Source organism: Phoenix dactylifera, chromosome 5 (assembly GCF_051530095.1).
Source record: "Phoenix dactylifera cultivar Ajwa chromosome 5, Ajwa_hap1_PhDact_Kaust_v1.1, whole genome shotgun sequence".
Lineage (NCBI taxonomy): Eukaryota > Viridiplantae > Streptophyta > Magnoliopsida > Arecales > Arecaceae > Phoenix > Phoenix dactylifera.
The window spans coordinates 12,637,992-12,710,080 of NC_143194.1; the positions used below are offsets into that span (position 1 = coordinate 12,637,992).

General features: G+C 37.8%; 1 protein-coding gene across 1 annotated transcript; it reads left to right on the forward strand.

The window, feature by feature from the left end:
• The first annotated feature begins 20,768 nt into the window (after positions 1–20,768).
• LOC103718985 (proteasome subunit beta type-5-like) lies at positions 20,769–47,903 on the forward strand. The gene is made up of 7 exons (XM_088721659.2): positions 20,769–21,006; positions 21,112–21,241; positions 46,440–46,546; positions 46,707–46,841; positions 46,924–47,027; positions 47,108–47,208; positions 47,545–47,903. Exons 1-7 carry the CDS (start codon positions 20,893–20,895, stop codon positions 47,670–47,672), a joined length of 819 nt encoding a protein of 272 aa, XP_088577785.1. The 5' UTR covers positions 20,769–20,892; the 3' UTR covers positions 47,673–47,903.
• Positions 47,904–72,089: the final 24,186 nt, after the last annotated feature.

Sequence of the window (72,089 nt, forward strand, 5' to 3'; positions counted from 1 at the left end):
CCCGGCGCACGGCCTCGCGGGAACTGCCCTCGGCGGGGAACGAGCCGGAGGTTGTGACCTCGCGGGATCGTGCCGAGCCTTGGAGCGCCTCTCGGGACCGGCCTCGGGTTGGGACCTCTTCCGGACAACGGCTTTACGAGGCATAGTGACCTAGAATGGGAGGAAAAGCCCTAATGGACGGTGAAAAGGTCGACGGAAAAAGCTTGGGGACGACCGGGGACGACCTAGGAGTCGGCTCTAGGGCTTGTGAACAGTGGCGGCGGAGAATAGAAATGTTTTGAAAACGATGGAGCTAGGGTTAAAAAGTCGGATCCCGACTGCGAGTCGACTCCTCTGAGTCGCGAGTCGACTCGACCTCGAGTCGACTCCAAAGTATGTGCGAGTCGACTCTCCTTATGCGCCTATTGACCTTGAGTCGACTTCCGACTGTATGCGAGTCGACTCACCCTCTGCGGCCATTGATCTCGAGTCGACTCCCGTAAATGTCCGAGTCGACTCTCCCTTACGAGCCGACTCTAAAACTTACTCGAGTCGTCTCGAACTTTGGCACGCACCTAAAAATCATGCTATGTTCGTGCCGAATGAGGGAAAATCACTAAATTATGATCTGATTTGATGATCATTGAAAAGAAACTCTATTTTAACCACAATCTAATCATCAAAATCAATGAATCTAGTGGAAACTACCATTAGGATGGATCAATCACTCCTAATCCCCTCCTAAGCACACTAAATCTCTCTTCACTTAAGGGTTTTGTAAAAATGTCAGCTAATTGATCATCAGTACAAACAAATTGAAGTGTCACATCACCATTCAGTACATGATCTCTTATGAAGTGATGTCTTATCTCAATATGTTTAGTTCTTGAATGCTGAATTGGATTTTTAGTTAGATTAATGGCACTTGTATTATCACAATTAATGGGAATTTTGTCTTGTTTAATGCCATAATCTTCTAATTGTTGTTTGATCCACAAGATTTGAGCACAACAACTCCCGGCTGCAACATATTCAGCTTCAGCAGTAGATAAAGCAACCGAGTTTTGTTTCTTGCTAAACCATGAGATTAGGTTTTCTTCTAGAAATTGACAAGACCCGCTGGTACTTTTTCTATCAAGTTTACATCCAGCAAAGTCTGAATCTGTGTATCCTATTAATTTTAGGCTAGATTCTTTAGAATACCATAAACCTATATTCTTGGTTCCTATTAGGTATTTAAAGATTCTTTTGACTGCAATTAGATGAGATTCTTTAGGATTAGACTGATATCTTGCACACATGCAAACACTAAACATGATATCAGGTCTACTTGCAGTTAAATACAACAAAGATCCTATCATACCTCTATATAGCTTCTAATCTACAGATTTACCTGATTCATCTTGGTCTAATTTGCATGATGAGCTCATGGGGGTGCTGATTGATTTGTTTTCCTCCATATCAAACTTCTTGAGCATCTCCTTGATGTATTTGGCTTGACTGATGAAGATGCCTTCTTCAGATTGTTTGATTTGAAGTCCAAGGAAGTAATTCAGCTCTCCCATCATGCTCATTTCAAATTCACTCTGCATCAAATCAGCAAATTCTTCGCAGAGGCAATTGTTAGTAGCACCAAAAATAATATCATCAACATAAATCTGTACTAATAACATATCTTTGTTTTGCCTTTTCAGAAACATTGTTGTATCTACATTACCCCTAGAGAACTCATGTTCTAATAGGAATTTGCTAAGTCTCTCATACCATGCTCTAGGTGCTTGTTTCAAACTATAAAGTGCTTTGTTCAATTTATAAACATGATTAGGGTATTGATAATTTTCAAAACCAGGAGATTGTTCTACATATACCTCCTCATTAATATACCCATTTAAAAATGCACTTTTTACATCCATTTGAAATAATTTAAAGTCCTTAGAGCATGCAAAAGCTAGTAAAAGTCTAATTGCTTCAAGTCTAGCTACCGGAGCAAATGTTTCATCAAAATCTATACCTTCTTCTTGATTATAACCCTTTGCTACTAGTCTAGCCTTATTCCTTATTACAATACCATTTTCATCAAGTTTATTTTTATAAATCCATTTGGTACCTATAATTGAATATTCAGTAGGTCTTTCAACTAGATTCCATACTTTGTTTCTAGTAAATTGGTTTAATTCTTCTTGCATTGCATTTATCCAATTTACATCTTTTTCAGCTTCTTCTATGTGTTTGGGCTCAAAATGTGAAACGAAAGCTAGATGATTGTTTAAGTTCCTAAGGGATGCTCTAGTCCTAATAGGTTGAGATGGATCATCTAGAATTAATTCCTTAGGATGCCCGTGAGCATACCTCCAAGCTTTAGTTAGCCCATGATCCACAATAGCCTCTTGGCTTGATGATGCACCTTCAATTAATTTTTGATTATCATCTTGTAATGTCATCTCATCTATCTTTTCTTCAAGAATTTCAGCATCATCATCAAAATTAACTCTCTTGCTAGAAGAGATGTCACTAGAATCATCAAATACAACATGTATAGATTCTTCTATAACTAAGGTTCTTTTATTAAAGACTCTATAGGCTTTGCTAGTTGTAGAGTACCCCAAGAATATAGCCTCATCAGATTTTGAGTCAAATTTTCCTAGATTATCTTTTCCATTATTATGAACAAAACACCTACATCCAAAGACATGAAAATAGTTTACCTTTGGTTTTCTGTTTTTTCAAAGTTCATAAGGTGTTTTCTTTATAATAGGTCTCAATAAAACTCTATTTAGTATATGACAGAAAGTATTAATGGCTTCTCCCCATAAGTACTTAGGGAGGTTACTTTCACATAACATAGTTCTAGCCATTTCCTCTAGAGTTCTATTTTTCCTCTCCACAACTCCATTTTGTTGTGGTGTCCTAGGTGCAGAAAAGTTGTGTGTTATCCCCTTTTTACTACAAAATTCTTCAAATAAATAATTTTCAAATTCGGTACCATGGTCATTTCTAATAGCTATTACTGAAGTATCCCTAGCATTGGTTACTTCTTTATGAAATTTCTTGAAAACTGAAAAAGCTTGATCCTTATGAGTTAAGAACATGACCCAAGTGTATCTAGAATAATCATCTACAATAACTAGACCATATTTATTTCCACCTAGGCTTGTGGTTCTAGTTGGTCCGAATATGTCCATGTGTAGTAGTTCTAGAGGTCTAGAAGTTGAGACACAATTTATAGATTTAAAGGAGTTCCTTGATTGTTTGCCAAATTGACATGCTTCACAAATTTTATTCTTTTCAAACTTTAATTTTGGCAAACCTATCACAGAATCTCTTTTAACTAGTTTGGATATTGTGTCCATGCTTGCATGACCTAACTTACGGTGCCATAACCAACTAGCATCATTGTCTTTAGTTTCATTAACAACTAAGCATGGGTTGTGTTTGGCAAGATCCTCAAGGTCTACAACATACACATTCCCACGTCTTATTCCTTTAAAAACTAAACTATTGTCATTTGGGTTTGTTACGATGCATAGTGATGGTTTAAACATAACATCATAGCCTCTATCACATAATTGACTAATGCTTAATAAATTATGCTTAAGACCATCAACATATCGAACATTATCAATAAAAGTAGAAGGGGTAATTTGTACTTTACCTATACCAATGATGTGACCTTGGTTGTTGTCTCCAAAAGTCACAGCACCTCCCTTCTTAGCTTCAAGGGTGAAGAATTGATCCTTGTCACCCGTCATGTGTCTTGAGCAGCCACTGTCCAAATACCAGCAATTTTTGTTGACCTTGGCTGCAAGACACTCCTACACAAGCAGATCATATAATCTTAGGTACCCAAGTTTTCTTGGGTCCTTCATGGTTAGTCATATTGGTTCCTTTTGGAACCCATACCCTTTTAATTTTTCTTTTAGTTTTTCCTTTCCTATAGTCACATATGTTTGCTTTATGTCCTACAGTTCCACAACAAAAGCAGGTTACTTTCTTAGTTTTGCTTTCTCCAGCTCTAACAAAGAAGTTACTAAGAAGTTTTTGCTTATTTTTAGGTTTATATCCTAAACCCGCTCTATTAAATACGGCTCGTTGACTATTAAGTATCATATTCAGTTTTTCTGAACTATATGTAAATTTTTCAACCAAAGGTTTGTACTTTTCAAGTTCTTTAGTTAGAGTTTGTTTTTCGGTTTTTAGAATGTTTAAATCTTTTATGACATTCTCGTTTAAGATTTGTTTATTGTTTTTAAGTTCTGAAATTTTTTTAGTTAGTTTTTCAATATCTTTACTCAAGGTATTAGTCTTTTGAGTTAAGAGTTGATTGCTTGTCTTAAGTTCTAAATTTTTTTTGGTGATAGAGTCCTTATCCTTAACTAATTTATCGTATTTATGTAAGTAAGATTGATTAGCTAGCTTTAGCTCTTTGTTCTTAAGGTTTATAGCCTTATATTCTATCATTAATTCATTAAATGCATCATACAATTCATCAAATGTAAAATCTAGATGCGTTTCGGACGTTACCTCATTTTCATTGGCCATGAAGCAGAAATTGGCCTTTTCTTCTTGTTCTTCATCCGATGATGAAGATGATGCGTCGGAGTCCGATAAGGTGGTGACAAGGGCTTTCTTCTTCTTGTACTTGCTGCTCTTCTTTAGTAAGGGACACTCAGCTCTGATGTGTCCCAGCTTTTTGCACTCATAGCAACCAATCCCCTCATTTTTCCTTTCCTTACCTTTATCCTTGCGATAGGAATTTGAGGGGCCTCTCCTTTGATGATAGGACTTCTTGTGGTTGATGAATTTTCTGAATTTGCGCACAAGAAGAGCCTCATCATCATCTCCCTCATGATCCTCTTCTTCACTGCTGCTACTGCAAGATAAGTCCTTGTTAGATGATGTAGATTTAAGAGCTATTATCTTTTTCTTATGGGAGGACTCTTCTTCGCTGTGCTGCTTCATTGTTAGGTCGTGAGTCATTAGGGATCCAAGGAGCTCTTCAAGTGGAAGTTTGTTCAAGTCCTTAGCTTCTTGGATTGCCGTCACCTTGGCTTCCCATGACCTTGGTAGACAGCGAAGAATTTTTCTGACAAGATCACTGTTAGTATAGTTTTTGCCAAGGCTTTTTAGGCCATTGACAATGTCAGTAAACCTAGTGAACATGCTAGTGATTGTCTCATTAGAATCCATCTTAAATAGTTCATACTTATGAACTAATATATTTATTTTGGATTCTTTGACTTGATTCGTGCCCTCATGGGTCACTTCAAGTCTGTTCCAAATCTCTTTTGCAGAATTGCAAGTAGAGACTCTATTGATTCATTCCTATCTAATGCACAGTAAAGCACATTCATTGCTTTAGAATTGAGTTGTGCCTTTCTCATGTCATGTTCATCCCAATCCTTTTCTAGTTTGGGTACAGTGACCCCCTCTACATAGATGGATGGGATGTATGGTCCATTTGATACAATGGTCCACATCTCATAGTCTTGGGCTTGGATGAATATTCTCATCCTAGCCTTCCAATATGAGTAATCGGATCCATTAAAGAATGGGGGTCTTTGGGTGGACTGACCCTCAATGTGGAAAGATCCAAATGGGGTTGTCATTTCGATCTTTTACTCTTAGGGTAGAAGAGTTTAGGCTCTGATACCACTTATTGCCCAGATAGACAACCCAAGAGGGGGGGTGAATTGGGTTTTAAAATAATTTTACAATTAAAACTTTTGTAGATGACTAATTAATACTTTTGCAAGGTGATTAATTAGTTGCTATGTGCTGTGAGTGAAATGAGAATGAGAGAAAGAGAGACAAGCAATCACAAACACGATGTTTATAGTGGTTCGGAGCTAACCCTTGCTCCTACGTCCACTCCCCAAGTCTCACTTGGGAATTCACTATAACCCCTTGGATTACAGCCGGTTGTTTTCCAAGCTCACAACCAAACTTGTTGTTTTACGAGCTCACAACGAACTCGGTCGGTTTTTCCAGACTCACCGACTAGAACCAACCCCGATTGTTTTCCCGGGATCACAATCGAACCCTTACACGTTGGTTTTACACTCGGCTCACCAACCAACCTCTACACCCTTGATTCAATCCCCCGATTGAATCAAGCAAAGACAATATGGAAAGAATAAGAAACAAACAGAAAAACTGAGCTTCTTAAAAAGCAGATTTGCTACAATATAAACTAGAGAGAAGTTAAGAGCCCTCAAACACTTTTGCGTTGGAGTAGAATAAGGCTTCTTGAACTTTGAGTCTCCTCTGGAACGTCTGATCGACTTGAATGCAGGAGGAGACTTCTTTCAATGCTGGGAAGAGGTTGTTGGATGGAGTTAATGGCGCTCTTCCTTCTTTTTCGTTGAAAGCAAGTTTGCAGAGAATAAATGCTTGATCTCTTTGAATGGAATGGTAGTTCTCTGCCTTGCTACAGTCCTCTATGGCTATTTAAGCCATCCCCCACGGAAACTAGCCGTTAGACACCTTTTTCTGCCCGTTCTGCACACTCTGCACAACCTGACAATGTGTCCGTTGGGGTCGGAGTCGACTCGCGCGATCAGGAGTCGACTCGGCTGTAGCGGGAGTCGACTCATGCTTTTCTAGAGTCGACTCGGCAACTGTTCCGGATTTGAATTAAAGTAGCTTCTTCGACTGGGAGTCGACTCATCTTGACCCGGAGTCGACTCGCCAACTTCTGGAGCTGACTTGGCATTTTCGGAGTCGGCTCCTCCCATGAAATCCGTAGATCAACTTTTCAATTTGGTCCGCTCGAGTCGACTCGACAGTCCTGGGAGTCGACTCGGCGCTCAGAGCCCGAACTCCCGATCTTCTGTCTTTTGGCTCGTCCAGTCTTGGAATCGACTCGAACTTCCCCGGAGTCGACTCGGCTCTCAGTTTCCGAAACTTAGTCTTCTGCCTTTTTGGTGTACCGCTGCCTTGGAGTCGACTCGAGCTGTCTGGGAGTCGACTCGGCTCTCAGAGACAACAAATTGATCTTCTGTCTTTTTGGGTCGCGCTGTCTTGGAGTCGACTCGCGTATTGCGGAAGTCGACTCGAATCTCAGAGTCCGAAAACGGTTCTCTGACTTTTGCCTTGTGTTCCACTGAGAGTCGACTCTCACTTTCTTTGGAGTCGACCTGCCAACCATCGGAGTCGACTCGCGTTCCACAGGAGTCGACTCGAATCTCAGGGTCGAAAAAATGCTCTCTGACTTTTCTGTCTGTAGCTTCTTGGAGTCGACTCATATTACTCCGGAGTCGACTCGGTAAGCATCGGAGTCGACTCGCGCACTTCAGGAGTCGACTCGCTGACAGGTTTTGAGTTGATACTTTCTGTTCGTCTGTCTGTTCTCAGTCGGAGTCGACTCGTACTGGTCTGGAGTCGACTCGAGCCCGTGCCAGTGATTCTGATACGCTTGGAGTCGACTCGTAATATCCTGGAGTCGACTCAAGTCTCAGACTTTGGTTCAAACTGACTTCATACCTTATCCAAAATATCTTGAACCAAGTCTAGAAACACTTAGACACGATTTTCACTGAAACACTTAATTGAATTCATTAGTAAACATAAGATATACTCAAATGCTTTGAGCTCATCAAAATCAAATAGGGATTTTAATCAATCACTCCACAGTTATTTTGATGCTTACAAAGCCATTGAGGCCATATGGAAGTGCTAATGTTATTAACTCAATTAATCCAGTACAAAAGTGAGTAAGGAAGAAAGATTTGATACATCCTTGATACGTTTTGCTTGATACATTTAAAAGAACCTTCAAGAACACATCTAAAACAAATTATATTGGAAGAACTTGAGGAAAGAACTAATGTAGAGTTTAATATACCTTAGAGTCAAGTTCTTTTAATTGAAGCTTAACTCTATCATTTACATGCTTAATGAGCTTAAACTTTAATGTGCCAAGCATCCTAAGGAGAAAGAAATGATTTGCAATGTTGTTACTTCTTTTATATGTTTAATGTGCAAATCTAACATAAAGATGCAGAAAAACAGGGTTAGAGTCGACCCCATAAGAGATGGAGTCGACCTTGGCACAATTTGGCACACTTTGGTACATTCTGGCACAAATGGCACAAATGACACAGATCTTGGGTCGACCCCAGAAAAAGCTTGAGCCGACCCCAATGGAACTTGAGTCGACCCCAAAAAGTGTTGAGTCGACCCCAGTGAAAAACGGCTGAAATATAAGGTTCCGTGTTTTCTGAGAGGGTCGACCCCAATGTACCAGGAGTCAACCCCAGTGAGAGTTGGGTCGACCCCAGTGAAAGTTGAGTCGACCCCAAGTCTGATGAACAGTGGTTTGAGTCGACCCCAGAAAAGTTTGAGTCGACCCCAGTACGGGCAGAGGCATAACGGCTAGTTCTGCAGAAGTACTTTTTGAGCTCCCAACGGCTATAAACGGCTAGTTTCTCCATTCCAACGGCTAGGAAGTCATCTTTGGAGGTTGGAGAAGTATTTAAGAGTCACTATTCATCAAAGGAAATGATCTTGGTGGGAATCTAAGTGTGCATTCAAGAGAAAGAGGAAATCCAAGAAAGTTAAGGTTATTGCTTCAAGTTCAAACCCAAAAGAAGTGTGTTGAGCAGAATTCAAGTGCCTTCAAGAGATCAACCAATTCATTGAAGAGTGAAGCAACCTTGAGAAAGAAGAGAAGAGCAATCTACAAAGCGATAATTATTTTCTACTCTCTTTTTTTGTGCATATTTGTTATATTTGCTCAATTAGGAGCTTTATACCTTTGATTTCTTATTCATTGTAAGGTTTGTTGGTGAGCCCGTAAAACCAACGGTGAAGGTTTGTTGGTGAGCCCGTAAAACCAACTATGTAGGTTGTTGGTAAGCCCGTAAAACCAACATAGGTTATTGGTAAGCCCGTAAAACCAACGTAGGTTGTTGGTAAGCCCGTAAAACCATCGTAGGTTGTTGGTGAGCCCGTAAAACCATCGTAGGTTGTTGGTGAGCCCGTAAAACCAATAATTAGGTTTATTGTTGATCCCGGAAAATCAATTGTAAGAGTTTTGGATTGTGAGCCCGAAAGACAATCCTACTGTAATCCGAGGAATTATAGTAAAATTCCCAAGGGGACGCTTGGGGAGTGGACGTAGGTGCCTTGGGGTGCACCGAACCACTATACATCGTAGTGTTTGTGTTGTGGCTTCACTTGTGATTATTCTTGCATTATCTTTCATCTTTGCTATAGTTTAATTCATTAAAGTAATTTAAGAAAGCATCCACCGCACTCAACTAAGGAAGTTTTTTAAAGCACCAAAAATTAGGAAAAATCCAATTCACCCCCCTCTTGGGTTGTCACCTTGGGCAACACTTCCCGAATCCGCGCCCATCCGCCCTCTCCTTCCTCGCATCTGCCATCATTCACGCCCGAGTCATCAGGATCCATCGCCGGCTGCAAGGGGTGGGGGCGATCTATAAAAGAGGAAGAGGAGGAGGGGAGCTGGAAGGGGTGGTGGCTGGCGGGTCCTAGAAAGAAACAAGGGAGCTTTGCCATGGGGAGAGCAATCAAAAAGAAATGCTCTGTTTTGGGGAGGGAAGAGAGAAAGAAATGCTCTATTTTGGGGAGAGAGAAAGAATAAAAAAATAGAGGAGGGAAGAAAGAGGAGTTTTCTAATTTCGTTTATTCCTTCCTTTGATTTTTATGTTTTATTTTGTAGAAGGAGGAGGCACTAGGCTTTCAAACTTCATTTTATTTCTTTTGTAATTGTCCTTTTTATGCAATCAATAAATTTTCTTTTATGCAATTCTTGTTCTAGGTTCAAGTTAATTTCTGCTTTTTATGCAATCTTTTAATTTCTTTTATGCAATACATGTCTAAGTTTTAATTTAATATTCTACAATTTATTATATGCATTCTAAAATTCTTAACCTTGGAATGAATCTTTGCAGTTCGATTGACGATTTTGATTTATATTCTGTCTTTCGAAATCGAATCCTACTCTGCATCAAATTTCAATTGCAAGTTTTCTTTCTTTTCTTTGTTTATTTTCAAATAGAAACCATTCTCTAATAGACTTGAGAATCATTCCACATCCCCGAAATAATGTTTTTCCTTTATCATTCAAAAATCGATTTTGAATCCGAGTGAATGTTCTAATTTTTATGCTACTCCAACCGTCTCCCTGTGGATCGACCTCGTACAACCACTATTCTTCAAGTAGGAAAGGTAAGAGTAAAATTAAATTAAACTTTGTTTGTCGGTTCTAACAACGATCTGTTTAGCATATTTTTAGGTAAATAGGAATCGGACGAACAAAAGCCATGATGAGAGGGAGATAAGATTAACACAGGGATCAGTGGAGAGAAGCAAGGGCATGAGAATAAGGTAGTTTGTGCTCTTAATAATTATTGTTTGAAGAAGTTCAACTATTAAAATCTTTAGTTCTTAACTTGTTTATTTAACTATTCATACTATATTGAAAGATTTAATGCAAGTTAAGGTGCATTTAGCACTTCCTCAACTAGTAGACTCTAATTGGATGTGTGGGTCTTTGGACTATTTACCGCAAATGTATTGCTATACTTAGCTTGACCAGTCATGTTGTACGTATGTTGAACACATTTTGAACCTGATAACTTAGGTTAGCCACGCAAATGCAGAGACATTTTTGTTCTTTTGACTTTTAATATAATTATTTCAAGTTTTAAACTGGGCGTAGTGCCGGAATTATTGAGCTAGCTATTAGAGAGGCTTTTATATCTAGTCGTTAGGGTGGCTTTATTAACCCCCAATGACTAGCAAGCCTAAGCGTTTCTCGCATCCTTTATTTTATAGGCATGGTAACTAGTCATTGGAGATGTTACTAGATTGGCCATAATATGATGATTAAAGTCTAGGTACTCCATAAATCTCATAGATCAAAGCTCTTTTCCTCATTGTTTACAATTTCCATCACCTTCTTGCTATTTTTTTATGTGCCAGGGTGGAGGTAGGCTAAGCCAAGAATCAATTGTACTTTTAGAGTATCAGATCCATATATCCTTTACGAGATAGAAGATAATGGTATTAAGGCAGTGCCTAGCACATATCCAATCTAAGTTTAGCTAATTTTATTTGAGTTAAAAAATTGTTTCAACAAAATCTATAGATACCCCTAGAAAATGGGTCATGGCATCATATATCGACGATTTGGAGTTGCCACTGCTTCTTTAAGTCAAGAAAAACCAAAAAACCTAGAAAAAAGATAAGGATACTATAAAGAAAGGCTTGAAGTTTGGGGCATCCCCATTAGACTTAGGTACGAGGACCTAGGTCCCTACATGGTATGGGCCTATGGTGCACTGACCATGCACCTAGTAGATAGGTAGGGCATGGTCGAGGTCTAGAAATAGCAAGTTGTAGTCCCCAAGCACATTCTAGGATGCTATGATATAAGGCCTTTGATGGTGATAGGGCTTTTTAGGGGGATAGATCAATGGATCTTGGACCTTTTTATCTATCAAATATGCAAAAATTAAGCTAAAATGGCAAAAGAAAAGAGATACTGGTTAGATCATTATCAAGCACCCGAAGAATTTGATCATGGAGAAGGAAGGTTTTCCTTCAACCTAGTCAACTTGAATCACTTAAAAAAAATTAGCAAAAGGGGATCTAGATCTCCTTTTTTTATTAATCACTATAAAATTGAATTAAAATTTAAAATAGTTACAGCTTTCCAAAACAACATCAATAGTGTAAATAATTGTGCAAAGCTAAAATCTTATTGGAGGTAGATTTTGACTTTTACATCACTTTGTCTTCAACCGCCTTGCCTAATTCTTCACCAATTGCAAGATATTCCTGACTAAAAAATTTTAACTAAAAAAATTGTTTTAATCTATTTGTTTCAAGCTTCAAATGATAGAATTCAACCTCTGCTTGGTACCCTTTACTTTTATGAGGGCCGCCACATTGTAGAGCTCAAAAAGTTATCGATTAAAAAAAAAAAAGAAAACTTGAATCTAATAACGTATGAGCAAATTAAGATATTCAAAAGTTTAGTACATGATTCATTTTTGGATATTATGTATCTTGCTCTCAATTCCTATCCAATCCTTTCCATAGTGGTCACAATAGTAGCATCGAGATTGGTAATCCTTTTGGATCATAGAATTTTCATTGGTCCAAGAGCAATCATATGTATGTATCAGAGATGAAAGATAAATAGAAAAGAAAAAAGAGATGCCTCTCCAATAATGTCTCAACTTGGTTTCTACATGCCTCCTCCTCCTTAAAAAAAATGCCTAAAGAGATCTCTCCGAGCTTGAACTCCTATTAGTTTTTAGGCCTCTTGGATCTGAAGCAGACACTTTTCCTTGGGTTGGAAGGATGCAGATATATGAGAACTAGGAAAGAAGATGAGGAAGAGAAGAGAGCTAAAGGAGCCTAATTTTAAGGCAAGAGAACTAAAGAACCAAAGGAGTAAAAGATCCAAGAAAAGGATCTAACTCTTATCATGGGGGTTATTTGTAGATAGCGAAAAGATGTATCAATGGCTAAACTTGAAATTTTTCAATTGGAGAAGAGTTGAGATAATGTCAAGTAGCACCTATTCATTAGTTTAAGAAGAGACCCATGGATTAAGAATTCAAGTTTTCATCATTCGATAGTGTGGATGCTTTGATGGCTAGGAATTTTTCCTCTCTTTTATCATGGAATGGAAAATTAGAGAAAAAATATTTGATCTATTTGATATTCTCACCCTTTATTCATTGTTTTGATATTTTTTGGATGGATTTTTAGGCATTGTTGGGGTTATTTTAATTGATTGGGATAGATATGACCAAAAAATATGAAATTTTGATTATGATACCTCGATTAGGAAGGAGGACGGTTCAAATTTTAGCCTAATCTAAGAATATTTGATATGATTTCAAAAATTATCAAATTTAGACCCAAAATTAAATTGTTGGGTCTAATGAACTTGAACGTGTGGAATTTAGTCAATTTGAGCAAGCATTACCCTAATTGCCCCCATAAAATACTAATTACAGCAAAGAGAAGTTATAATTTGAATAGAATTGGATTGAGTTAGTGAATTGTGCTAGATCGGGTGAGTCAAGTTATCTAGTTCAACTAAAATTAGTGAAACTAGGATAGGTTTTGCTCAATAAGCTTAAAATTGGTTAATTAAATGTAGAATTAAGTTGGGGAGTGAATGATTACGTTCAGAATGGAGATGAGGTCAATTAGATTGAAATGGGGTAATTAATATTTAAAATTGGGGAAATTAATCAATTGATGTAATTGGTTGTAATTGGACTCAATTAAACATACAACTGATCAATTAAAGGTGGATACATGTGAGATGTTTACAAATCTAGGGTTAAATTGAAGCATGAAAGAGAGTTTAGTGGAATTAAAATCCAACAAAACCAAAGAGCTTAGTTTAAAAGCTTGATCACATTGATTTTCAGACCAAAAAGTTTGAGAGAGGATGCCCAGGATGTCTACAAAATTAATTTTGAATTTTACACATAATTTTAGTCATGTAATTTTTTGTTTCTCCTATTTATTGTGTTTTACTCCAACTATTTCTCTAAACATTAAATAGTAAGTGTATAGAGAGGAGGTGAAATCAATGTGGAGAATATAGAATGACAATTACCTTTTATTAAAGGAAAAGAAAAAATAGATTGGCGTGCTGCCCTTAGAGCCATACGAATTTGCATAAAAACATACTCTCAAACTATAATTTTTACTAATTTTAGTAGTACCAAACCTTCTACTCCAACAAAACTCCAGTCTAGTAAGCTATAGTGTGAGGCTTTAATTGAATAGCGAACTATAATACAATCTAACTTTGGAGAATGTATAAATAAAGTGACGTAGTTGGCCGGACTTGCCGGGCCTTTCTTTGGTAGCATGGTTGAATGTAACTCAAGGTAGATAGGTTCAAATTAAGCAAGGAGAGGGTGATGAATGATGAATATCTAATTTCCACTCAAATAGGATGGAAATGGGGGTTTTTGTTTTGCAAAGTTTTAGATCATATAAGAGAAGGAAACCTCATATTAGTATAGTTCTCTTACGAGTAGGATAAGCTCATATGAGATATATTCTTGGCTCGATTAGAAAAATGAGACCGAGAATTCTAAGTTAACTTTCTTTTTAATCCTAAATAGGCATAATTAGTTTTAAATGTAATGCAAGTCCTTATTTGCATTTAGACAATATGATCTTATCCCTATTTAATAATTACATTGCATCTTATTACAACCGAATATATATTGGTCATTTTTAGGTTAGAAATATAAGTATTTCAACACTTTTTTAATTTTTTAATATAGGTAGTGGCCTATGTCATTGCAAATTATGAGAAACTTGACATCCATAATAATGTATGACACCACATGTAACAAACTTGATTAAAGACCAAAATTTTAATAGAGATGTTTGAACAAAATTGAACTCCATATTGACTTGCATAATGATGTTGGAGCTTCATCAAATGTGTTGAAGCTTTAAATTATATTTTTGAATTTTAAATTATTTGTGAATCAAATCTTATATTACTTTATAATTTATTTTATGTTATATTGTTCTTGGGGGATGTATCTAAGAGATGCATCTCTTACAAATATGGTTGTTATACTCCATAAGAAACATCCTTTCTTCTTGAGATAACTCTTGCTGAAAAGGCATATTCTTTCATTATTAAAAAACTAAATAGAGGGTTTACAGGGCTACCTAAGTGACATAAATAAGATGTGAAGATTGTGAAAATGCCTATTATTTTCATCCTTCAAACTTAGCTTAGATTAGTTTAGCTTCATCCTAAGGTGGAGCAAACCTTAAAACAATCATGAGGTAATATATTGTGTGTTAGGATAAACCATAGTCAACCATTTGTATTAGGATTAAGTGAATTCTACTCTAAAAGAAACACCATCTATAGTATGTCTTGAACCAAGCTACATTTTATTATTTTTTTTTATATTTTATATTGATTATTTTTTTATATATGATAACAAAAATGAATTTTTTAAGAATTTTAAAGTAGAATTTCCTGCAATATTCATGTTAGCATGGTCATAATGTCATATGAATATTTATTGATGATAAGGTCTATAGTTTATGAGGAGGTAATTTATTTCTTGAATTACTTTATCTATTTATATATAGTGATTTATATCATATTCTATATTATTTTAGCTAAGAATTGGTATTGCTGGTTGATTTTATCGGGTTGCCCCTACACGCGTTGCGACAATCGCAGTGAAAATAGACGCACAAGGTCGTTCATCACATGAACATCCTAGAGAAGGTAGATTTTAAAAAAATTCGGAGTTCTCTAACTCAAAAAATTATGAAATCTAAGAAAAGATTAAAATTAATTACTTGATTAATTTCAGATTTACAATTAAAATTGTAAAGATCAAATCTTTATCTTTGAGTGGGTAGATCTTCACCGCTATCTGATGATCGTAGAAATTAGGTTCGCTTGAAGCCGCATAAGTGTCCGGCCTCTACAGGTATCCACACGAAGATATGGATCGATCAAGGTCGTGATTTCACCGGGGTGCTACCTCCCTTGCAGAGATCCCGTTTGATGGTTGAAATTCCTCTAAGCGATCAACTCTTGATTGCTTCCAAGAGGAGGAAGAAGGAGAAGGAGGGAAACGCTTTCTTCTTTTCTTGGAGGAAGAAGGAGGGAAGAGAGAAACACCTTCCACTCTATGTTTTCTTCCATGCGGCTGATGAAAAGGAGGAAGAAGACTCCAACTTGCTGCCCTTTCTTTTCCCTCGCGGATGGATGAAGGAAGAGAGGGATGGAGGCCGCCAACACCAAGAAAAGAACCATGAAACCCCAGGGGGGCCGGCCCCGTTTTATTTCCTCTTTTCACGAAGCCCTAGGCGTGGCCTCCTCCTTAAAATTAGGAGGAGCCACGCCCCAAAATGGGTCTCACGTCCCGGATAACCGGGACGCGCGTCCCGAAAGTATCCAGGAAAAGGAGGGGCTCTTGCCCCTCCCTTCTAATTTTAAACAAATTAGGATTTATGTGGCCCTTGGTTCATTGAATCCTAATCTAATTAGGACCTAATTAGTCTCCCTATTTGATTCAAGATCCTTATCCATAAGATTAAATCAATTATGACTCTTGGAGTCCTAATCGAATTAGGATCTAATTAGATCATGACTCAATTGAACTCTTTAATCCTAATCCAATTAGGAGTCATCCTCATCTATTAGACTAATAATTAATTAGGATTCTAGAAGTCCTAATCCAATTAGGACTCATATAATTTTAGTCCTAATCCAATTAGGACTTTAGGAATCCTACTTCAAGTAGGACTCTAATAATTTGAAGTCCTAATCCAATTAGAACTCTAGGAGTCCTACTCCAAGTACGACTCTTGAACCTTATCAAATAAGATCGAGCCCAATTAATTAAGTCCAATTGATCAATCAAATTGCAAACCAATTGCAATTAATTTCTTCTTCAACTCACAAACTCTTAGTGGGTTAAACCAATTGGCAATTTCAAACTATTGTGATTCCAAATCACAATCCAACCATCAGATCGATTAGATCCTCTATTGTGTGTGATCCCATTAGTTCTATTATGTCTGGTAGTGAGATATATTGTAATCCCTATCACAATATCATTGAAACTCCTTTTAATGGATTGGAACAATTCCAACTCTTCTCATTCGGGTTCAATCATCAAGTGAATGCCTTTAAGTCTCACAATCCACTAGGACGCATAGCAGCATGTAGTAGCTATCTAGCAGAATGGAATAGATGAACCTCTATGTGCAGTTAGCGTATGATACAATCCCTCTATCGTGGATCCTGACAAGATGGAGGTCATGGATAACTCGTCAAACTCCATCATCTGTCATATGTCAAGATTTATTCGACTCTAGTTCGAGATTGAAAAACTCTTTTCCAAAAACTATCTTGGCCAAGGATTTACGAACTCAGTCTCATAAATCACATAGGATCTCTCCTAATCTATCAAGGCCGATAGATTTCATCTAGATGCACCCCTACTTCTACAATGAACCTACTGCAGCCAATCTGCACCACAAGGATCCAAATGGATAGGGCCCATATTTACGTGCTCGTCAAACTACAGCAATCTCACTGTGAATAGCCGAGGTATCGCAGGTCAAAGGACCAGTCATACAACTGCAGCATCAAGTAAGTTACTGACGAGTGGATAGACATCCAAGTGACTACTTACTATGATCACGCTTAGTATTCTTGTTCTCTAACAAGCACTTGCACAATCACTCCAGTGTCCCCACACTGTGGACTCAAGACTCGTCCATCAAAGATAGTAATCTATGAACTAATCTCAGCGGATCGATGACCGTCCTCGTGATGATCCATCGATCAGGAGCAATTTAGGAATTAATCACCAAGGACACATATCTCAAATTCTCAACTCTTGAGAAAACGCGTCATCATCTTATTAATTTCTTGAACGATTCATGGATACATAAGAACATGAATGAAAAGAATGCCCAACTTAATAAATTCATAATTAGGTCAAGTATAAATTTATATCCCAGACTAAATAATGCGTCAGCCAAATTAGCTTCTAGGGCATACTTCTAACATATTTATGTTATACATTGTTTTTCATGAACCATCACTTTTAAAGAGACATTTTCTAATAGTCTTTTTTGGAGATAAAACTCTACATATATTTCATACTTTATTTAATGAAGAGACACTTTTAAAGAGATATCATTTCGACTCTAATCAAAACCATGACTTGAGGATCTCTAATTAGTGTCCATTGGTGATCTTACATGAGCAGTGTCCATTGGCTATCAAATCACTATTTCCAATATTTTACAATGTTTTATCAAACCCCTATTTCTCATATTGTATGGACTATATAAATTTTCATGTTTCTTCTCTTAATGAAAGGGATTGAGATTCTATGTTTATACTTTCTTCCTTGCTATTTATGGACACTAATTTTTAGAGATAGAAATCATTTCTAATTTTTTGATTTCTACTTGCTATTTTCTTACTATAGTATAATAAAATTTTTATGTAGATGAGGTGGTCTAACCTATTCTTTGTCACATTATTTTGTGATACATAAAATTTTTAAAAGCAATATCATTTAATTAGATATTAGAGAGATTTGAATCTTGGTCTATTATATATATATATATATATATATATATATATATTTAATATTTTAATTCTTTATGTTAAGTTGATGATTTTATGAATTTAATATTCAAAAATTATTTTATATTTCTTGTAATGCTTCTTGATAAATAAAGGATAGCTAGTGTTTATATATAATCCAATTTAGTTTGCTTTGTGTCTATGCACTTTATTTTACTACAAGAAATATTATGAATCCAAGATTAGGCTATCTTTAGAGCATTTATGAATCCAAGCTACTAGTGCAAGGTTGTGACTTGCTTACCTAAATGAATCCGATGAAATCTATATCATGTGAAATATGCAGCAAAAAGCCTAGTTTAAGATTTGCTCACTGCAGACTTTGGAGGATGGTAATGGTTTAAAGCTATATGTACATTTACCTGTTTCGTAGTATTATAGCCCAAATACATACAAGTATTTTATATAGTTTTTAAAATTTTTAATCATATGAGGAATTGTTAAAGTTTTAAATTATATTTTTATTTTTAAATTTTGTTAGAATTCAAAATTTTGTATTACTTTACTTTGTTTATATTTTTAAGGGATGTCCCGAAAAGCTGCGTCTCTTGGAAATATTGTAATTATATTAAAAAAATTCCTTTCTTCTTAAGACAACTCTAGGGTGTACTTTCATTAAAAGAGTTGAACAAAAGGATGCTTCTAAAACATCACCTCAATTGATTTGTACCATTTTAAAATTTCATAAGGCTATCGAAGTGACAAATAGTAAGAGATGACAAGATTGTAAGAATCCTATTTTTCCATCTCTCCAAATTTAGAGTTTTGCACCATGCTATTTCCATCAACATTTGGGCTTAGACTAGTTCAGATTCACTCTTGTATTGTCTTATTAGGGTGCATTTTAAAACGATTATAAATTGTTTCATTGTATCTTGAAAGTGGCTTGTCATCGGTCATTTGCATCAAGATAGGATGAATTCTATTCTAAAGAGAGTGCCATCAATAATTTGCCTCAAGTTATGCTTTCTAACTTATCTTCATATTTTATATTAATTAATTTATTTTATGTGATAAATACATAATGCTTTATATGGTGGCAATATTTTCCAAAATATGACATGAATTCTTTATAAATAAAGACTCCTTTTTGTTATATATATATATATATATATATATATATATGAATATAATGGTTTGATATCCAATATATGTTTGAATCTAAGATCTCTTTCTTGATGAGGAAGGAACCAACCAGAGGATTTTATGGACTACCCAACAATAATGAGTTTGGCATCAACGAGCTCAATTAAATATATCATTGAGTGCACCCAAAATATTAAATTTATAAGTTGAAAACCCAAATTTGGTTTGCCTGTAGGGCATGATAGTTGTTTGAAGAGCTCGAGCATGTTGAAAGCAATCTTAAATCTAGCTTAAATTGAATGAACTTTAATTCAATTTTAAACTTAGTTCATAGGCTCAAAATCAATTTAAAACCAAGCTTAGAAAAATCTAGCTCTATCGAGCTTGGGTTGACAAGGCTCAAAAGTAATATAATACATTATGATATATGTTAATGAATATATAATTAAATAGTAGATTTCATCCCATGGTTCACTCTTGGTATAGTCAGCATTAACTATCAATTCAATCTTGAATCAAGTTTGAAGTGAGCTTGTATCAAGCTTAAATTGAGTTTCTTGAATCTTAAATTAGATTTTAACAACAATCCATGTTCAATATCGTTGCCGCTGAAATCCAGCCCGACCACTTGGCACTGAGATGACAAATTTGTTGATGGCTTGATGAAGCTTCTGATGAACTCAGAGAAACAAAAAAGATCTGAGAGCGTTGTGGATCAGGCATCAGATTGGCGTATCTAGAGGTCCCTTGGCCAATTTTATTTATAGATGGAATTTGTTGGAATCCGTTGAGAGTGGAGAATTTCAACTAACCTCAGATCTTATCTGTTTAACTTCAAATCTTAATGGCTAAAATCGTTGAGAAGTGGGCCGAGCTACAACATTCTTCTATTTGGCAATTTTAACCACCTATGGAGTGGTGGGCCATGTGATGAGCTTTGGTAGGTCGGTTCCGACCAAGTTAGTTAGACTCGCATGATTTGGGTGAAGTAGTGGCTACATGGTGAACTTCTATTGGGTCGGCTTTGTAACAGCTGAAGTAGTAGCCACATAATGATTATTATGTGGTCGACTCTAAATTAGGCATAACAAATATAAGCTTGAGTTGACCTCAACTTAGATGAATCTTATCGCGCTACCAAAAATAGGCTCAGATTTAGCTCGGTTCAAATTTAAACTGGAATCCACTCAAATAAAATAATAAACAAGCCAAGCTTCATCTTAATTTTTTAAACTCAAATTAATTTTAAATCAAGATTAACTAAATCTAAGCTTGATCAAGTCTGGTTTAGTTGCACCCCTACTTGATTTTGATTTTGATAAAGTGCGTAAGCTTGCAATAGTACTAGCACTAATACATCAAGATCCCATGCACGGCCAACTCTTAGGAAGTCCTGCGGGTACAGGTAATTCCTTCCTCCTCCTCCCCTCGCACACGCAGGAAAAAAAAAAAAAAACAGTTGAGAGACCGAAATCCGCATTGACTTACAAACCCGACTATTTCAGACGGGTTTGGATCCGTTAGCAGGTCCCGCCCGACCTTCTTTGCATTCCTTCGCCAAAAAGAAACCCTTCTTGGCATTCGTTCTCCCTCAGAGCCCGATCAGCGTCTTTCCCGATCTCTACTCGTCCCAAACTATTTCGTGCTGCAAGGTTGTGACGATGAAGCTCGATACCAGCGGTTTCGAATCATTTGCCCCTCGAAGCGGGCTGATCGACGACGTCTGCTCTGATCTCTCCGCGCAACAATTTTTCGATCTCCCCAACTGTTCCGATGTGATTTCTTGAACATTTTTTACTTGTTTTAACTTTTTTTTAATAGAACAGTTTTGAGTGGAAGATGCTAAGAATTTGTTCTTTCTTGGTTGCTTTTGGCTTCAGTTTGATGGGTTTCAGAAGAACGCGATTCAGATGGTGAAGCCGGCGAAAGGGACGACTACTCTTGCTTTCATCTTCAAGGAAGGAGTCATCGTCGCAGCCGATTCTCGAGCTAGCATGGGTGGATATATCTGTGAGTATTACTTTTTTGTAGGCTTTCTTCTTCGTTTTTTTTTCTTTTTTTACTTTTTGGTGCATAATATTCTTAGTTTTATATTGTTGGTGGATGAAACTGAATATTGTGTGTTATCATAGAAAGTTTAATAAAACATTTTAAATGGTTTGGAGTGGCATCCAGAAACTGAAGATGAATGTTTTCTTCAAATTATTGTCAGGAGATGAGGAACTTAAAATTCAGCTGTAATGTCAACAAGAATGGATAATGTTAGTTTATTGTTCAAAATTTCAGGAGAAATTGTGTGTTCAGATGGAAGGATTAATAGGACATGGAGAGCATATGATGAATAGATAATTTTTCTTGGCGTGGAAAAAGGAGTTCTTCATATTGGGTTTTAATATCATCCAAAATAAAATCATTATCTTGCTAATTGGATTATTCTTTTTTTTAAGATACTGCAGAAAGTATAAGCAGATATTTGCCTTCTGCATGCTGTTGCTTATTATTGAATGGATTTCTGTTTGTTGTCCTTGCTTCTCCTGTCTTGATCTTGTAAAATCTGTTAATCTTACTTGATTTCTCGTTTCTTGTTCTATTTGTCTTCAAATGGGGCTGCAATATGGTTGTGGGCCTTGTGACATTAAAATGTGATGGAACTTGGGATAGGGGGCATTAAAGGAGATGATTGTGGGGTCTGTGATGGAGAGTAGGCTAGATCATGGTGCTGATTTGCTTGGTTCAATTAGGAAGAGGCTGGGGCGCAGAGAATAAGCAGCAAGAATATATTGTTTTCTGAAATGTGAGGAGGAAAAACCTTAGTTTGTGTGTGGTTGGAGGTGTGAGGGCTAATATGGTTTCTGAAGAACAGATACTTGCAAGGTAGTGGTCAGTCATTGTTACTGTCAAACTAAAGATGCAAGGTAAAGTTGAGAGATCATCGTAAAGGGCACTTGGCTTGCCAAAAAGTGTTAAAATTTTCCTTTGTTATTTGATAGGAAAGAGCCAAGAATATCTTTAGTACCAATGGGGTGCAAGAGGTGATTTGTTTCAGTGCAAGCAAGATACGTTAATTATAGTTGGTAATGGTAAAGGACACATCGATGGAACTGGAAAAACATTTCTTATGGAGATTATTTTTTGGATAAACATAATGAGAAAAATATGGTGTACATTAATGAAGAAAACTGACTAGATATAATTTGTTAACAATTTCAAATATGGGGATAGTTAGATATAGGTATTAAAATAAATGAAATTTTCTGTTCAGGCGGTCTTGTCATTTTTACAGTAACAGATCATGAGGGAGGAATTATCACCAATATTGGTAGGCATTCCCTACATAGGTATAATAAACTATTCGTTTGTCTATCAAGGCATGATGGAGTAGTAGTCAAAACCAAGCATGGTAGCTTATTTTTTATAATGATGTGGTACTGACTCAGAGTCAAATGTTATAAGTTGAATGGTATTTATAAAGGGGTGCAATCTGCAAAAGACTTTAACAGGTCTTGATAGCATTATATCCAAGTATGGGGTAAGGGGTAATGGTATGCTGAATGACTATCAATAGGAGGAACTTGTATGGCTATCTCACTTGTCATCAACCTCAAAGTCAACTACAACATGTTATTTAACCAGTATGTATATACACCAAGGTTCAAGCATTAATTTGTTTGAAGCCGTGCATTTTCCTTGTTAAGATTCTCGTAGGTTAGTGAAAGTCTCCATGTTTGGTTGATTGGTGGGCTCAAACTTTGTGAAAATTTGTCACATGCCTATCTTCTCTTGCAATATGTAATTGGATGAGCTAGGAAGGAAACTCCAACAACTCCCAAATGTCTAGCACAAATGGACCTCTCAACATGAGAGTGCAACCCCTTTGACCATAGAACTCCTCAAAGAAAGACAGAAATCATCATCCGAGTCATATAGAATATGAAAGCTATTGGCAGCCATCAACGTTCATGACTGACATTTAAAATGTTCGCAATGCTTCCAACTGCGTGAGGTACTCTATAATTTTTAACACTTTTAAGCAACTCTTTGGCACAATAATGTTCTAGAGCTCTTTGCGATATAAATTGTTGCCATCAAATCTAGGAGATATACTACTACATGGAAGGTCTCGAATATGTAAAGCTAAAAATTTGGTGTAATGGTCCCCATGGGCGCATGCAACTTGCTATTGAAAGGTCTTAAATATAATCAAACAGCCATACATGGTGGATTCTAGAATGCTCGCACATTTATATGGATGGTGAAAGTGCTACTAGGACCTTTCAACATAAAAGTAGTCTAAAGGACAAGTGGAGGATGGAATTTAGCTCTCTAACAATGAAGATATATGATGTAGAAATTCACAAAGTTGATAAGGTCCATCTCCTAGTTATCAAGAGCAAAATATAGATAAAAATTTTGTACAGATTGAACTGGAAGCCATGTTTCAACAGTCTGGAATTTGCTACTTAATGAGCTCCTTCTCTGTTCTCTCCCAGTGTAGGATATTCAACATTTCAAAGGAAGTTAGCTTACATAATATGTCCAAGAGAACATCACAGGGAGCTACAAAAGCTGCTGAATGATTGCATAGTTTAGGGGAGGTCAAAAAAGTATGGGGATGTGTGCATTTCAACTCTTGTAGCAGACATGTCTATATGCACATGGAAGGAGCTATTAAATCAAATTGCTACAAAGTACTAATTTCATATCCATGCCTTGACGAGATGCTTGATCAATTGTTGGTTTCTCAAGTCTTTTCCAAGCTAAATTAGAGAATTGGATGCCATCAAACTTGGGTATGGCTTAAAATGAATGCCAAGCTGCACTAAAAGTGCAAGATGATCTTTGTGAGTAGCTTGTTACAAGACATTATGTAGGTCAGGAGTTAAGTGTTCAAGTCCTTTAATTTAATACCAGTTGTGGTAGATTATTTTGATAACATGCTACTCTTTGGCCACAATCATGGGCGAGCTAACGATCACCTCCGCCAATAGTGAATTTGTGAGGGAAATTCATGTCCTGTCTTGCTATATTATCTTATTTGAAGGCATCAAAGTTGCTCAAGAGAAAGTAGAAGCTATCTCCAGTTGGCTATAAAGAAAAGATAATTTGTCAGAAGTTCACGTTATCACTGGTCAGCTAATAAAAAGATATACATTATGTCATCAATTTTCATGGATCCGCAAACTTCTTTTGTATGTCTATAAAGCAGAATAGCTACCTCTTATCTCCACATTCTGATTGCTTTGAGGGTAGGAGCAGTAATATAGAGTTTGAAGTTTATTAAGAGTGATCAAATCACTTGGTATTCCATCATGCAACTTTGAGCGGGTCTTTGAGGACAATTTTGATCCTTTTAATACCAAAATTTAATGCTGTCTATTGAAAAACAAAACTCTCTGTAATCATCTAATGTGTGGAGACTTTGACAACACTATCTCATAGATTAGTTTGTTTATTTCCTTGATCCAGAACCATTGAAACATTTAATGACACAGTAATTAGAGCCACGTTAATGAGCTATTTCCTTAAGCTTTTCGCTAGCACTATTATTGCCACAAAGTGGGAATCATCAAGCAAGTGGCAGCAGATGCTTCTGTAAAAAGGCCATTATTTGGCACAAGACTACTTGGGGATGGCCGGCGATAATGGTGATATCTATACTATATAGAGGCATCAATGATTTCTATCCATAATCATTCTAGACCCTTGAATCTAATAAAACAAAGTTTGTACATCTAAAAGATTGTCTCTTCTTAACAATAAACAAAAATAGTTCAATTTTCAAAAGGATTCCCTGATGTAGACTGCCAAATTGTAGCTTATCTTTTACGATAAGACCTTGGTTTTTGTCAACTTAATCTTGGTTGAAGCCCCACTATATAGTCTTCAAATTTAACAAATCTTTGTTGAAAAGTGTTTTTGACCTTTAGATTGAATTAGAAGTATCACGACCATCCAAGGCTATCCCATTTCTCCTCTCACAAGTTGTCTAACCTCCTTTTAGAGTTGCAATCCACTCAACAAGTGCTTTTCCATAGAAATCTCTCTCTCAATCATGGGGCTGTTTATGCTAGGTGATAAAGAAACCTAAAGTTTAGAGTCAGAAGTATCATTTCCATTTAAAGTGAATCCAATTTTACCACCACAAGCTGTGAAATTTCCTTTCTGAACTCTGATGCTTTACCTCTTAATATCCAATTTCCCTTCCTCCCTCCCTCTTTTAATCATGGTTTTGTTTTTGCCTCCCATGATAAACCAAGCTAAGACAATGAAAACAGGGACTTGAAAGGATCTTGGAAACACGTAGGTTTTTATGGCTCTTAAATATCAACTGAGCATGGTATTGGTGGATAAGATGTATAATGATTTATTACCAAAAAAAAATGTATGATAGAATACTGCAAAGTCTATCTAAAAGAGAATCTTTAGATAGGCATGATATGATTTGGCCTATTTGTTTGCTAATTGTATTAGAGGCCGACCGTCATGCAGCCGATCATCAGGTTTTCTTTTGCCCCCCTCATGCATAGGAAAGCCTTCGTGGCTAGAGATACGATTTGGCCCTTGGCTTATGGAGTTCAATATTTTTCATGGAGTTTTTTTTAGATAGTAGAACAAAGAACAAGAATGATTCTTTTTTTCTCTTTCCCTCCATCTTTTTGACATAAATGCTTGATTGGTGGGATGAATTGGTGTGCAAATTTTATCATTATTACAAGTCCAAGATCATTATTATTCAACATGATTGATATAATTATATATCAAACTTTCATTTTCAAAAGTACAAAATCAACATAAACATCTCAAGTAATATAATATAATTTTGATGAATTTCATAATTTAGTGATTGATTAATTATAGTTTTTGATTTAGTTTCTCTCTTTTATATGTGCATTTGCAAGTGCACTTTTACTAGTATCTAGAAAACTAGGAAATCAAGATTTTGTTCAATCTATTGTCTCATTATCTTATTATTGAGAACAAGGCAGAAAAAATGTCTTTCGATGTTTGTTAGCAAAATAAATGATTCAAAAAAATGTATTTTTGATTTAGATGATGAATAATGATTCCTAAGAAGTGGTTTTGTCAGATTTGTTAGGTCATAAAAAGAGGCCCTTTGCTGACCTGTAAACAAGTAACAGGCAATAGCATGGCTGAGTTCAGCATAAAATGACATTATACTATATTATTCAAATAATTGTAGAGTTTTATATGAGATCTAGCATTGATTCTTGATTTAGATGGCTCCTGCAGTCAAGGTAAGTGTGGTCTTAGATCCATATGCTCATTAAATATCTTGAATTATATAAATAGACAACAAGGATTAGAAAAATGGAACATAATGCTCATGAAAGAGAGCTAAAATATAGAAGACTAAGTGAGTAGAAGAGTAAGAACTAGAGTGGAAGAAAGGGCAGCAATAGAGCAGCTGAACCTAGTCTTATTCTCTTTTTTCCCTTTTGTTTCCTTCCATGTCAGATATAGCTTGAGCGGGCGTCCCTTTAAAGGTGGTCCAACCTCCCTTCTTTTTATGAGCCTGCTTGGCAAATAATGGTACCTGATTGGAATCCTCAATATTCAAAATCAAAACTATATTGTATCTCATCTCTGCTGAAGCTCATTACTTAATATCTCCAGTTATTGAGTTGAAAAAGGACTCTTTGCATGCAAGAAAAAGGGGCTTTATTGGATGTCCAAATCCATGATATTACCAGGTCAAAACTTCCCATCTGTCTCTCATTGCAAAATAAAGAGTGAGATGGAGAGAATATGGGGCTGGCCTAACACTAAATTAGGCTATTTATTACCCCTTTTTTCTTGTAAAGATTAGACCATTACTGGCTCAAATTTTTTATATAATCTGAGCTGTTCCTTGAGTTTTATGCTATAACTGGCTTTTGGGATGCGCAGATCAACTGGATAAGGTCCTAATACTATTTCTAGCCTTTATAGTCCATTGTGTAGGGATGTTTCTTGCTTAGGGACTTCACTCAGATGCTTCATCTGCCGATTCATATGCCCATGAAATAACAACTTTTGCGCCACTGAGGTGGTAGCCTAGTGGGAGTGTGGCCTTACTTCCAACTAAGTGGTTCCGAGTTCGAAACGCACGGGCGTCGATTAAATTGTGGAGACTGGATGCTTTCTGCTCGGACACGGGGTCTGGAAGGGCATATCGCTCTGCTAGTAGCCTCGGTGGTGCCAGATGTGACGTACTCACACATGGTATTCGTGCCGGAGCCCAGAAGGGTAATCGAGCCGAGTCCACGGGTGGGGAGGGTATGAGTAAAAACCGGCCGAGGTGCCCAATACACGGTCATTCTGCCCGCATCGAACATTCTCCTGGCGGGATGGGGGCCCAGTGGGTTGCTACGCGGGGGTGGGCTTGTCCCTTCCTTCCCCTTCCCCTTTCCCTTTCCCCTTTCCCTTTTCCCTAAGCAAAAAAATACAAAAATAAAAAAAAAAAATAACAACTTTTGCTTTGTATTAAATGTTCTCTAACTGATAACTTGACTTCATCAATGTTGATAGGGGCCTAAAATGCCATCTCCACTATATATGATATAGTGCAAGAGGGAAGTCTCTTTTCATGGTTGTAGTCGTTTTGGTTGGCATATCATCACAGTGCCCTTATGCTGAAATAAGCAGCATTATTGTAGTTGTTGTGCTACACATTTTGCTAAATAATTGGAGGCACTCGAGAAGAATGTAGCACACTTTGATTGGAAGGACATGATATGGTACCTTATCTAATGACCTATCAATGGTTGTTAAACATATCTTATGTACCTTGTAGGTCCATGTTGTTTTTGCCCACGCCACTTTGCAGGGTTTCGTTGCCAAACTCAGGTGCCATTGGCTTGTAAATTTGAGCTTGTTGATGGCATAGAGATGTCAGTCTAATTGTTGGACTTGATAACCATGGCACATGGTTAGCTGACTCAAAGTTGGAAGTTGCCTCTATGCCTCCAATCTTCTGTACTAGCCCCTCAATATGATAAAAGGAGGTTCAAAAACAATACCTCATTATCTTCTTTGTTATTAGAATTCTTGTTATCATCACTCTCTTTAGTCTCCAAGATAACTACTTTTGTCCTCTGTTTGAGGCTATGATTTATTTGGTGTCTATTGGCTGAGAAGTAGCCAATTCCTTTTCATTTGTTTTATTGGAATTTAGCCTTATTCTTGGACTTTGCTTCCATCTTGCTTCGTCCGCTATATATGCAGACAAGCTTACGGTTGGTGTCTACTGAGACTGTTTTTTGGTCAGCAAGGCTGTTGATGACCTTGATCTGCTCTCATCAAGCATATGACAGTCCATTCGAGAAAAATCTATTCGAAGAGGTCTTTATGACAGGCTTTTTTTTCTCAATATTGATAATTTAGTAGGCAATCTGCATTGCAGCTACAATGGTGTGTAATCTATGAGCTAATAAAACTGAACGAGATCGAAGGAACCAGTCCTTTGCTATATATCAATATCATGACATCTTCATTCGACATAGAGTCTGAAAAATACAACTAGTCTGTCCATACAGCTTACAATCAAGCTCCCTTGCAGAAGTTGCATAAATTGCAGCTCTGCTTATTGGTTTGGTTGATACAACTGTGAGTTTATCATTGTCTTTATTCTTTTCTTGATATCTATGGTGGCGTAGTAAGTTTGTGTATATTTTGTTCGCAACTTGTCACCGTTTCTTTGCATTTGTCCTCTGCAAACATGCAAGCTTCTTATCCGAAAGCTTACACCTACATGAATTAGTCTTCAAGCTTATTTTAAATCCAGGATGACCTTTGGTTCATATTTCCATGGAAGTCAACTGCTTTAGTTTAATGCTTGATTCATATCATTAATCTGTAGTTTTTAATCATGCAAAACATGGGTTGTCGATGGGGCATTAGGTTGTGGATCTGAGTAGGACATGTGGCAAAGGAAGACAACCCAATCTCCATGGGTCTTTCAACCCCAAGGCTTTCACCTTTTAGAGCCGTTGTTGCAAGTTCTGCATGTTAAAATGGTCTCGAGTGTTCATAATGGATGATAGCTTGATTGCCATGGACGTTTTCACTGACATCATTTCCTCTTGTAAGTGGACAATGTCTTGCTTGCTGCCCTTACAATCATGAAGGAACTTTTCAAGTTGATTATTGAGTTTAGCATCAATGACCAGTGTGGAACTTGGAGGGAAGAAATTAAAGGAAAGGAAAAAGATGAGTTGATAATAAAGCTATAACTTTTGCTTTTATATTATTAGGAAACTTCTATCTAGCTTGCTGCTGCTTCAGAATTGCATTCGAAGCTTATTCCAGAACTTCTTGAGAGGACGATTTCTTTCACAAGAAGTACTAGCTGATGTAGGACTACTTGGGGATGCCATGCTATAACATCGACGGACCTAATAATAGAAATTCAGGATTTTCTATCAATCTATTATCTTGCTTTCTTGTTGCATTCCAAAAGGCAACAATTTTGGTGGTTCGGAGAAAAATGAATGATTTTCAGTTTAGTGAATAGGTCCTATGCTGAGTTGTAACAAATCAGGTTACTAGGACTGATTTCAACAGAAGATGACACAAAACTGACATTCTAGAGAGCTGTAGTATGAGACAAAGGTTGATTCTCAGTTTAGATGTTGGGTAAAACCAAGGTTGGTCTCATCAGTCTTAAGATCAAGTAACTAATCAAAGTATCATATATCGAAATTAGTGTCAATAAAAAGGGCATCCTAATGCATGAGACTCCTGCCACTACAGGGTCTAAAGAGGGTTAGGTGCACACAACCTTACTCCTGAAGGGTTCTAGCATGCTATAATGGGCAGCGGAAGCTAGGAATTTTAAAAATTTCTTGATAAAGTTCCTTAACATAAAACCCTTATAAGCCAAGATCACCTTAATGGAAGCAATCAAATAATATAATATAAATGCAGAAATAGAAGAATACCTCTAACGCTAATCCAATGTGCAGAATTTTCACTAGGTGCCCAAGTGTTCACCCTCCAACGTTAATCCATACGAAAACTTGATTTAAGTCTTAAGCTCCAAAGACTTTGATCCTTAATGCAGAATTCTTCTAAAGAACTCTAATGGCTTGCTTTTTATTTTTCTTTCTATTTTTCTTTAACCTTCTAAAATCACTTCTAATCCTTTTGTCCTAAAGAAGACCACCTTGTCTTGGCTTAGGACACACTAGAAGCAATGCTAGAAAGAAAGAAACTAATGTAAGAAAGAAAGAAGAGAGGAGTGGGGTGGAGTTGGAATGATGAAACCTATGGAGTGCTAGCCTATTTATAATAGGTGTAGGGATGCATCTCCAAGGGATGCATCCCATCCACACATCTTCTCATGAAAGGGCATCATTTAAAGGGCCATATCAAATAAGAGGAGGTGCAGATCAAGTGAGGAGGTGTATCAAATGATATGTCCTTTCATGTGGTGCCATATTTTGACCAAGTCAACATCACATGCTAATCACATGTCCATCACGCCTCACCTCTTGATCTTTCATGATGATGATCCAAGGGCTCCAATGCAAGGCGCCATTCACTTGACCCATTATGTCTTCATCCAATGGTGGGATTAAGATCCAATGGTCAATTATGATAGCCATCCTCTAACCCAATCTAATTGGGTTAAATCAACTCTCCATTATGTCTTCATCCAACGGTAGATCAAGATCTAACGGTCTAGATTGAATGATTTATTAAATCTAATCCAATTAGACTCAAACCAAGCCAATTAGGTGCCAACTCTTGGCTAACCCATATTAGAACATGATCTAATCAAATTAGATCAATTAAGAATCGGATTCGAATCCAATTCGAATCAAGAGCTAAGGGTTTGCAACACCTGCTAGGATGTCTATCTTGCAAACATGATCTAATCCAATTAGACCCTTAATAAGTTTTTTTGTGTGGGACCCATTGGGTTCCATACTTAGCCAGCAATAGGTGTGAGTGCGAGTTGACCCAACTTGATTAGAACTCTTCTAATTGATTTAAGTCCAAACTGCGCGAACCCGAACTTAACAATTAGAATTCTTTCTAATTGGTGATCGAATTAAACTCTTTAATTCGATCAAACCTATAAGACAAGATTGACGTCTAGCAACGTGTCATGTCTATCCGAAAAATATGAAATTTGGTGAAAATACCAAAAATATCCCTCAGTGGCAAGTTACCGTGCAATTTAATCCTTTAAACAAACTGCATCCCGAATATTTATATGAGTATGAATATATGTCAAACTCAATTTCATATTCATATATTTCTCAATCTTCTAATGATAATTCGAATAATGAAACATTAGAAACTCTTTCTAATTTTCATTGTGCTTTGATCAAAGGCTTTCTGAATTATCATATGATTAGAATAAATAGGATGCGATCTTCTCTTACTAGAAGTGATTAATTCCTTGTTGACCTACTCATAACCTTCGTACACAATCCACCATATCCAGAAGACCTCGTACAAAACTTATTGTCATGAATGAGTGGAAACCAAAATATGGATTTATGTGCACAAGATACTATGGTGATCTCAGGTCAAAGGATCAGTTGCACAACTCCCACTAAGAGAATCATCTTTTGACATGTAAGTAAGACTTCATAAGGTTTCTCTTTGTAGGTCAATTCAGTGAACTCATTTCTCTAATGAGCACCCACATCTTTGTATTAGTGTCTCCACACAAGTGATTATGAGATCAATCACCCTCTGCATCGAGCATACATAAGATGTGCCAGTCTTTCCGGAAAATATTGATCCCCGACTCAATGTACCAATGACTGAGAATATTTAAGATTAGGGTTTTAGGATTTTAGGTCTCACTAGTATGATCTCATCATAGCCTCAAAATCATTGCCTTAATCTAAGGGGTTCATCACAAATATAATCAACAGCATATGATGAAACACAATGCCTTTATTTATATTAAATGTCATGTACATGATTTGGAAAATCAAAAGAAAATCCTTCACAATACATATTGCGATTGGCTTGTAGGGTATTTACTCTTTCAATCTCCCACTTGCACTAAAGCCAATCGCCCTTATATTTCATCCCCGTACAATCGAGGTGGCGATCGAACTGCTGTTGTGGTAGAGTTTTAGTGAACAGGTCTGCTAAGTTGTTCTTTGTGTCTACTCGTTCAATGACTATGTCTTGTCTCTCGACGATCTCTCGAACGAGGTGGAAGCGTCTTAGAATGTGCTTGGATTTGTGATGAGACCTTGGTTCCTTTGCTTGAGCAACAGCTCCAGTGTTGTCACAATAAACTGGAACTGGTCCAGCAATCTCAGGAACTACTCCCAACTCAGAGATGAACTTTTTCATCCAGACAGCTTTCTTAGCGGCTTCACTTACAGCGATGTATCCTGCCTCAGTAGTTGAGTCAGCTATAGTTTGCTGCTTGGAACTCTTCCAGCTCACTGCACCAGCATTTAGGGTAAAGACATACCCTGAAGTGAACTTGCTATCATCTGGATCTGATTGAAAACTAGAATCAGAAAATCCTTCTAGTTTCAACTCAGATCCTCCATAAAGTAGAAAAATATCTTTAGTCCTTCTTAAGTACTTAAGAATATTTTTCACAGCTATCCAATGATTCTCTCCTGGATCAGCCTGGAATCTGCTTGTTATGCCTAAGGCATAAGCAACATCAGGCCTAGTACATAGCATAGCATACATAATTGATCCTACTGCCGAAGCATAGGAAATAGAATTCATTCTATTCCTCTCTTCAGATGTCTTAGGAGACATCTTCTTAGAGAGACGTATGCCATGACTCATAGGTAAGTAACCTCTTTTACTTCCTTCCATGCTGAATCTTTTCAGCACACGATCTATGTACTTAGACTGGGATAAGCCTAGCATCCTTTTAGATCTATCCCTATAGATCTTTATACCAAGTATATAGGATGCTTCTCCCAAGTCTTTCATGGAAAAGCTTTTTGATAGCCAAGTCTTGACCGATTGTAATATTGAATATCATTTCCAATGATTAGTATGTCATCTACATACAATATTAAGAAGACAACGGCACTCCCACTAGTCTTCTTGTACACACATGGTTCATCCATATTTTTGATAAAACCAAACTCTTTGACTGTTGTATCAAAACGGATGTTCCAACTCCTCGATGCTTGCTTTAATCCATAAATGGATCTCTTAAGCTTGCATACTTGATTTGCTCTCCCACTTGAGACAAATCCTTCTGGCTATGTCATATAAACCTCTTCCTCAAGATAACCATTAAGAAAGGTGGTTTTGACATCCATCTGCCAAATTTCATAATCATAGTATGCAGCTATTGCAAGCAAAATCCAAATAGATTTAAGCATGGCAACTGGTGAAAAAGTTTCATCATAGTCAATTCCTTGCTTTTGCCTGAAACCTTTTGCCACCAATCTAGCCTTGTAGGTTTCTACTTGGCCATCTGCTCCAATCTTCTTCTTATAGACCCATTTGCAACCTATAGGGTTTACACCTTCTGGTGCATCAACCAAAATCCATACTTGGTTGGTATACATAGAGTCTATTTCGAATTTCATAGCTTCTAACCATTTATTAGAGTCATTACTCATGATAGCTTCCGAATAGGTCAGAGGATCATCATTTTCAACGATGTGGGCTTTATTATTCTCAATGATAAATCCATACCTCTTAGGTGCATTTCGCACTCTATCTGACCTTTGGAGAGGAGATGTGTGTTGTGGTTGTACTTCATCAATGGGTACATCTGGTTGAGGAATATCTTGTGTTTCCATTTGTAGGTCTTGAACTTCTTCAAGTTCAATTCTCCTATCCTTGCCTTTTTCTAAGATAAACTCTTGCTCTAAGAAAGTGGCATGTCTACCTACAAAGACCTTTTGTTTGGTAGGATGATAGAAGATGTATCCTATACTATCTTTAGGATAACCTACAAAAATATATTTATCTGATCTAGCACTTAGCTTATGTCCAAAATTTCTTTTGACATAAGCTTTACAGCCCCATATCTTAAGATACTTAAGATTAGGCTTCTTTCCTCTCCATATCTCATATGGAGTACTAGATACAGATTTGGATGGTATCCTATTTAATATAAGTGCAGCAGTTTCTAGGGCAAAACCCCAGAAGGAAATAGGAAGATCTGTAAAGCACATCATGGACCGTACCATATCTAATAGAGTACGATTCTTCCGTTCAGCTATACCATTTAATTGTGGCGTATACGGAGGTGTCCATTCAGAGAGAATGCCCTTTTCTTTAAGATGATTTAAAAACTCACTAGAAAGGTATTCACCTCCTCGATCAGATCGAAGGATTTTAATACATTTTTCAGTTTGTTTTTCAACCATACTTTGATACTCTTTAAATTTATCAAAGGTTTCGGATTTATGTTTCATAAGATACACATATCCGAACCTTGATAAATCATCAGTAAATGTGATGAAATAAAAGTAGTCACCTCTAGCAGGAGTTGTCATAGGATCGCATACATCTGTATGCACAAGTCCTAATAACTCTCTTGCCCTTTCTCCATGTCCAATGAATGGAGACTTAGTCATTTTACCCATAAGACAAGATTCACAAGTTCCTAATGATTCATAATCATAAGGATCAAAGAACTTTTCTTTGTACAACTTGTTGATTCTTGATTCGCTTATGTGACCAAGTCGGCAATGCCAAAGAAGGGTGTTATTTACTTCTTCTCTCTTTCTTTTATTGCTTTTATCAATATGAAAGACATTGTCATTAAGTAATAGAATAAGAAGACCATTTTCCATAATGCCATTGCAATAGACTTTATTAGAAAAAGAAATTGAGCAACCATTGCTCTTTATATTAATTTCATACCCTTTTTTTACAACAAAGGAACGGAAATTACATTTCTAATAATTTTGGGCATATAATAACAATCTTCTAATTCCAGAAGCTCTCCCGAAGGCAACTCCAAATGGTAGGTTCCAACAGCTTCAGCCTGGATGGACTCTTCTCCAGCGCCATACAGCTCGAAGTCACCTTTCTTCAAAATTCTAATTTTCTGTAGTCCATTCAAAGATTTGCAAATATGAGAATCACAGCCGGTATCCAATACCCATGAATTTGAATTTGAAGAACTTAATGATAAGTTGGCATGTAACATAAACATACCTTTCGATGCAACTTTTGCATTGGTCTTCATACTTGCAAGAAAACTCTTGCAATTTCTCTTCCAGTGGCCTTCCTTGCTGCAGTGGAAACAGGTACTGGGTTTGGAGTTTTTCTTTCCTTTCTTCTTCTTGATCTTGCTACTATTAGGGTTCAACCTTTTCTTAAAATCCTTATTGCTTGATTTCTTCCTTGAGCCTCTATCAACAAGAAGGATCGGACCCTTTTCCTTTTTGATATGGGTTTCAGCTGTCTTTAACATATTTAACAGCTCAGGCAGTGAGACATTCAGCTTGTTCATGTGAAAATTCACAACAAACTGAGAGAATGATTCAGGTAGTGATTGCAGGATCAAATTCTGACTAAGCTCACTGTCCATAGCAAAACCTAATTGACTTAATCTGGTGATCAAGTCTATAACCATAAGACAATGGTTTTGCACGGACGTTCCTTCATTCATTCTAGCACGGAACAATTGCTTAGATATCTCATATCTAGCAGTTCTACTCTGCTCTCTATACAACTCCTTTAAATTAAGAAGTATGAATTGAGTGTCCATGTTCTCATATTGTCTCTGTAGCTCATTGCTCATGGAGGCAAGAATGATACATTTGACAGTTAAACTGTCATTCTTCCACATCTTGTGTGTGGCTACCTCCTCTTCTATAGCATCATCCCCTAGATCTCCAAGATCAGGGGTTTCAAGAATATAGAAAATTTTCTCCTGAGTGAGTACAATCTTAAGATTCCTCAACCAGTCTACATAGATTGGACCGGTCAACTTGTTGGCATCCAAGATGCCTCTTAGTGATAGTGAAGATGCCATTTAATTCAGAATTAATTCTACATAAGCAAAGAACAAAACTATCATAAACAAACCAATCATGATGACATATATACAATTAGACAAGGACTTTATCTAATTGTCACTCCCACTATTTTATCGAATATCATAGCCCTCTCCTATGATAAACGAGAAAATCTAATTTTTCTTAGTAGGGTTGAGATCCTAATTCATCATAAAAGCCTTGTGGTTGCACAACAAACCTTTATGAGTTCAAAGGTAGGAAACTCTTTCCAATTGTATCTCATGCAATTCTCAACTTTATCCTATCCTCTTAAAACACTTATAGCCTTGTGGTTGCAGAACAAACTATAATGTTTTAGTTAAGTCAAACCCTTCATTTCCATATAGTCATATTCAAATAATATTGCCCTTGTGGTTGCACAACAAAGCAACATATTAAAATATGCCATAAGCATCTCTATGCACCAAGACAGTATAACATCAGTCCTCATTGCAAGTTTTGTGGTTGCACAACAAACTAGCATGGATCTTGACATAATAATGTCGAGGCATGAAGGAAGGATATCAGTAGTGTTTTATCAACATTAAGCTTATCCATAATAGGCAATCAAACAATTGGCCAGGTAAGCAGGTGGGAGGCTCTCCTTACTTAGAGAGTAAGGTCCTAATTAAGTAACCACCTTTAGTGCTTTCCTTAGACACCAATTAGATTAATTGTTCTAGAATGGGTCAGCTCAAAGTTTTTCAACACTATGACTTAATGTAATGTTATTGAGGGCTTACTGGTCTCATGCACATTCTATAATTATAACATATTGAACATATGTCTTTGTATATGCTATAACAAATTATATATCTATCTCATAGCATATATAAATCATAACCAACTATCATGCATCATAGCTATCTCATAGCATGTATAAATTATTACCAATTAACTAAATCAATTAACATATCTTCATATGAAAATTCATATCATGAAATTTATAACATCATACTATCTCATAGCATATATACATCATGGCTATCTCGTAGCATGTACAAATTATTACCAATTGATTGGATCAATTAATATGCTTCAACATATCTTCTTATAAAAAATTCATATCATGACATTTTATTATATATCATATCATATATGAATCATATAATTCAGCATTCCTCTAAACATATGACATTACTATCTCATAGTAATTTAACAATCATACATCATGCATAATCACCTGATTGAACCAACTAAGGGTGGCTCTGATACCACTGAAGGGTTCTAGCATGCTATAATGGGTAGCGGAAGCTAGGAATTTTAAAAATTTCTTGATAAAGTTCCTTAACATAAAACCCTTATAAGCCAAGATTACCTTAATGGAAGCAATCAAATAATATAATATAAATGCAGAAATAGAAGAATACCTCTAACGCTAATCCAATGTGCAGAATTTCCACTAGGTGCCCAAGTGTTCATCCTCCAACGTTGATCCACACGAAAACTTGATTTAAGTCTTAAGCTCCAAAGACTTTGATCCTTAATGCAGAATTCTTCTAAAGAACTCTAATGGCTTGCTTTCCTTTCTTTCTATTTTTCTTTAACCTTCTAAAATCACTTCTAATCCTTTTGTTCTAAAGAAGACCATCTTGTCTTGGCTTAGGATACACTAGAAGCAATGCTAGAAAGAAAGAAACTAATGTAAGAAAGAAAGAAGAGAGGAGTGGGGTGGAGTTGGAATGATGAAACCCATGGAGTGCTAGCCTATTTATAATAGGTGTAGGGATGCATCTCCAAGGGGTGCATCCCATCCACACATCCTCTCATGAAAGGGCATCATCTAAAGGGCCATATCAAATAAGAGGAGGTGCAGATCAAGTGAGGAGGTGTATCAAATGATATGTCCTTTCATGTGGTGCCATATTTTGACCAAGTCAACATCACATGCTAATCACATGTCCATCACGCCTCACCTCTTGATCTTTCATGATGATGATCCAAGGGCTCCAATGCAAGGCGCCATTCACTTGACCCATTATGTCTTCATCCAATGGTGGAATTAAGATCCAATGGTCAATTATGATAGCCATCCTCTAACCCAATCCAATTGGGTTAAACCAACTCTCCATTATGTCTTCATCCAATGGTAGATCAAGATCTAACGGTCTAGATTGAATAATTTATTAAATCTAATCCAATTAGACTCAAACCAAGCCAATTAGGTGCCAACTCTTGGCTAACCGATATTAGAACATGATCTAATCAAATTAGATCAATTAAGAATTGGATTCGAATCCAATTCGAATCAAGAGCTAAGGGTTTGCAACACCTGATAGAATGTCTATCTTGCAAACATGATCTAATCCAATTAGACCCTTAATAAGTTTTCTTGTGTGTGACCCATTGGGTTTCATACTTAGCCAGCAATAGGTATGAGTGCGAGTTGACCCAACTTGATTAGAACTCTTCTAATTGATTTAAATCCAAACTGCGCGAACTCGAACTTAACAATTAGAATTCTTTCTAATTGGTGATCGAATTAAACTCTTTAATTCGATCAAACCTATAAGACAAGATTGACGTCTAGCAACATGTCATGTCTATCCGAAAAATATGGAATTTGGTGGAAATACCAAAAATACCCTTCAGTGGCAAGTTACCGTGCAATTCAATCCTTTAAACAAACTGCATCCCGAATATTTATATGAGTATGAATATATGTCAAACTCAATTTCATATTCATATATTTCTCAATCTTCTAATGATAATTCGAATAATGAAACATTAGAAACTCTTTCTAATTTTCATTGTGCTTTGATCAAAGGCTTCCTGAATTATCATATGATTAGAATAAATAGGATACGATCTTCTCTTACTAGAAGTGATTAATTCCTTGTTGACCTACTCATAACCTTCGTACACAATCCACCATATCCAGAAGACCTCGTACATAACTTATTGTCATGAATGAGTGAAAACCAAAATATGGATTTATATGCACAAGATACTATGGTGATCTCAGGTCAAAGGATCAGTTGCACAACTCCCACTAAGAGAATCATCTTTTGACATGTAAGTAAGACTTCATAAGATTTCTCTTTGTAGGTCAATTCAGTGAACTCATTTCTCTAATGAGCACCCACATCTTTGTATTAGTGTCTCCACACAAGTGATTATGAGATCAATCACCCTCTGCATCGAGCATACATAAGATGTGCCAGTCTTTCCGGTAAATATTGATCCCCGACTCAATGTACCAATGACTGAAAATATTTAAGATTAGGGTTTTAGGATTTTAGGTCTCACTAGTATGATCTCATCATAGCCTCAAAATCATTGCCTTAATCTAAGAGGTTCATCACAAATATAATCAACAGCATATGATGAAACACAATGCCTTTATTTATGTTAAATGTCATGTACATGATTTGGAAAATCAAAAGAAAATCCTTCACAATACATATTGCGATTGGCTTGTAGGGCATCTACTCTTTCAACTCCGGCATGTGGAGAGGCTATTTTCATGTTTCGAACTTGTGACGCTTAGGTCACAATAGAGCAACCTTACCTTTGCGCTAAGGCCTGTAAGTTCTAATTAATCCCAAATAGATAGTGGATGTTAAAGAAGAAAAGATGTTATGCTCAAAAGGACATAGGTACACAACAAAGGTTTAGGAGAACAGAGGGAGCATGGGAAGAAATACATTCTAAAAAAAAGAGGAAAAGAAGAGCAGCTGAACCTTGCTTGGTTTGTTTTCTTTACCTTGTTGCTGAACTTGATATAGCTCCAATAACCATCTCCTTGGCCTAAAAGCAACATCAACAAATAAACTAAGACGTGGGGCCCATAAGGAGGACCATTAGTGAGAAGTAGTAGAAGAAGACAAAGGCATAAGCGTCGTGTCTCTCTCCCCTCTGGGGCATTTGCATGCCTTAGCTTCCAAGCCGTCTCTTTCCAAGGGATGTCTCTCCTGTGGGGCTTATGGGTGATCTTAAGAATCTGGTTTAGGATTTTTTTTTATTTAAGGCTTTTTATGATGCATTTAACTTACAAATGCATGGTTTTCTTCTTTGGCCATCCTTAGCATCCCTCTTCCTCTTTCCCCTAATTTTTTTTCATGTCTTTTTTCATGTCTATTTATTTATTGTTCTTTTCTATCATTTGCATTGATTTACTAGAACAGTTATTTAAATCTATTGTTATGAACACTCTAGTATACAAATCTCACTCTTATTTTTCTTAATTTTTGCCATCTTATGATGTCTTAACCTTTAACAAGTAGTAATCTTGTGAATTCTGCATTATAGTAAGAATGGAAACCAAGATTTGTTATATGAATCTGTATCACCTTGTACAGATTGTGTCATGGGGGTGAAAGTGGATCGGATAATATCCGTCCGAATCCGTTTTCATATCTGAATCTATCCTGATATGGATAGAAATTCGAGCATCCGATTAATATCTATATCCGTATCCGTATCGATATCTATCAAAGAAAAATGGATATGGATGGATAACTATCCAATCTATATTCGAATATCTGATTCTATTTGTAACCATATTTATTTTATATAGCACTCATGATTTTTTTAAAAAAATAAATTACTACATTAATATGTTTTTAATTTTATTTATTATCTACTTAGTAATATCTTTGATTCTGTGATCATAAAATCTAATTACTCGAATTATATCTATATCTATATCCATGCCTCTGATATCTAATCTGTATCCATATCCGTTTAAAATAAATATAAATATGAATTTTTGCATCCGAATATTTGTATCTGTATCTGTATTTGTGAAACAAAATAGATATAGAAATGAATATTCTAGTATCTGATATAATTTCAACCCTATCGTGTCGTATGGTACGGATAAGGTACTAGCATGGTACGAAAGTTCAGTTTGCTATATGACTTGAACTAGTCCGTATGGGTTTTAGCTTAGTAGAATTGTCTGGTGTTGACTCGTACTGCCTAGTTTCAGGCAGTACCTACTTTGGGAGTGAAAAAAAATGTTGGAAGCTTGTCTTGGCATGGGGTGTATCATACTATATCCGACCATACCATACTGAATCAATAACGTACCAGTACGGTTCTCGATATCTGTTTTGCAGACCTTGATAAAAATGAAGATAATTTTCTGATTGAGATTGATAGACAAGAGATACTACAAAGCAATTTGTTCCATTATTTAAGTTCTATTATGCAAAATAATGGGGTGATGTAGATTAAGATACAGGTAAAAGAATTAGAGCTAGTTGGATGAAGTGGAGAGGTGCATCTAAAGCATTATGTAATCAATGTATACCTCAGAGATGTAAGAAAAAAAATCTATAGAACAATAATGCCTATAATGCTTTACAACTTTGAGTGTTGGGTAATAAAAGGGAGTTCATGAAAGCAAGTTGAGTACGGCATATATGAGGATGTAAGATGGCTGTGTATTAAACCCAGAAACAATAAATTGAGAAATGAATATAGCAGAAAATTTGCCCAAATTAAGGACAAAGTGATGGAAAATTGATTAAGATGGTTTGGGCACATGTAATGAAGATTGAAGGAGGGTCCAATAAGGAGAGATACTTTAGTTTGTGTGGAAGGTTGTGAAAAAGTAGAGAAAGACATAAGGTAATATCGATTGAGGTTGTGAGAAGGATATGGAAAAGCTTGGAATAACATCAAAGGTGGCCCTCAATGGGAATACTTGGCAAACGAAGATCCATAAACTTGACCTTGAATAGTTGGAAAAAGATTGATGGTTATGATTATGGTTAAGGTACGCCGTATCGGTCCGAATCGAGCGGTACAGGGCGTAAATTACTAGTTTGGTACCGGTATCCTGTATGGGTGGCGTACCAACACTCGGTACGCCAAAAAACTCCGTATCGAACTGTACCGACACTGTGCTAGTGAGGCACTGGTACGAGGTTCGGTATCAAGATGGCAAATCTTGGTTATGCTGTTATGATAATCTTGTGATTTATGCATGAAATTCTTGCTTTTTTTTCTGTTAAAGTTTTTGACGATTTCATTATCTAAGATTTACATCTATTCAGTCCTCGAATCTAACTTCTAAAATCTTAGTTAACCTAAATTCACCAATTCTAGTTTCTAATTGCCGGAATATCTGGGCACAGCATGCAGGTTCTAGTTTAGTCTTCCTTTGCACTATATCTGGGAGTTTTCTAGACCTACTGGTCAGACAAGTCCTAAGCTTGCATTGCATCACCATGCTACCCACCATACATCTTGAGGTGTTTGTCTTTATAAAGCACCACTCCAAGTAAATCCTAATTTGAAAAAGGCATGAGCTCAGCTTTATAAGGGTCCTTGACTCCTTGCATAGACTTTATCCTCCAAGATGCATAATGTACTATGCATTCCCTGTTGTTCTGTTTGAGAGGAATCAGTAAGGAAACACATGTTGCTTTCCTTGGTTTTGAAAAGCCTCATTGAGGAAGTTGGATCAGAGCTTCAATTTAGCTCATTATATCACCCTCAAATACATTGGTAAATGGAAGTCTGTTGGCCACTTATTGCAACGAGCTTGGTGAGGATGGATCTAACAGATAGGCATTTCAAATTTTCTACCTTGTCTTGATTTTTGATGCAATAGTGAACCGGTTTATATCAGATCTGCCCATGCTTGTCTTCGAGTATCACCTATATGCCTTGAATCCTTACCAAAAGCTTCTGGAGATTTCTTTAAATATTATCTCCTTTAGAATAACATCTTTAAATATTATTTCCTTTAAAATGACATCTAATATCCTGTAAGTGGACTTATGACCCTTCTACTATTCAGCCACACCATCATGATGCTTGTCTTTGACAACAATGCCATGTCACTAGAACATTAAGCCTAGTTTATTGCTGATAAACTTAGTGAGGAATAAGCCTTGCTTATTGCTGATAAACTTAGTGAGGAATAAATTTATAATTTTTTGGAGATTCCGCTAGCAAACTGAGAATGTGCTTTCAACAAGATGGATTGAGATTTCATTTTACAGGGAAAGCTTGTTGTGAAGGAGAGGATCATAATCCACATAAGTATCTGGTATTTCTTTTGGACTTTATCAGCAGAGGCCTGCCTTTAGCGAGGATGCTGTCATGACAAAATTGATATTATTTATATCAATACATAGATAATCACATGCATTTCTTTCGTTGAATCAGTGAGGATGATTTGTACCTATTTGCTCACATTCTAGTTGATTCTTTTATTTTCTTATTTTGCATAATAAGGGCTTTCTTTTTTCTTCTTTTTTTGGAAGAGGGAGAGGAGAGAGAAGGGGGGGTTGGTGGCGAGTGGGTGCTTTGCAGACGGCACAGAGTTACCTTTGCTCTGGTAACAAAGTGACCTAGTTGATCAAATTAACATGATTAATTTTTTAAACTTATTTTTTCTCATGACTTGAGGCAAGTCTCTCATAAACCCTAATCCCCAAAATGCCTTGAGTCTTATTGGTAATGCTTCATAAAACAGAGGCTCTCACATTAGGGTTTAATATGACATGTATAACTTGGACCTTTAAGTCGCTTTTTGCAGAGGAGGCGAGGCATTCAATGCTTACCTGATTATTTCTATAACCTTTAAGTACATAAAATGAAAGTGGGTGTGGGGAAGCAGGTCTCTCTAAAAGAAAAAGAATAGGAAGCACCTACAAAGTGGGTAGGGAGCGGTTAGAAGGAATTAGCTGTATCTCTTTCATTTTTGCATGACATTGTAGACATATTTCAAATGTAGGTGTATTATGATATCCTAAACTAACCATTAGGATTCGTCCGTATTTGACATGTGGGAAATGTGATCCAGACCAAATTATGTGGTTATGTAAAAGATTGATATCCACAATATTTATGTTATTTTGGAATTGTTTTTCTTTTTTTTAAACCTTTTAGGAGTATTGTAGGTTTAAAACCTTATTCTCCTATAACTTATCCTGTTGAGAAATGCATCACACCTCACCTTATGATGCCATCTTTTTTCCCTTTAACATTTGTGGTACATAAAGACTAACTTCCAGTATATTCCCCCACTCCAGGTGGAGAAGGGAAAAAATATTGGGGATGATGTTGACTTAAGTAGACAACATGACTATGACCCAGGTTGAACAATAATTTACCTCCCCCCCCCCCCACCAAAAAAAAAAAGGCTCTCTAAACGCATTACTCTATATTGATGTTTATGAGATACTGTAATGAGATCTGTTTGATAGATATGTTGGCGCAACCTAGAAGCACAACATGAAACATTTGTTTGGTAAACTAAATTGCTTTAACTGAATTATCCAACCAGTTAAGAAATTTACCTGGCATATGGGAGAATATCCATCAAGAATAGAGGAGCTTAATAGAATCTTCCTAGAGTTCTTAGTGTGGAATGAACAAGGGCAGTTATAATAGTTGGAACTAAGGTGATTGCCCCCCCAAGGAATTGTGGACTTCTGTACAGCCAGACAATTTTAGTCAGTTAAATGTTGATTTTTTTTTTTTTTGTAGTTACTTGCACGCTTTCTTATATACAAGAAAGTGAGAAGTTAGTTGCGGAAAACAAATACGAGGATACTGATGGTAGAATAAAGAGGATGAAGGTGACTAATCGAGTAATTATTGGAAATTTAAAAGCACCAGTTTTGGATATATGAGAACAATTCACATTATATTGGCAATTTGGCACCAAGTACTGTAGCATAGTAAAATGCTCTGGTGAAGAGGTCTTGTTTTTTAGATTTATTGGTTGAAATGTTGGAAAGGAGCTTAGGGCGTTCAAATAACACTTTGATAACAGTACTAATATATCTAGTTTTCATTTCAAAGGTCTTGACTTTGGATAAGAACTAATGATGAAGTATGTGAGCCATTAAACTGATGCAATATACATGGTTTTCGTGTTTCTGCGTATGTTTTCCAAATAACGTTATTGTTTGCACTCACCATAAAAGACATTGCATGCTGTCATTAGGCAGGGGAGGGATGTGAATTCCTTGTTCTTGTTGATAGAGCCAACTTCCTATGTTCATCCAACAATGGATGTCTGTGAATACAAATTAGTAAATGATACAAAAGTTAAGGACATCTAAATGTGATCTAATGAGCAGTTACCCCAATTTTATTGGTAAGACTTGTAGTCTTTCATGTTTTTTAGACCCTAATCCACCTGATTCATATGATTGTCTAGCTGATTTGTTTCTGTATCAATGCTTGGCTGGTTGTCTTGCCCAATGTTTAACAAACCGGAGCAGACCAGCATGTTGAACCAGTTGAAACATCAAGCAGTCAGGCTTCTGGTTCAAATAACCTCCTAAACCCAATTTCCTAACAAAACTGCATTATTTTGTGAGAACCACTTGAACCAGTTAACTGCTTGAACCATTCCGACTTGGGAAGTACCAACTAGTTTCTTAAACTATGTAAATTCATAATTTCTCCAGTGCCAATCTTGAACTTATTAGGGTTTTGCTTCCCCCCTCATTTTTGAGCAAGAGTGAGGACCAGCTCTCTTAGGCCGATTAAGGTGACATAGGCCAGAGCTCTCCTTCAAGCCCTCAACCACGCCCCGCCACCTCCCCCCGTCTCTAAAATTGAAATTGGCTAGGGGATGAAGGAATATTTCTTTCAATCTTTCATTAGAGTTGGGACTCAAAAAGGAGATGGGAGGGGACCCAGAAGGGAGCTGGGAGGAAAAAGCTAGTGGATATAGGTTTCTTTCTTCCTTCTGGGTTGGTTTAGAGTCAACTTTTTTTCTTCTCAGAAAAGCATGTAGGTCGTTAAGATTCTAAGTGCTTGATGTTATTTATTAATTTTCAGTTTTTATTTTTTTGCTGCCATAGTTCCAATTCAAATGTGTTTGCATTTTGACTTAGTCTGGAATGAATGTTTAATGTAATGTATGCATGTGTAGTAGCTCAATAAAGGGTTTCTTGACATGTTAAAAAACTTTAAATGTTTGTTATTAGAATCTCAAAATTTAGACATACCATGAAGCATGTTTTATTTCCTTTTTTCATTTCTATTTGATGATACAATTGTGAATTGATTGATGCTTTGCAATTATAAAAGAATGTTGAAAAGTGCAAATAACATACTTAAAAAAATTTAAAATTTTACATATATTTTTTATTTTTATAATTTATTTAAGATTTATTTCATGATGGTGTTATGGTTCATTTGCGGTTGACTGAATGGTCATATCAGTGACCTAGAACCTGGTCACCATTCCAGTTTGTTCCATGATCTGGTTTAAAACATTGGTCTTACCACTGGACACCTAACTTTTTTTTCAGCTTCTCAAACTGTCAAAAAAATCATTGAGATAAATCCATACATGATTGGAACAATGGCTGGAGGTGCTGCAGACTGCCAGTTTTGGCATAGGAATTTGGGCATCAAGGCAAGAAATATGCTGCTCTTGGATCTTTCACCTTGTTTTAGTATAGAGCTAATTCTTTTGTTCTCACTTGCAAATTCTTAAGTCTTTGCCAGCCAAATTAATGGTCTCAAGTTTAAATTCATTTAGCCTTACAAGTTGGTTTGATTTTGGTTATGGCTAGTGCCGCCTACATGAGTTGGCAAACAAGCGAAGGATATCAGTGGCAGGTGCTTCAAAGCTGTTGGCCAATATTCTATACTCATATCGTGGAATGGGCCTTTCAGTTGGGACCATGATCGCTGGATGGGATGAGACAGTATGGTTCTGTGTCTATCTATAAACACTGCCTAATCCTGCTCCAATGCTTGACATTTTTGTGCTCTGTTGCATGCCTTCAGGGACCTGGTTTGTATTATGTTGACAGTGAAGGAGGAAGACTTAAAGGTACACGTTTTTCTGTTGGATCTGGATCGCCATATGCATATGGTGTACTGGATAACGGGTAAGTATCTGAACATCCTTTGCATTATTACGGTACAAAGTTTAGCTTTGTGCATTAAATATTTACTATTATTAAATCAGGTATCGGTATGACATGTCAATTGAGGAAGCTGCGGAACTGGCTCGTCGAGCCATCTATCATGCAACCTTTCGTGATGGGGCTAGTGGCGGCGTAGCCAGTGGTGTGTACTCTTAATCATTATTCTAAACCCTAGCTTCTTAAGCAGTGATATGTGAATACTAGTTGTAGTTTAGAGTTTTATGTATGCTGTAGGCAGATTCTCTTACCTCTTGAAGACTTTTAATTGCAGCTTGTTCAGTTTGTTGGATTTGATAAACTTAACAATAATCAAACTAGTATTATTGTTTAAAAGCTTTCTGCAATTAGTTGCTAACTAGATACACTCGAATTGGTTCCCTCAGTATCTCTACGTATTACACATCTCTACATTTGGAAGCTGCAGGTTTGTGTGGTTTATCTTAATGGCAGTTTTCCTCATTTTAATATTGTATTTCAGTGTATTATGTTGGACGTGATGGCTGGAAAAAACTCTCAGGAGATGATGTTGGGGAGCTTCATTACACATACTACCCAGTTGCTCCAAGTCCTGTTGAGCATGAGATGGCTGAGGTCCCACCAACTTGAGGGCATTATCCATTAGACTGCCCTGCCTTTGATAACCTGCATATCCTTTTTTTTTTAAAAAAAAAAAACCTGGAAGAGAAGATCTTATTGCAGTAAATTTATAATCACGCAGCTTTTAGTGCTCAATCTGAGGATTTGTTTGCAAGGTTAAATATTTGAATACTAAGTTTTAGTTTGATTGTTATGATATATGCTGCTTCTGCATTCCAATGCATTTCATTTTCAAATCAAGCAGATTGTAGCATTTTTCATAAGCATATTTGCTTTGCTGCTGGATATGTCTTAGGTTTTTATGGAAGCAGCAAAATTGAATCCAAGCCCCTAGGACTTGATGGTTTATGTCTCTTGTAACCTCTTTGATCGTGTGGTAAAATTGGTTGCAGATCATACAAAGGTAGTTTTTAGTTGATCAATCAAATCTGACAAAATGGAATAAACTATAGGTCATGTCCCTATGGTTACAGAAAATGGCGACACTGCCATATGATCTGTTTGTGAGGTGGTGGTGAAGGGTTATTGTAGAACAGAGTAGAAAAGAAGATTCCTAGAAAGAGAATGCCTGTGAATGTAGTTTTGGCATGTTTGGTTAAATATGGAAAAGTGACAGATTTTTAGAGTGCTTATGTTTGGTTGATCATCCACTTTTCTGAAAAAGTTATGTTTAATTTTTATTATACCCTTAATAAAAATTAGGTCTTTAATGCCTCTTTAATGCTGAAGGGCCTTTTTGGAAAAAAAATAAAGATGGAGTGATTTCCGCCTCATGGAAAAGTAACTTTTTCATGTTTCTTATGGGAAGGACTTTTTCATGAAATGTGGGGATCATATTTTCATGAGAATACAACTTTTCCATCTTTCTCCTTTGAAAACTTCAACCAAACAAGAGGCATCTCATTAGTTTTTCGTTGACCATACTTTTTTTCCTTCTTTTCCCGCGAACCAAACGAGCCCTTAGTCTTTACCTCTATTCCTACATACTTCATATCTATCTTTAAACTACCCTTGTGGGTTGTCAAAAGAATTGATAAACTTGGAATAGCTTTCCTTAGGAAAGGGGAGCAGAATGTACATGGAGTCTTAACTAAAATACTGTTTTCCTTAGTAAAGAAGAGGGGGGATTGGGCGTGAAGGACATTTCCCAGTTTAACCTTTTCTTGCTAGCAAAATGGGATTGGAGATATCTAAGTAATGATCAGGGCCTTTGGAGATCTCAGGTGCATTTAAGGTCAAGCTCTCTTGGAGCTGGAAGCCTAATAAGAGATGCTCAAAATTGTGGGAAGATGTAGTTAGTTTCATTCCTAAGTTTTGGAACGAAGCTAAGTGTCAAATTTGTGATGGAAAACACACTCTTTTAGAAGGATAATTGGATATCCGCTGTTCTCCTCCAAACCATTTTCTCCAAACTATATGCAATCGATCCAAAAGAAAAATGGGCTGGTGGCAGAGTTCTACAAATTCCTTGTCTTGGAGGTTCAAAAGGCCCACATCCATCTCTTAGAATTTGATTGTTTACTCATGCTCCTTGCTCATGTGTCCCCACCTCTGGATATAGACAAAGTGATCTGGAAATTGGATCGCAAGGGCTCCTTCTCAACTGTGTCATTCTATTATTTCATCAATACAAAAGGTATCAAATATAACATTGCAAGCTCCCCTTTGGAAACTTTGTGTGCCACTCAAAGTTAGATGTTTTCTTTGGTTGTGCTAGAAGAAGTGACTAAATACTAGAGACCTTGAAAAAAGACTGAAAAAAATCTTGGATGTTATGTTCTATGTGGAGATGCAGATGAATCCATACATCATCTATTTTGCTACTTTCCTATACTTCTCTTCAGCTTGGAAAGCTATCTGCTCTTCTCTTGGTGTGCTCCATCCTCAATCTTCTTTTTAGGACTTGTGCCTTGCATGGAGACGGAAGACCATTTCCAGATCCTTGCAACCTATTGTTCTAATGCTCTACACTGCTATGGCTTAGATAAGCAGGTCTGAAAGAAATTTTGGAGTTTTTCTAGAAACAAGAAGCTTCATCTCCTTGACAGCTAGGAAAGGTCTTGCTCTTCAATGACTAGTCGTTCCTTTGATGTCAAAAATTGCTTCCTCAATTTGGAAAGATTTGGAAGAAAATCAGGAATTTTTCATCTCTACTGCGAGATGACTAGACAATTTTTCCTTTGCCATTTTGAAGCTTTAGCTGCTAGGTGTTTACAGATGAAGATATTTTATACAGTCATCCATGCCACTTAGGCCTTATTGTTACTGTTTCAACCGTAATTGTCTAAGAGTTTCTACTTTTGCAATTTCTCTGTTAGGTTCACCATGCAGTTCATCCCCTGTTTCAATTTTTTTCTCTGCTAGTAATTGAGAACTCCTTTCTTGTACTACCCTTGTGGTAAAATGAGCAATTCAGCAGCCACATATCGGCCACTGTAAACAACTATTGCCACCTCCTACCAGTGCAGACTTCAGCTTGTAAGCTGTCCTCTTCTTCATTCCAATAAATTTTTAGGTGGCTATTTTAGCCTCCCATCCAATAAAAAAAAGACTTTAAAAAAATTGCCTCTTTATAGAATTTCAATTATGTTGGATGAATGGACTAATACCAAAAGTCAACCTCTTATCAATATCTTGACATCAAAACAATTTGGATCAACATTATTGTATTCCCATGACTTCTCAACAATGGAGAAATTTGGAAAAGAAAATTTCTGATTAATTGTTGGAGGCAATTGAAAAGGTAAGACGATACAATGTAGTTCAATTGATTCCACATAATGTAGTTAATTGTAGAGTTGCAGGAGAAGAAATTGCTAAAGCATATCATCACATATTTTGGTTCATGTGTTGTGCATATATTGAATCCACTATAAGAATATAAGATTTAGCAAAGGTCAACACCATTGGTAAAGGTATAGAAAACAGTCAGGAATACTTTTCCCAGTGATTTTGCCAACCATTGCTTAGGTATCACCAAATGTCTTATCATTGTTTCAATGGCGATGTATTATCTAACAACTGAGGATACCGTACTTCCAACAATGGTTTTCTAAGGATTTAGAACATTTTTTTTTTATTGCAAAAACTTTACCCAGCAGTTTAACCTATTCGAAAAACTTGTTCATCATCATTTGCATTCAATTTTTTGATGTTTTCAGTTGTATTTTCTAGCTGTACTTTAGAGTTTTAGCAGTGGTTCTAACTGCCACTAAACTTGTTTCTCACTGTGGTGCTTTAGCCTTTAGTAGCAGTTGTGATATTGGGAATATTATATTTTTAATAGTTGGACTACCTGGTAATTTTGGTGCGATCATAGCACATTAATCACTTTTTCATTGGCATTTTGAAACTGCCTTATGTATTGATGTGCATATAGGCCAACTACAACTTACCAGAAGGAACGATCAATTAGAATTTGCCAAGACGCCAGTGCGGGGTTGGCCAAGAGCTGCTACCTAGCAAGCCTGATGCCGTGCGATAGGGTTTTATCTTGAGAGCTCCCCACGATTGGCAACAGCCTAGCTGAGGGCTTTGGTAATCACCGAAATCCTACCGATGTGACAAACAGAACGTCATCCGCATGTGAGATGTTTGTGCTTGATATTCGGGCCGTATTGAGGCTAGTTATTCTTGGCCGGCTCACGTGCCCTAATTCTTTGGAGGTAGATAAGCTCCTCCACCTATATAATCATCAAAAAAGAGAAAAACTGGAGGGTAAGTGCTTAGATGCCCTGACGGACTGCTAGAGAGACTCCTTCTGTTCCATGAGCATCATTCTAACTTAGGCATCAGAGGGTCCTTCGCCGGATGCACTCCGACAAGAGGACTTCTTCATTTGTGCTGTTTCAAGTTAGAGCGTGGCCATACAGCTAGGATCTCTATAGTGGCCGCCCGCTGCGAGTCCTCATCCTTGAGTAGTAAATTGTTGAGTTCTCCAGCATCACCAAATCTCTCATACGGTGCGTAGGATGGGGTAGTTCTCAATAATAATAGAGAGGTGCTAGAGGAAGGGTCTCGAAGCCCGCCCAGGAGGTTCCGTCTCCATACCATTATGAAGTCTTGAATGGCGTAGCCAGCACCTTCCAATCCTCAGCTGAATGCACTGGAGGAGTTTGGTGGCTCTTTACTGATCCCACGAAGGGCTCTGCCCCCAGCAGAACCACAGATGGTCTCGGTGGTGACTCTTGAATAATTTCACGTACTCCTTCAATAGGTTGAAACACTGATCACTAAGATCCAACTCGTGCAGCAGTTTGCCTCCTCTCAATAGCAGCAGCAGCAAGAGGCCTATGAACAGGGCCGTCATGAAGACCTGGAGCACCCAGGTCATCGCTTCCCACCTCAGAGTGGGGGCTAGCCACCGTTCGGTCAGCCTTCCCTCCATTACATTCTTGGCAAGGCTCCGCACAGCTACCACACTCAGCCATGGAGTTAGATGAAGGAAGGCCAATCTCGATCTATCAACTCCCTCTGTTGGGAGGAGTCAGCATCCAGCCATTCTTCCTCACACCAACCGAATAAGGCTTCTAGGAGGAAAGCCAACCTCGACCACAAGCTCGAGAAGATGCGCTTGCGCCTTGAAGATCTGAGGCAGCATCAAGCCAGTTAAGGTTGAGATGTGGAGTTCACTACCAAACCCCCATTCTCAACAAAGATAACGGGAGAGCCTGTTCCTCCCTGTTTCAAGATGCCACAGTTGAAGACATATGATGGCACCTCATACCCTCTTGATCACTTAGAGGCCTTCAAAGCTCTCTTAATGCTCTAGGGGGGCACCGATGCAGTGCTGTGTAGAGCTTTTTCAGCTATCATTTGGAAGATGACTTGGTTGTAGTATACTATGCTGCAGCCGAGCTCGGTCCACTCGTTCGAGTAGCTCGACTGGATGTTTGCCTTCCATTTCATGAGAAGTAAGAGGCTGAGGAGGAGTTCAGACACCCTCTTCACCATCAAACAATAGGAGGACAAGTCCTTTTGGGATTACGTCAGCCGCTTTAATATGGCCACACTAGAAGTATGTGAGCTGAATCATTCGGTCGCGACGTCCGCCATGAGAAGAGGACTGAAGATTTCTTTGTTCCTTTTCTCCTTAGAAAAAAGGTTTTCGAGAGACTATGCTGACTTATTAGCCAGGGCAGATAAGTATATCAACGCTAAGGAGACCATGACAACACGACAAGAGTTAGCTAGGGGCAGACTCAACATGAAGAAGAACAATAAGTGGGCTTGTAATAACTCGACAACCCCTGCTAAGAAATTGAGGAGGGATGAAGAAGCTCCTCGTCAATCGAGAAGCCCTGCTCGGAAGTTCGAGAGGTACATGCCTCTGAACACCCTGCAGTGGCAGATGAAGTCGATAGCTCCTAAGGACATGACATGATACTGCCAGTTCCATCGTGACTATGGACATGGCACTGAAGACTGCTTCTAACTGAAGAATGAGATCAAGGCCCTAATTCAACAGGGCTACGGTGCCTACGTCCAAAACTCGCAAGACCAGGCAGACCCTGGTCAGAAGCAACTCTCTCTAGAGGCGCAGATTGACAACCAGCCAATGACTAGGATAATTAGCACCATAGCTGGGGGAATAGATGCTGGAGAAACTAGTTCCTCTATCCGAAGAGCCTACGCAGAAGTTGCTCACACAGGAAGCTTGTCGGTGAAAAGACCAAGGACATATGAGGTCATTTCCTTCTCGGATACTGATATGGAAGGGGTACAAACCCCCTAAAACGATGCCATTGTAGTTTTTCTTACTGTTGCCAACTATGATGTAAAAAAAAAATAGTAGATAATCGAAGCTCGGCGGACATCTTATGTTACGAGGCCTTCTCTAAAATGAGCTTACCACCGATATGCTTCAGAGGATCACCTTCCTTATGGTTGGCTATTTTGACAATCCAGTCCCCATGGAAGGAGTCGTCACCCTGCCTATCACAACAAGGCAAGCCCCACCGTAAACCATCGTCATGATGGATTTCTTGGCCATCAAAGTTCCATTAGCTTACAACGCCATTTTGGTATGACTAGGGATCCATTTTGGAGAGCTTTTGGAAAGCCAAAAAGCACTTTATAACCCTCCAAAAGTACTTTTGGATAAAAAAAGATGTTTGGTAAAAATTTTGGAAAGCTGTTTTTAGGGGTGGCAATCGGGTCGGGTCAGACTAGGGATCCATTTTGGAGAGCTTTTGGAAAGCCAAAAAGCACTTTATAACCCTCCAAAAGTACTTTTGGATAAAAAAAGATGTTTGGTAAAAATTTTGGAAAGCTGTTTTTAGGGGTGGCAATCGGGTCGGGTCAGATGCAGGTCGAGTTAGAAAATCATAAACCTGAACCCGAACTGTTTATTAAATAAGTTAAAAAATTACAACCTGAACCTGTAATGTTTAATAAACATGTAACCTGATCCGATCCGTTTAATTAAAAAAAAATTTAATCGTAAACCTCTCATTTCTTTCATTCAGAAAATCATCTCCTTTTCCACCGCCTATTCAAAATTTCAAATCCCTCTCATCTCTTCCTCGGTTCCTCTCATCCTTCCGCAAACCCCCACTCAGGCACTCTCCATGGAAGAAGACGACGATCTCTCATCTCTGGCAGCGGTACCTCGAGCTTGATGACGACAACTCCGACGGAGGGCCCAACTCCCAGCATTTTTCCTTCTCCCCCTCCTCCTAAGGGTTGGGCTTTGAGGGATTCAATGGATCCGAAGACTTAAACCGAAGGAGGAGAATGAAAACCTAATGGAGGTGGAGACAACGTACCTTCTCATCGCCGCCGTCGTCGATGCCGGAACCCTAACCTAAAGCTGCTAGGGTGGGCTCGGGATCTTGTGGGGCGAAGAAGGAGAACTGAGAGAGGGGAGGGCCCGAAACCTTAATCCTAGCCTCCATCACCGCCCTCGTGCTATCGGATTCTCCCTCCGGAGGTCGTCAAACTTCCAGTACCCTTCGACTCCAGCGTCCTCCCCGCCGCTCAATTTTAGGTCGGTAACGTCCGGGGGCGTTGCGGGGGTCATCAGGCCTGAGGATGGTGAGGCGACGGGTCTTGGAGGGGGGCTTCTGGGAGTCCTTGGGTGGCAGGGAGTGGCGGGGTGATCGCCGACTAAGCAGCAGGAGATCTTCCACTGCTTGCGGTGGAGGTGGGGCTCGGAGGGGGTGGAGATCTTCCGCCATGGAGCTTCGATAGAGAGGAAGAGGGAAATGGCCAAATGGGGAAACAAAAAAAAAAAAACTGAGGAACTGATGATCTGTGGACCTGTGGATTGTGGTATCATGGGAGTTCACAGTCCCTCAGCTATTATAAATGGGTTGGCAGGTTATAAACGGGTATGTGGTCCTAGCAAACAAAACAAAACAAAAAAACTGTGCGCACCAAATTATAAATGGGTTAAAGGGGTCAAACATTTAAAATCCATATCCGACCCAATTAATAAACAGGTTAAACATGTAGTCCTGTTGACGATCCAAACCTGTTTAGGCCAAATCTGAACCTGTTTATGGCGGGTCGAACATGGGTCGGGTTGGCGGGTCGGGTCATATTTTGCCACCCCTGACTGTTTTAGCTTTTTCAGAAAGCTAAAAATAGTTTTTTGATAGAAGCTCCATTTTAGAGCTTTCCGAAAAAGCTGTTTTGAGCTTTGTTGAAAACCTATTTTTTTGACCAAAATATCCATAATAAAATATAACAATTACATATTTTGTCCCCTTATAAATTTTAAAATCTGCTGGAGCCCTAACAAAGAACTCTAGTCGTGGATCAAACTCCCTTCCGTGCAAAAAAAGATATTCTTATTTTCTATTATTATTTTATACCTTTATTATTGTATTATACTATAAATATAATATAATATTACATTATATCATAATACATTAATATGTTATGTTAAATAATTTAATATTATGTTATATTATGAAAAATTAATTTATGCTAATGATTATAATATTTTATATCTTTATTATTGTATTATAATATAAAATAATATTATATTACATTATATCATAATACATTAATATGTTATGTTAAATAATTTAATATTATGTTATATTATGAAAAATTAATGTACATTAATAATTATAATATTTTGTACCTTTATTATTGTATTATACTATAAATATAATATAATATTATATTATATCATAATATATTGATATGTTATGTTAAATAATTTAATCTTATATTAAATTATTATGCTATAGTATACAATGATATATTACTATATTATAATAATATTATATTACATTATAGTAATATTATATTATATTATATATTTATATATAAATGTATGTTATATTTTATTATGCTCTGTTGTATAATACTATGCAATGTTCTTTATGGTAATTTTTATATAAAAGTACTTTCTCAGTTTGTTTACCAAACACATGTTAAAGTGTCACAACACTTTAGAAATGTATTAACCAAACATCAAACAACTTTTTATAAAAGCTCTATTTTAGAAAGCTCTACTTCCAAAAGCTCTACTGCCAACAGCTCTCCCAAACATGGCCTAGGTTTAAATGCTTTGCATGCCATAGTCTCCACCTACCATCTGCTAATGAAGTTCCTGATCAAAAATAGTATGGGAAAGGTCCAAGGTAACCAAGCACTTGCTCGACGATGCTACATGGCTATGCTCAAAGAAAAGAAGCCGAGGAAGACGCTTTCCATCAAAAGCTTTAATACCCAAGACGACTAGAGGCAACAGCATAGGGAGCCAGCCGGGGAGCTTTGTTCAATGCCTCTCGATGAGATAGAGCCAAACCAAATGGTGCAAATTGGTGCCCATCTCGATGGCCCCCATCAGAATCTAGCTTCTAGAGTTCCTCTGCGCTCTTCATCTAGTGTGGACTTTGCTCACCGACCGATTCGGCAGAAGAAAAGGAGTTTCACCTTGGAAGGTCAGAGGGCGATCAAGGAGGAGGTAGAAAAGCTTCTCTGTGATGGTTTCATCCGAGAAGTAGACTACCTCGACTAGCTGAACAATATTGTACTAGTCAAGAAGTCGAATGAGAAATAGCGAATATGCGTCAACTTCATTGATCTCAATAAAGTCTGCCCGAAGGACATCTTCTCTTTGCCAAGAATTGATCGGTTGGTCGACGCCACCTCGGGTCATCAGCTTCTTAGCTTTATGGGTGCGTTCTCGAGTTACAACCAGATCCGGATGGCACCTGAAGATGAGGAGAAAACCTTGTTCATTGCAAACTAGGGGCTCTATTCCTCTAGGATCATGCCCTTTGGATTGATGAGTGTCAGAGCTGCATACCAACACCTATCAATAAGATGTTTAGAAATAGGTAGGTAGCAACATGAAGGTCTACGTTGATGATATACTGGTGAAGAGTAGACGGACCAGCACTATGTTGCTGATCTGGACACGACCTTCTGAATCCTAAGAAGATACCACATGAAGCTCAACCTGAGCAAGTGCGCATTTGGGGTCTCTTTTGAAAAATTCTTTAGGTTCATGGTGAGTCAGTTAGAAATAGAAGCGAATCCTAAGAAGATCCGCACCATACTAGAGATGACGCCTCCAAAGAAAAAAAAAAGGAGGTAAAACACCTTGCTGAAAGTATGGCGGCATTCATCAGATTCGTCGCAAGGTAAATAAAGAAGAGCCTACTTTTCTTCAATGTTTTGAGGCAACCACAAGGATTCTTTTGGATGAGTATGCCAGGTTGCATTCAAAGAGCTACGAGGTTATCTCAGCCCCCCATGCTCCTCTCCAAACCGGTCCTTGGCAAGGTGCTCTACCTCTGTCTTGCTATTTCTTTAGTGGTTGTAAGCTCAGTTCTTGTTCGCGAGTGGGCTGGAGTCCAGAAGCCCATATACTATACAAGCAGGGATGCGGCAATCCGGTATTCCAAGTTGGAAAAAGTAGCGTATTCACTTATCATCTCGGCGAGGAAGCTCCACTGCCATATTTTCAAGCTTATTCAATCACCCTCCTATCTGATCAGCCGTTGAAGCAAGTCTTGCAAAGGCTAGATTCATTAGGGAGGTTGGCTAAGTGGGTGGTAGAGCTTAGTGAATTTGACATATGTTATCAGCCTCGACCTGCTATCAAGGCACAGGAGTTGGTAGATTTCATTAGGAGTGCACAGTCCCTGAGCCTTCTAAGAGCCTAGCATGGATGGGGTTGCATGAGTTGGAGGATATATGGACGCTTCATGTGGATAGAAGTGGGGCTGGGTTGATCTTAACCAGCCCGGAAGGGGTTGTAGCTGATTACGTCCTGTGTTTTAGTTTTAGGGCTTTAAATAATGAGGTGAAGTTTGAGGCTCTCCAGATCGGATTAAAGCTCGCCCAAGAGCTTCGAGTCTAGTGCCTAAAGGTCTTCACTGATTTTAAATTGGTAGTAGGGCAGCTTAAAGAAGATTTTGAAGCAAGGTCCCCAATCATCATAAGGTACCTGCAGAAAGTCAAAGAAGCTCCTCGACCTTCGAGAAGCTTGAGATTCTGCAAGTTTCGAGGTTGGAAAATGCTAGGAGCAATTTGTTATCAAAGCTGGCTACCTGAGACTACTTTGACCTTCATCAAGTAGCCTATCTCGAGGTGCTCGATTGGCCTAGCATAGAAGAAGAACCAACTCATGTACTACAGGCAAATGCAGAGCCTAGTTGGATGGACACAATCATAGAGTATGTTCAAGAGGGAAAACTCCCTGGGGAATGGAGGGAGGCTCAGCGGCTGAAGAATTAGGCTACACACTATATCTTGCTAGAGGGAAAGCTCTATAAGAGGTTGTTTACTCTTCCCATCCTTCGATGTCTCCGTCTCACTAAAGCCAAATATACATTGTGCGAGGTTCATGAAGAAATCTATGGAAGCCACCTGGGCGGCAGAACACTAGACTATGAAGTTCTACGACAAGGCTATTATTGTTTGAGCATTCAAAATGGCGCTGCTGACTTCATGAAGAAGTGTGACTAATTCTAGAGGTGTGCTAACATCCAATGACAACTAGACATGCCCCTCTCCCCAGTCAGCGGGCCATGTTCATTTGCCTAGTGGGGCATGCATATTCTAGGATCATTCCCTCAGGTAGCTGGGCAGAGAGTTTTTGATACTGGCCATCGAATACTTCACCAAGTGGGTCGAGGCCGAACCTCTAGCCTACATCACTACTTTGGTCTTCCCTGTTCCAACATCACTAACAATGAAAAGTAATTTGACAATGGCCGCTTCAAAGTGTTCTGCACCAACCTTCAATTTGGGATCCATCTCACTTCGGTTGAACATCCCTAGTCAAACGGAGATGCAGAAGTGACTAATCGAACAATAGGCTTGAAAATGTAGCATGACAGGATGAAAGGGCTCTGGGTGGACAAGCTCTACATTATCCTTTAGGCCTACGAGCCACACCTCAAACCTCAATAGGAGAGACACCTTTTGCTCTTGCATACGGGGTCGAGGTGGTGATCATGGTGGAGATTGGATTATCCTCACTCCGGGTTGACTTCCTAAACGAGCGGGGGAACTCAGAACACCTGTGAGCTAGCCTTGACCTACTGGAAGAAACTAGGGAGCGGGCTCGAATCCGCATGACTGCCTACAGCGCAAGCGGAGATATGGCCCCTATACCAAAGGCTTGGCATGCCAACCGACCTCTTTAGGTCTAAACGGCCCAAGCAGAGGTCCGTCCCCTATGCTAAAGGCTCAGCGTACCAACTAACTTCTCTCAGCTGGGGCAACCTGAACAAAGCTGCCAATTCCCATAGAAAGTCCTATGAAGTTATTGGAACTGCGGTGCTGACCCTGTGGGCAGTTCTCCTTCTAGCTGGCTTGATGCCCTCACCGACAAGGGTAGCATGCAAAAATAGCTGGAGCCACCTAATAGTGGGCACGACTACTAATGCACAGAAGCATCATGATCATAAGGAGTAGAAATAGTAAAGAGGGATGAATCGAGAAAGATAATTTTTATTCATTACTCTGATTATAGCAGAACGACAAACTAGCTGGGTATGTGTTTACACAAGAAAGACACAATGGTTCTCAACCAAATCTCCTCTACAAGGACCCAATCTTTTTGCGTCCCACGACAATAGAAGACTTGTGCCCTAAGAAAGGGGCGAGCAGTCTTGTCCTCGTTCTCCATGGCGCACAGGGATATGTTTCCTTGTCTCAATGCTGATTTGGTGAATTTGAGATGCATCTCTCCATCTTGGGCAGCTCCCACTCTCGGCTTCACCTCCATCTTCATTGGCCTGATGACCATCAGCTCGTGGAAGACTTCTATGAGCTGCACTGTGGCCTCTCTAGAGCTCGGCAAAGGCAGATAGCAAGACACTTGCTACAATGAAGAGTTAAAAGAGGGTTCCTGTCCTATTTATAAGAGATCCTCCGTGGTTGGAATCAAAGTGCCCAAGCTCAAGTCAGCGGATATGTGTCTAATTTGTTGGCCCGGAGGGGCAAACCCAAGAGGGGGGGGGGGGGGGGGGGTGAATTGGATTTTATAAAATTTTGTGGAAATAAAATTAAATCCCCTCAAGTTTTTAAATCTAATGAAATAAACTAAATGCAACAAGTATAGTAGATAATAATCACAAATATGCAACTAAAATATGAAAATAAATAGTGAAAAAAGTACTATGCGACGATTTATAGTGGTTCGGTCTTCTTGTGAGCCTACATCTACTCTCCGGGACTTCTTCTCGAGATTTAATCTACTATGCTTATCCAAAACTTTACAAAATACTTGTTTTCAGGGTGCAAGCAACCTTTTTACACTTAGTGATATCCGAGCTAACCCTTGGTTTATCTACTCTCTCAAATACTCTCTTGTTTATCTAGAGTATGATCCTTCCAAGCAATCCTCTCTATCACTCAAGCTAACAAGAGCTCCACAACTCTCTTACAATATTGTAAACACAATACAATTTTGATTTCCCTTCAATTCTTCTTGCAAATGTTGATGAAGATACTCTGATTTATAAGCTTCAAGAGTTCATAGCCGTTCGTGTTGAGAAAAGACCAAATACCCTTGAATTGGGCTCCAAAATTTGAATTTCAAATTTGAAAATTCTAAGTTTTAACTTTCTGATTTAATATGATAGATTGGAGACTCTATTTCTCCCTTCAAATGATTTTTTTTTATATAGGCCATAAATGATGAAAAGTAGATCTATGAGTTATCTACTTGTTAGATCTTTTTCAGATTTTTTCTCCATATGGTTTGGGAGATGTATAGTCCAAATACCAAAGCTAGTTTTGAAAAGGTGTCTGCTGTAATTACTCCATTTATAGCCTCTGTTTTTCCTTTCAAATGATTTTTTCTGCATAAGCCATAGAAGGATGAAAAGTAGACCTATGAGTTGTCTACTTGCTATATTTTTTTTTCAATTTTTTCCTCCATGTGGTTTAGAAGATGTAATCAAATATCAAAGCTGGTTCTGAAAAGTTGTCTACTGCAATTACTCCATTTGCAGCTCTTATTTTACGTACTAGAATTTAGATCTAAAAAGTTTATAAAATATAAAACTTGTATATATATGAGTCTAGTATAACATAATCAAATTTTGTAGCAATTTAGTCGGTACATCTTGAGATATGCTAAAAATACTAAGACAATATCCAAGAAGTGTATGTAATAATCATGTTACTAAGAATGATTCATTTACTTGAATATATACTATTTTCATTTATACAAAAAGTAATATTTAAAAAAAGTATAAATAACTACTAAAACATCATCATTAATTAGTAATCTAATTCATATTTATAGCCAACCTTTTATGAAGGCAATGCCAAGGAATTCATGTATGCATATAAAATAAGGTAATATGCAACATACAAACAACATTTTAAAAATCTTCTTAATAAATATTCACATAATGTATGTTATCATCAAAATCAATCTTATAAAAACTTAGTCCAACATAATTCTCATCTAGGCGACATTTAATTGCGGAATTCCCCAGGAGCTCGCTGCTACCTCAGCAGCATTCTAGATTGTCTCCCTATCGAAGTATGAGCTCCGTTGAAGAAAGATGCTTCGAATTTCAGGCACGGATCAGCATAATGATACCCACAACTTTTCAAGAGAATGGCTAGATCTAGCCATATGATGACTAATAAGAAGGTGCCATTACGTTGCCACGGTGAAGCGTCATCCGCCTTGGCAACCATCTTGGGGAATGAAAAATGTATATAGCAAAGTTATAGAACAACCTTGCTCTGAACCGGGTAGCCCCTCAAATGAAAAGCTAATCCATTCGGCCAAACAGAAAAATAAGTGGAAGATAAATACCCTTTTATTCATTTGACAAAGGAGGATATTGTAAAACAATAGAGACAAGGTACAAAGTAACGACTCATATCCGAGCTGGCGAGAAATAATCACTCATCCCTTCTCTACTCTTCCTCCTCTTCTCCCTCCTCTTCCTCTCCTTCCTTAGCCTTGCTACTCGATGACCAAAGGAAAGCCTCCTCATATGAATACTCACTTGAGAAGGTGACCGAGCGGAGGTCGAGCTTAGGAGCCACCTTATAGACTTTTCCTCAGCCGACAGTGAAGCCCTTCTTGAAGGAGTATCAGATGGCTTCTAGCATCTCATTGCAGAACTCTTTGAAAGCGTTGTAGTCCACAATGGCATGTTGGGCCCTCTCCTTGGCACGGGAGGCCTCCTCTTTACTCGGACAACCTCTTGGGCTGCGAGGTTGGCCCTCTTCTCAGACTAGATGGCTTTATCCCTCAAACGGGCAATCTCTGCCTCAACCTCTCTCCTCGCATGACCCCCTTCCTTGCTGATGGCTTGCTGGGCCTCTTGAAACCGAATTGCCATTTGCCCTAGCTCCGTCTGGGATCTCTCAACTTGAGAGCTAAGGAAACGAGCCTGTGCCTTAGCCCCCTCTCTTCTCCTTTCTGCCTCTGCCCGCTCCTCCTTAGCATAGGCCCTATTGCGCTCGGTCCCTCGGAGGTAGCGGTCGGAGACATCCGGCCTCCGTTGGTAGGAGTGGATGATCTCAATAAGTACACGAGCAGCGTACATCCCCTGCGGAGACAGAAAGAAGGCCAATCATTCAAAAAAAAAGACAAAAAATGGAGAAAAAGAGAGAAGAAGGGAAGAGAAGAAAGAAGACCTAATCTGGTTATATTGATGGCAGTGTGGCAGGATAAGGTGAGCGTGCTCTCCAGCGGTCTTCACTACAGCTCCTCCTCAACCCTAGGGAGCATGAACCCCTGGACCATCTCCCACATAATGTAGGGATCGCCCTGGCACAGCATCGAGTCGGAGGCCCTCACAGACTGGTTCAGTAAAATGATCCTCGAATCTATGCTTTGTGGGGCCGGTCAGAGCGAAGATGTTGACGCATGCATACCTCCAACGGGAGGGTTGAAGACCTACGATATGATGGTGGCAGGACCTGTAGGGTTCTAGCATGTCATAATGGGCAGCGGAAGCTAGGGATTTTAAAAATTTTCTTAATAAAGTCCCTATGCATGAAACCCTTTTAAGCCTAGATCACCTTAATGATTACAATCAAATAATATAAAATAAATGCAGAATTAGTAGAATACCTCAAACGTTAATCCAAAGTGTACAATCTCCATGAGGCGTCCAAGTGTCCGCCCTCCAATGGTGATCCACACGAAAACTTGATCAAGACTTTAGCTCCAAAGACTTTTGATCCTTAATGCAGAATTCTTCTAAAGAACTCTAATGGCTTGCTTTCCTTCCTTTCTATTTTTCTTTAGCCTTCTAAAATCACTTCTAATCCTTTTGTCCTAAGGAAGACCACCTTGTCTTGGCTTAGGACACACTAGAAGCAATGTTAGAAAGAAAGAAACTAATGTAAGAAAGAAGGGATATGAGAGAGAGAGAGTTGGATTGATTTCCGATGATTGAAAAAACACCGGGAGCATTCCCTATTTATAGATGGCGTACGGATGCATTGTAGCCATCCATTCATGCATGAAGAGGGGCGTGAGATCAAGGGGTGTGTCATTTGATGAGAGGGCATATCAGAAGTAGTTAGGATAAGATGAAGTGCTTATGATATGGCGCTTCATCCTTATCCATTCCCTAAGCATCTCTTCATGAAATCCACCGTACTCATGCCTCTCTTCATTTCTTCTCACGCATGAAAAATAGGGAGCATTCTCAACCATTGATCAAGGCTAGATGATGATCCAAAGGCCCTTATTGGTGGCGCCATAAGAAAGAAGGAGAGAGAGAATGATGTGGTTGAAGGGAAAGTAGTTAGGATAAGATGACGTGTCATCTTTATCCAATCCAAGTGGCGCTTCTTCATGAGGCGCCATTCTACATTCACCGTATTCCCTTCTTTCTCACGCCATCTGATGTTGACTAAGTCAATATCACAAGTCCATCACGAGATCATGATCTCCCATCATCCCATGATGAAGATCCAATGGCTCTAATCCATGGCGCCATCCATTTGATCCTTCTCTTCATCCAAATGTTGATCCAACGGTCAAAATTAAATATTTTGTCAAATCTAATCCAATTAGACTCAAATCAAGCCAATTAGGTGCCAACTCTTGGCTAACCCATATTAGAATATGATCTAATCAAATTAGATCAATTAAGAATCAGATTCGAATCCAATTCGAATCAGATTCGAATCCAGTTCGAAACAGGAGCTAAGGTTTGCAACACCTGCTAGGATGTTTATCTTGCAAACATGATCTAATCCAATTAGACCCTTGATAAGTTTTCTTGTGTGTGACCCATTGGGTTCCATACTTAGCCAGCAATAGGTGTGAGTGCGAGTTGACCCAACTTGATTAGAACTCTTCTAATCGATTTAAGTCCAAATTGCACGAACCCGAACTTAGCAATTAGAATCCTTTCTAATTGGTGATCGAATTAAACTCTTTAATTCGATCAAAACTATAAGACAAGATTGACGTCTAGCAACGTGTCATGTCTACCCGGAAAATATGGAATTTGGTAGAAATACCAAAAATACCCTTCAGTGGCAAGTTACCATGCAATTCAATCCTTTAATCAAACTGCATCCCAAATATGTATATGAGTATGAATATATGTCAAACTCAATTTCATATTCATATTTTTCTCAATCTTTTAATGATAATTCAAATAATGAAACATTAGAAACTCTTTCTAATTTTCATTCTGCTTTGATCAAAGGCTTCCTGAATTATCATATGATTAGAATAAATAGGATGCTATCTTCTCTTACTAGAAGTGATTAATTCCTTGTTGACCTACTCATAATCTTCGTACACAATCCACCATATCCAGAAGACCTCGTACATAACTTATTGTCATGAATGAGTGTAAACCAAAACATAGGTTCATGTGCACAAGATACCATGGTGATCTCAGGTCAAAGGATCAGTTGCACAACTCCCACTAAGAGAATCATCTTTTGACATGTAAGTAAGACTTCATAAGATTTCTCTTTGTAGGTCAATTCAGTGAACTCATTCTTCTAATGAGCACCCATATCTTTGTATTAGTGTCTCCACACAAATGATTGTGAGATCAATCATCCTCTGCATCAAGCATACATAAGACATGCCAGTCTTTCCGGTAATCATTGATCCCCGACTCAATGTACCAATGACTGGAAATATTTAAGATTAGGATTTTAGGATTTTAAGTCTCACTAGTATGATCTCATCATAGTCTTAAAACCATTGCCCTAATCTAAGGAGTTTATCATAAATATAATCAACAGCATATGATAAAACATAACGCCTTTATTCATATTTAAATGTCATGTACATGATTTGGATAAATCAAAAGAAAAACCCTTCGCAAGACATATTGCGATTGGCTTGTAGGACATCTACTCTTTCAATCTCCCACTTGCACTAAAGCCAATCGCTCTTATATTTTATCCCCATACAATCGAGGTGGCGATCGAACTGCTGTTGTGGTAGAGCTTTAGTGAACGGGTCTGCTAGGTTGTTCTTGGTGTCTACTCGTTCAATGACTATGTCTTGTCTCTCGACAATCTCTCGAACAAGATGGAAGCGTCTTAGAATGTGCTTGGATTTGTGATGAGACCTTGGTTCCTTCGCTTGAGCAACAGCTCCAGTGTTATCACAATAAACTGGGACTGGTCCAGCAATCTCGGGAACTACTCCTAACTCAGAGATGAACTTCTTCATCCAGACAGCTTCCTTAGCGGCTTCACTTACAGCAATGTATTCTGCCTCAGTAGTTGAGTCAGCTACAGTTTGCTGTTTGGAACTCTTCCAGCTCACTGCACCACCATTTAAGGTAAAGACATACCCTGAAGTGGACTTGCTATCATCTGGGTCTGATTGAAAACTAGAATCAGAAAATCCTTCTAGTTTCAACTCAGATCCTCCATAAACTAGAAAAATATCTTTAGTCCTTCTCAAGTACTTAAGAATATTTTTCACAGCTATCCAATGATCCTCTCCTGGATCAGCCTGGAATCTACTTGTTATGCCTAAGGCATAAGCAACATCAGGCCTAGTATATAGCATAGCATACATAATCGATCCTACTGCCGAAGCATAGGGAATAGAATTCATTCTATTCCTCTCTTCAGATGTCTTAGGAGACATCTTCTTAGAGAGACGTATGCCATGACTCATAGGCAAATAACCTCTTTTACTTTCTTCCATGCTGAATCTTTTCAGCACATTATCTATGTACCTAGACTGGGACAAGCCTAGCATCCTTTTAGATCTATCCCTATAGATCTTTATACCAAGTATATAGGATGCTTCTCCCAAGTCTTTCATGAAAAAGCTTTTTGACAGCCAAGTCTTGACCGATTGTAACATTGGAATATCATTTCCAATGATCAGTATGTCATCTACATACAATATTAAGAAGACAATGGCACTCCCACTAGTCTTCTTGTACACACATGGTTCATCCACATTTTTGATAAAACCAAACTCTTTGACTGTTGTATCAAAACAGATGTTCCAACTCCTCGATGCTTGCTTTAATCCATAAATGGATCTCTTAAGCTTGCATACTTGATTTGCTCTCTTACTTGAGACAAATCCTTCTGGCTGTGTCATGTAAACCTCTTCCTCAAGATAACCATTAAGGAAGGCGGTTTTGACATCCATCTGCCAGATTTCATAATCATAGTATGCAGCTATTGCAAGCAAAATTCGAATAGATTTGAGCATAGCTACTGGCGAAAAAGTTTCATCATAGTCAATTCCTTGCTTTTGCCTGAAACCTTTTGCCACCAATCTAGCCTTGTATGTTTCTACTTGGCCATCTGCTCCAATCTTTTTCTTATAGACCCATTTGCAACCTATAGGGTTTACACCCTCTGGTGCATCAACCAAAGTCCATACTTGGTTGGTATACATAGAATCTATTTCGGATTTCATGGCTTCTAGCCATTTGTCAGAGTCATTACTCATGACAGCTTCCGAATAGGTCAGAGGATCATTATTCTGAACAATGTGGGCTTCATCATTCTCAATGATGAACCCATACCTCTCAGGTGCTCTTCGCACTCTATCTGACCTTCGGAGAGGAGATGTGTGTTGTGGTTGTACCTCATCAATGGGTACATCTGGTTGAAGAATTTCTTGTATTTCTATTTGTAGGTTTTGAACTTCTTCAAGTTCAATTTTTCTATCCTTGCCCTTTTCTAAGATAAACTCTTTTTCTAAGAAAATGGCATGCCTACCTACAAAAACTTTTTGTTCGGTAGGATGATAGAAGATGTATCCTATACTATCTTTAGGATAACCTACAAAAATACATTTATCTGATCTAGCACTTAGCTTGTGTCCAAAATTTCTTTTGACATAAGCTTGACAACCCCATATCTTAAGATACTTAAGATTAGGCTTCTTTCCTCTCCATATCTCATATGGAGTGCTAGGTACAGACTTAGAAGGTACCCTGTTTAATATTAGTGCAGCAGTCTCTAGGGCAAAATCCCAGAAGAAAATAGGAAGATCAGTAAAGCACATCATGGACCTTACTATATCTAATAGAGTACGATTCCTCCGTTCAGCTACACCATTTAATTGTGGCATATACGGAGGTGTCCATTCAGAGTGAATGCCCTTTTCTTTAAGTTGTTTTAAAAACTCACTAGAAAGGTATTCACCTCCTCGATCAGATCGAAGGATTTTAATACACTTTTCGGTTTGTTTTTCAACCATACTTTGATATTCTTTAAACTTATCAAAAGCTTCGGATTTATGTTTCATAAGATACACATATCCGAACCTTGATAAATCATCAGTGAATGTGATGAAGTAAGAGTATCCACCTCTAGCTGGAGTTGTCATAGGACCATATACATCTGTGTGTATAAGTCCTAATAACTCACTTGCCCTTTCTCCATGTCCAGTGAATGGAGACTTAGTCATTTTACCCATAAGACAAGATTCACAAGTTCCTAATGATTCATAATCATAAGGATCAAAGAACTCTTCTTTGTATAACTTGTTGATTCTTGATTCACTTATGTGACCAAGTCGGCAATGCCAAAGAAGGGTGTTATTTACTTCCTCTCTCTTTCTTTTATTGCTTTTATTAATATGAAAGACATTGTCATTAAGTAATAAAACAAGAAGACCATTTTCCATAATGCCATTGCAAAGATGCTTATTAGAAAAATAAATAGAGCAACCATTGCCCTTTCCATTAATTTCAAATCCTTTCTTTAACAACAAAGAAATGAAAATTACATTTCTAATAATTTTGGGCATATAATAACAATCTTCTAATTGTAGGAGCTCTCCCGAAGGTAACTCCAAGTTGTAGGTTCCAACAACTTCAACCTGGATGGACTCTCCTCCAGCGCCATACAGCTCGAAGTCACATTTCTTCAAAATTTTAATTTTCTGTAGTCCATGCAAAGATTTACAAATGTGAAAACCACAGCCGGTATCCAATACCCATGAATTTGAATTTGAAGAACTTAATGACAAGTTGGCATGTAACATAAACATATCTTTTGATGCAACTCTTGCATCGGTCTTCATACTTGCAAGAAAACTCTTGCAATTCCTTTTCCAGTGGCCAGCTTTGCCGCAATGAAAACAGGTACTTGATCCGGAGTTTTTCTTTCCTTTTTTCTTTTTGATGCTACTCTTGGGGTTCAATCATTTCTTAGAACCCTTATTTCCCGATTTCCTTTTAGAAGTGCTATTTATAAGGAGTGGACCTTTATCCTTCTTAATATGGCCTTCAGCTGTTTTGAGCATATTTAACAGCTCGGGCAGGGAGGTGTTCAGCTTGTTCATGTGAAAGTTCACAACAAACTGAGAGAATGAATCAGGCAGTGATTGCAGGATCAAATCCTGACTGAGCTCACTATCCATAGCAAAACCTAATTGACTTAATCTAGTGATTAAGTCTATAACCATAAGAACATGGTTTTGCACTGGAGTTCCTTCATTCATTCTAGCACGGAACAACTGCTTAGATATCTCATACCTAGCAGTCCTGCTTTGTTCTCCATACAACTCTTTTAAATTGAGAAGTATGGATTGAGTGTCCATGCCTTCATGTTGCCTCTGTAATTCATTACTCATAGAGGCAAGTATGATACATTTGACAGTCAAACTGTCATTTTTCTACATCTTATGTGTGGCAACCTCCTCTTCTGTAGCATAATCCCCTAGATTTCCAAGATCAAGGGTTTCAAGTATATAGGAAATTTTCTCCTGAGTGAGTACTATCTTTAAATTCCTCAACCAGTCCACATAGTTTGGTCCGGTCAACTTGTTGGCATCTAAGATGCCTCTTAGTGAAAGTGAAGAAGCCATTTAATAATTCTACATATGCAAGAACATAACTAATATAAGCAGACCAATCATGATGACATGTTTGCAACTAGATAAGGACTTTAATCTAATTTGTCTCCTACTATTTTTATCGAATATCATAGCCCTCTCCTATGATAAACGTGAAAATATAATTTTTCTTAGTAGGGTTGATATCCTAATTCATCATAAAAAGCCTTGTGTTTACACAACAAACTCTTATGAGTTCAAAGGTAGGAAACTCTTTCCAATTGCATCTCATACAATTCTCAACTTTATCTTGTCTTCTTAAAATACTTATTGCCTGGTGTTAGCACAACAAACAATAATATTTTAGTTAAGTCAAACCCTTCATTTTCATATAGTCATATTCGAATAATATTGTCCTTGTGGTTGCACAACAAGGCAATATATTAAAATATGCCATAAGCATCTTAATGCACCAAGACAGTATAACATCAGTCTCCATTGCAAGTTTTGTGTTAGCACAACAAACTAGCATGGATCTTGACATAATAATATCGAGGCATGAAGGAAGGCTATCAATAGTCTTATATGAATATTAAGCTTATCCATAATAGACAATCAAACAATTGGCCAGGTAAGCAGGTGGGAGGCTCCCCTTACTCAAAGAGTAAGGTCCTAATTAAGTAACCACCTTTAGTGCTTTCCTTAGACACCAATTAGATTAATTGTTCTAGAATGGGTTAGCTCAAAGTTTTTCAACACTATCACTTAATATAATTTTTATTGAGGGCTTACTAGTCTCTAGCACATTCTTTAATTGTAACATATATTTAACATATCTAAAATAAGCTATTATGCATCATAGCTATCTCATAGCATGTATAAATCATAAGCAACTAATTAACATGCTTCAACATATCTTCATATGGAAAATTTCATATCATGACATTTTATTACATATCATATCATATATGAATCATATATTTCAGCATTTCATTAAGCATATGACATACTATCTCATAGTAAATTAATAATCATACATCATGCATTATTATTTGAGTGAACCAATTAAGGATAGCTCTGATACCACTGTAGGGTTCTAGCATGTCATAATGGGCAGCGGAAGCTAGGAATTTTAAAAATTTTCTTAATAAAGTCCCTATGCATGAAACCCTTTTAAGCCTAGATCACCTTAATGATTACAATCAAATAATATAAAATAAATACAGAATTAGTAGAATACCTCAAACGCTAATCCAAAGTGTACAATCTCCACGAGGCGTCCAAGTGTCCGCTCTCCAATGGTGATCCACACGAAAACTTGATCAAGACTTTAGCTCCAAAGACTTTTGATCCTTAATGCAGAATTCTTCTAAAGAACTCTAATGGCTTGCTTTCCTTCCTTTCTATTTTTCTTTAGCCTTCTAAAATCACTTCTAATCCTTTTGTCCTAAGGAAGACCACCTTGTCTTGGCTTAGGACACACTAGAAGCAATGTTAGAAAGAAAGAAACTAATGTAAGAAAGAAGGGATATGAGAGAGAGAGAGTTGGATTGATTTCCGATGATTGAAAAAACACCGGGAGCATTCCCTATTTATAGATGGCGTACGGATGCATTGTAGCCATCCATTCATGCATGAAGAGGGGCGTGAGATCAAGGGGTGTGTCATTTGATGAGAGGGCATATCAGAAGTAGTTAGGATAAGATGAAGTGCTTATGATATGGCGCTTCATCCTTATCCATTCCCTAAGCATCTCTTCATGAAATCCACCGTACTCATGCCTCTCTTCATTTCTTCTCACGCATGAAAAATAGGGAGCATTCTCAACCATTGATCAAGGCTAGATGATGATCCAAAGGCCCTTATTGGTGGCGCCATAAGAAAGAAGGAGAGAGAGAATGATGTGGTTGAAGGGAAAGTAGTTAGGATAAGATGACGTGTCATCTTTATCCAATCCAAGTGGCGCTTCTTCATGAGGCGCCATTCTACATTCACCGTATTCCCTTCTTTCTCACGCCATCTGATGTTGACTAAGTCAATATCACAAGTCCATCACGAGATCATGATCTCCCATCATCCCATGATGAAGATCCAATGGCTCTAATCCATGGCGCCATCCATTTGATCCTTCTCTTCATCCAAATGTTGATCCAACGGTCAAAATTAAATATTTTGTCAAATCTAATCCAATTAGACTCAAATCAAGCCAATTAGGTGCCAACTCTTGGCTAACCCATATTAGAATATGATCTAATCAAATTAGATCAATTAAGAATCAGATTCGAATCCAATTCGAATCAGATTCGAATCCAATTCGAATCAGATTCGAATCCAGTTCGAATCAGGAGCTAAGGTTTGCAACACCTGCTAGGATGTTTATCTTGCAAACATGATCTAATCCAATTAGACCCTTGATAAGTTTTCTTGTGTGTGACCCATTGGGTTCCATACTTAGCCAGCAATAGGTGTGAGTGCGAGTTGACCCAACTTGATTAGAACTCTTCTAATCGATTTAAGTCCAAACTGCGCGAACCCGAACTTAACAATTAGAATCCTTTCTAATTGGTGATCGAATTAAACTCTTTAATTCGATCAAACCTATAAGACAAGATTGACGTCTAGCAACGTGTCATGTCTACCCGGAAAATATGGAATTTGGTAGAAATACCAAAAATACCCTTCAGTGGCAAGTTACCATGCAATTCAATCCTTTAATCAAACTGCAT

Coding starts and splice junctions, on each gene's coding strand:
- LOC103718985 (XM_088721659.2), top strand. CDS start 20,893: ATGAAGCTCGATACCAGCGGTTTCGAATCATTTGCCCCTCGAAGCGGG. Junction 47,028..47,107: donor TATGGTGTACTGGATAACGG/GTAAGTATCTGA, acceptor TTATTAAATCAG/GTATCGGTATGACATGTCAA. Junction 47,209..47,544: donor TAGTGGCGGCGTAGCCAGTG/GTGTGTACTCTT, acceptor ATTGTATTTCAG/TGTATTATGTTGGACGTGAT.